The following is a 72,089-nucleotide window of genomic DNA, read 5'->3' on the forward strand; positions in this document are numbered from 1 at the left end:
AGGGTTCTCAGGATCATAAGCTTCTTCTTCAGAAGATGCCTCTTTAGTACTGTTGGATGCAGCTTGTAATCCATTCAGATTCTGAGAAATCATATTGACTTGCTGAGTCAATATTTTGTTCTAAGCCAATATGGCATTCAAAGTATCAATTTCAAGAACTCCCTTCCTCTGAGGCATCCCATTACTCACAGGATTCCTTTCAGAAGTGTACATGAACTGGTTATTTGCAACCATGTCAATGAGTTTCTGAGCTTCTGCAGGCGTTTTCTTTAGGTGAATGGATCCACCTGCAGAATGGTCCAATGACATCTTAGCTAATTCAGACAGACCATCATAAAATATATCCAGGATGGTCCATTCTGAAAGCATGTCAGAAGGACACTTTTTGGTCAGTTGCTTGTATCTCTCCCAAGCTTCATAGAGGGATTCACCTTCTTTCTGTTTGAAGGTTTGAACATCCACTCTAAGTTTGCTAAGCTTTTGAGGAGGAAAGAACTTGGCTAAGAAAGTCGTGACCAGCTTATCCCAAGAGTTCAGGCTATCTTTAGGTTGAGAGTCCAACCATATTCTAGCTCCGTCTCTTACAGCAAATGGGAAAAGCATAAGCCTGTAGACCTCGGGATCAACCCTATTGGTCTTAACAGTATCACAGATCTGCAAGAATTCAGTTAAGAACTGAAAAGGATCTTTTGATGGAAGTCTATGAAACTTGCAATTCTGTTGCATCAGAGAAACTAATTGAGGCTTTAGCTCAAAGTTGTTTGCTCCAATGGCAGGGATTGAGATGCTTCTTTCATGTAAGTTGGAACTTGGTGCAGTAAAGTCACCAAGCATCTTCCTTGCATCTCCACCATTGTTATTATTTTCGGCCCTGTCTCCTTCTTTTTCGAAAATTTCTGTCAGATTTTCTCCAGAGAGTTGTGCTTTAGCTTCCCTTAGCTTCCTCTTCAGAGTCCTTTCAGGTTCAGGATCAGCTTTAACAAGAATGTTCTTATCCTTGTTCCTGCTCATATGAAAAAAAAGAGAACAGAAAAGAAAATATGAAATCCTCTATGTCATAGTATAGAGATTCCTTATATGAGTATAAGAAGAGAATAATAGAAGAAGGAAAAGATAAAAATTCGAACACAGAGGAGAAGAGTGGGTTCGAATTTTTGAGTATAAGAGAAGTGTTAGTAGATAAATAAATAATTAGAAGGAGATGAGAGAGGGACGAATTCGAAAATTAAATAAAATAAAATAAAAATATTTTTGTTTTTAATTTAAAATTAAAGTTAAAATTCAAAAATTATAAAAAGAAAAATTAAATTAAATTAAAATTTAAAATAATTAGTTAATTAAAAAGGAATTTTGAAAAAGAGGTTAGTGATTTTCGAAAATTAGAGAGAGAGAATTAGTTAGGTAGTTTTGAAAAAGATAAGAATCAAACAAGACAAGATTAATTGAAAAAGATTTGAAAATCAAATTTTGAAAAGATAAGAAGTTAGAAAAGATTTTGAAATTAAGTTTTGAAAAAGATATGATTGAAAGATATGATTGAAAATTTAATTTGAAAAAGATTTTAAAAAAAGGAGATTAAAAAGATTTGATTTTTGAACATTAAAGTTGATTACTTGACTAACAAGAAACTAAAAGATAGGATTTTAAAATTTAAAGATTGAACCTTTCTTAATAGGCAAGTAACAAACTTTAAAATTTTTGAATTTAAATGCTAGTAATGAATTCGAAAATATGAAACAAAAATAAGAAAAAGATTTTGAAAATCAATTTGAAATTTTCGAAAATATGAAAGAAAAAATGAAAGAGATTTGATTTTTGAAAAAAGATTTGAAAAGGATAGAATTTTTAAATTGAAAATTTGATTTGACTCATAAGAAATAACTAAATTTTTAAAACTTTTGACTAAATCAAATCAAGTTTTCAAAAATTATGAGTGAAATAAGGGAAAGATATATTTTTTTTAATTTTTGAATTTTTAATGAAGAAAGAGAAAAAGATGTCATTTTGTTGTTTTTCTCTTTTTTTCTTTTTATTAAACAGTAAAAATGAAACAAAACATGAAAATCATGAATCAAAACAACTAATGCATGCAAGAACACTTTGAATGTCAAGATGAACACCAAGAACACTTTGAATGTCAAGATGAACACCAAGAACTTATTTTTGAAAATTTTTAAGAAAAGAAAAACATGCAAGACACCAAACTTAGAAATTTTCAAACTTTAGATACTAACAATTGAAAATGCATATGAGAAACAAGAAAAGACACAAAACATGAAAATGCAAAGATCAAACAAGGGAAATCATCAAGAACAACTTGAAGATTATGATGAACACCATGCATGAATTTTTCGAAAATTTTTAGTGAAAATTAAAAATATGCAATTGACACCAAACTTAAAAATTGACACTAGACTCAAACAAGAAACACAAAATTATTTTTGGTTTTATGATTTTATAAATTTTTTTTGGTATTTTTCGAAAATTAATTGGAAAAGAAAAATAAGGATTTCAAAATTTCTAATGAGAATTCCAGGAATCATGCGATGTTAGTCTAAAACTCCGGTCCAGGAATTAGACATGGCTTACTAGCCAACCAAGCTTTCAGTGAAAGCTCTGATCCAAAATAATAGACATGGCCAATGGCCAGCCAAGCTTTAGCATACATAGTTCAAGCATGTGAAGAGGAAGCCTCAGTCCAAAAGGATTTAGACACGGCTTTACAGCCAGCCAGACTTCAACAGATCATCATGAAACTCTAGAATTCATTTAAAAATTCTGAATAACATAGAATAATTTTATTATTATTATTATTATTATTATTATTATTATTATTTTGAAAATTTTTTTTGAAAATAAAAGAATAAAAAACAAAAAGCTTAAAATTAAAATAAAATTACCTAATTTGAGCAACAAGATGAACCGTCAGTTGTCCAAACTCAAACAATCCCCGGCAACGGCGCCAAAAACTTGGTGCACGAAATCGTGATCGTTCTTTCCTTGGTAACGGTGCTAAAAACTTTATACGCACGTTCATAATCTTAGTTCTTTGTCACAACTTCGCACAACTAACCAGCAAGTGCACTGGGTCATCCAAGTAGTTAGTAAGGGTCGATCCCACGGAGATTGTCGGCTTGAAGCAAGCTATGGTCACCTTGTAAATCTCAGTCAGGCGGATTCAAATGGTTATAGAGATTTAATAATTGAAAGATAAATAAAACGTGAAATAGGATAGAGATACTTATGCAATTCATTGGTGAGAATTTCAGATAAGCGTATGGAGATGCTTTGTTCCTTCTGAATCTCTGCTTTCCTACTGCCTTCATCCAATCCTTCATACTCCTTTCTATGGCAAGCTGTATGTTGGGCATCACGGTTGTCAATGGCTACATCCCGTCCTCTCAGTGAAAATGGTCCAAAATGCGCTGTCACCGCACGGCTAATCATCTGTTGGTTCTCAATCTTGCTGGAATAGGATTCAGTAATCCTTTTGCGTCTGTCACTACGCCCAGCACTCGCGAGTTTGAAGCTCGTCACAGCCATCCCTTCCCAGATCCTACTCGGAATACCACAGACAAGGTTTAGACTTTCTGAATCTCAAGAATGGCCGCCAATAATTCTAGCCTATACCACGAAGACTCTGATTGTAGATTAGGAGGCTAAGAGATACACATTCAAGCTTGTTTGCATGTAGAATGGAAGTGGTTGTCAGGCACGCGTTCATAGGTGAGAATGGTGATGAGCGTCACATAATCATCACATTCATCATGTTCTTGTGTGCGAATGAATATCTTAGAGAAGAAATAGGCTTGAGTTGAATAGAAAAACAATAGTACTTTGCATTATTTCATGAGGAACAACAGAGCTCCACACCTTAATCTATGGTGTGTAGAAACTCTACCATTGAAAATACATAAGTACAAGGTCCAGGCATGGCCGAATGGCCAGCCTCCCAAAATGGCATATGAATTCGAAAATAGGGAAAAAGACCCCTAGTACAATAGTAAAAAGTTCTATTTATACTAAACTAGTTACTAGGGTTACAGAATTAAGTAAATGATGCAGAAATCTACTTCCGGGCCCACTTGGTGTGTGCTTGGGCTGAGCATTGAGCTTTCATGTGTAGAGACTCTTTTTGGAGTTAAACGCCAGTTTGTAACCTGTTTCTGGCGTTTAACTCTGCTTTGCAACCTGTTTCTGGCGTTTAACTCCAGAATAGGGCAGAAAGCTGGCGTTGAACGCCAGTTTGCGTCATCTAAACTTGGGCAAAGTATGGACTATTATATATTGTTGGAAAGTCCTGGATGTCTACTTTTCAACGCAATTGAGAGTGCACCATTTGGACTTCTGTAGCTCCAGAAAATCCACTTTGAGTGCAGGGAGGTCAGAATCCAACAACATTTGCAGTCCTTCTTCAGCCTCTGAATCTGATTTTTGCTCAAGTCCCTCACTTTCAGCCAGAAATTACCTGAAATCACAGAAAAATACACAAACTCATAGTAAAGTCCAGAAATGTGATTTTATTTAAAAACTAATAAAAATATACTAAAAACTAATTAAATCATACTAAAAACTATGTAAAAACAATGCCAAAAAGCGTATAAATTATCCGCTCATCAATCCCCTTTCCAAATCTTTTGAACCTCCCAACCGCCATCAGTAATTTAATATCACAAACACAATTATATCGTACAAGGAAATGCACAAATAGGAAGCAGATATAGCATTTAGACAATTAGCAAGTAATATGCAATCAATTAGACATTCCAAACAATTCATATATAATGCATATGATGTATGCCTGTCCTAGTGGCTAATGAGTCTCATCTGTCGGTTATAAAGCCAACCCGACAAGTTCTGTAGCTAACCATTGGACTGTCCCTCTGTCGTGCATCCCCAACTCGAGTTATTCTCAATCATAATTATCAATACATATACACAACACCCACACTGGTGTTTATCCACCGGGGTGAACTCATCCGGAACTTTTCACAGTGTCCGGCCACACTTACGACATAGGGTCAGCAAAGTATCGAGTCTCCACCTAGAGCACGTGGTGGCTAGCCACTGCTTTCATCTAGGGAAACTCGTTTCTCAGATAGTAGAAGTGCAACATTCACATTTCATTCAATAAGCATATATGCAATCACACTCAGCCGTAATTCAATAATAGCTCAGCCATAATTCAGCAATAACTCAGCCATTCCGCTCATAATAATACAATCCATAACCAGCCACAATTTATTAACAATTATAGCCCTTCGGCACATGGCATATAAAGCACTTCCACCATCATCATCAACACCCCATACAATTATCTTCGATCATAATTCATCATTAATTCTCCCCTTACTTCATCCACAAGTTACCATATTTCCTAACTTCTTCCCATCGCTAGGCATACTATAAGGATTTAGGACATAAATGGCGAGAATGGAGGCTTAGAAGTCTGAAATTCGGCTTTGAAAACTCAAAAATAAGTTTTTGGTGAAAATGGGGTCACGCGTGCGCGTTGCCCATACGCATGCGTGGGAGGCTGAAAAAGTAGAGTGACGCGTGAGCGTCACCCATGCGCACGCATGGGAAGCAAAGAGGTCGAGTGACGCGTGCGTGTCAGTCACGCGTACGCGTGGGTGCGTTTTGTGCTCCTCGCACAAAACCGGCACAGTACCAGCCCAACTCTATGGATTTTCTACTGGGCACCTGCATCAATACAGTGACGCATACGCGTCGGCCAGGTGCACGCGTGGGGGAGTAAAAATCAAGAGTGACGCGTGCGCATCGGCCACGCATGTGCGTGGTAGTACGACTTGCCAAAAATTTTACTAAGTATAAAAAGCTGCAGAATTACATTTTCAAACCCCAAACTTTCGATGGGCATAACTTTTTCGTTTCAAATAATTTTCCATCTGTTTTTTGAACGGCATAAATATCTCGGATCCAATTTTATTTCTAAACAAGTTTGACACAAATTGGGGATCCGGAGACCAATTTATGCTCCATCAAAGTAGACCTAAAAACCACATTTTCATAAAAACCCACAAAATTCCATTTTCAAAACAAACCAATTTCAACCCCTTTCAAAACCAACTAAAACTTACCAAAAATCAACCTCAAGCCTCCTCAACTCATAGGTTAATATTTTTATCAAATTCACAATCCACCAATCCACCATTTCAACCAAGCTCAATCAAATAACTCAATTTCAAACACAATATCATGTCATATATCTTTCCTCATCCCAATTTTCAACAATACCATTTCCATCAACCATCAATACATACAATCAATATCATGCACACCATCAACATGGTTTCACCCACAATTCAATCTCAACCAATCATTAAGCATATATCAAATCATGCTTATCTCTCATGCATCATACCATCAAAACATCAGAAATCCACTAATCACATACATAACCACACAATTCATCTCAACCAATCAACAATATCAATAGTTCAAATTCTATCTTAGGGTCTCTATCCCAAGTTTTCACACCACATTACATTTTAGATACAGAAAACCGAAACCATACCTTGGCCGATTCCCCGCTCAACCCGGAACACCTCCAAATCACTTTTTCATAAGCTCTCAAGGCTTCAACACCTCCAAGAACATATTTTTAACACACAAAATCCCTTTTTCCAAGTTTTTCAAGACTTCAATCAAGCTCTAACACACATATATACATTTCCTAAATCACAATACCACATTCAAACATACCCACTCAATACCCAAACATCATAAACCAATAAATTCTACTAGGGTTGAGAATCTTACCACACCCAAGGATCAAGGAGATAAGATTAAGCCTCTCCTTCAAGCTAGTTGGATCCTATAACATCAAAAGCTCACAAATCTCAATATTTTCACCCAAAATTTCGAAATTAAGGCTGGAATTTCAGTGAGAAAATCGTGGCTTACCTCAAGAACAAAATTGTGAACTTTGTATAATTCGATGCGGTGAACGTGTGGCCGCAAACGGTGCGGCAATTAGAGCTCCGGATCAAAAGTTATGGTATTTTGAAGATCAAGTAAGGGTTAGAACTTTGGAAGATTGTTCTTCCCCCTTTCCTTGCAATTTCAGCGTTTTTGAGGTTTAAGAGAGGAGAGAGAGTGCTGAATAAGGGTTTTAGGTTGAGCTTGGTTGGGCCAAGGGCCCAATATGAGTCCGGTTGGCCCAGTTTGACCTGTTCGGCCCAATCTTGGGCCGTTTTCTTTAAAATTGGTGTCAAAATTCTCGTTTTAATTTTCTCTATCATATTAAGCCATAAAAATTATATTTCTAATTTTCTATAATAAATTTTAATTTATGGGTTAATTACTCATTAATTAACCGGGTTTTACACAAGGTCCTTTCAAGTAAATGACCTTGTGCTCAGAAGAATCGAACAGGCTAGAAAACCATCAAGCCATGGCAAGCTAGCAGCTAACTGGGAAGGCCCTTTCCGGATCATAGAAGTCCTCAGAAATGGGGCTTACCAACTACAAACCCTAGATGGTAACACTTTGCCTAATACTTGAAATGTATCATTTTTAAAGTTATATTACAGTTAAAAGTCAGGGATAGGCAAGTACACTTTTTCCTACTGCCAAGACTTTTTTCCAAAACGGGTTTTGCTTAGAGAGGTTTTAATGAGGCTTGCCTACCTGCACCTTTGTACTCAAAGGTCTATCAATATACTTTCCATTCTATTTAACTATAAGCATCTTTACTTTCTTTTCGCAACTTTAGCTATTACCTATATTCCGAATCCGATCTATCGGAAATTGCCTATCAAACAAATAACCTAATTATGAATCCGATTAATCGGAACCCGCTGATCAAAGACATACTCAAACTCTATTAGACATCCGATATTATCGGATATTACCGATCAATCAAATAGTCCAACTCTATTCCAAATCCGAACACTCGGGCTTTGTCGACAAACAACTATTATCGATCAATGCAAACAATTGTTGATTAAATTGGAAGTTACCGATTAAACAACAATTAAATCAGACAAACCTATTTGTTTATCTATATCTCTTCTAGATATAGCCAACCAATCTTTTATACATCTCTATTCTCAACAAATCTGAAAGGCAGAGCAACAATCCGCTATCTTTCCGCATCACACTTTGTGAATCATCAATCCATTCTGACAATTCAAAACTTACAATTCCAAAAGGCATCTCACCAGCCATGACTACTCAACAACATTACCACCATCATATCTGGCAAATCAAATTATACAAATTCAAAATTACCTATTTCTCAAAATAAATAATGCCTTTCTTTTTTATCAGAAAAGGCACATGCAAAAATAGTCAAATACTCACAAAATGAGCAAATCAGTTCACCAACTACTACCAAGAAGTTCAAACAAATTATAAGAAAAACATAAACTACTGTTCAAACATTTTCATCCTCCTCTTTAGCATCACCATCATCCTCTACCATAACCCCATCTTGAACTATCTTTCCCGAATCTATTTGGGAAAGGTCCACTTAAGGGGCTAAAAATTTAGCCTGCTGAGAAGCTCAGTCAAACCCTTCAACAAAGGAATCAAGGATCTCCGTTCCTTTTTGGTTTTCCACCTCCTTCAACTTCGTCGTCACCTCTATCACTTGAGCACTCATGGCAGAAAGGTCGGCCTCTTTCTTCTTCAGATCCTCCACCTCTTTCGTATAATTCTCCTTCATCAACATCAATTCCTTCTCAACATCTGATAACTTAGCTTCCAGTTCGGATATTCTGGTACTTTTCAAAACCGACTCATTTCTTAAAGTTGGCTTCTCCTTTTGTCCAGTAGTTTCATGATGCCTTTTTTCTCGGCTACACCCTAAGCTCGCCAACCGAAGACCAACCACCTTTAAAAATAGATACCATGCCCGATAAATACCCAAATAAACTAATAAATACAACCCAAATTACACAAACAAACAACACACATACCTGCAGATACTAATCAATAGCAATGTCACCAACCTCGTCCACCAAAGTCAAATTTGCCAAGGTCTGACAAACTTCGTCGGCAACAACCATATAAGGAAAATATTTTCCCCACAGAGAAGAGCCATCACTCTTAGTCAGCAACCTCATGCAATTTCTTCTGTTTTTCAAAAAATCCCCAAATCTCCTCCATGGGAAACCCATCCCTCGTATCTTCAGATCCCTCAGAAAGATCCACCACATCATGTTTCCTTTTCTTCATAATCACCTTTACTCTTCTAGGCTTTGGCTGGTTCACTTCACCAGTACCAACAACCTTCTCGGCTTTAGACGTCAACCCTTCCTTATCCAGTTTTTTGCTCTTTACCCAAGCTCTAAGGGTCATCACGGAAACACCGGGATATTTTCCACCTAACAATAACAAAATCAAACAGTTACTATAATTTTCCAATTCCATCCTAACTACTATGATCAAACAGCTCACCTAAGTACTCTACCACTGCCTGCCTATTCTCGTCCCACTGTAGTAGATCGAAAACGGAAATCAACTCTTTCCGATCAACACTCTCAACTAAATATTCCATTATACATTCATCCCTTCCACTTATGGTTTCAGGGCCGAGAATATTTTGAGGCTCCGAGCACCACCAAAGGGGAAACTTCTCCCCCAAATGCTCGTCCACATAAAAAGAAAAATCTCCTTCCACCGTTCTAACCTTCAAAAACATCTCCTTAAAATTTTTAAAGGACGATTTATACAATTTAAAAACAGCAAACCTCGATGAACTGTTCAAATTCACCCAACCACCTTTCCGAACGCCTTTAGATTGAAACAGAGAGAAAAACAACTCCACTGTAGCTGTTTCTTTCAAGAACTCCATCAAGATTTCAAAACCACGAAGAAATGCCCACATATTAGGATAAAGTTGAAAAGTTGCACAATTCAACTGATTAAGCACTTGACATTGAAAATCTGTAAAAGGGAGTTTCACCCTCAACTCTTCTAACACACAACTATACATGTAAAAATACTCGAAACCTTCCCCCCTATGAAACACCCAGTCACTATCAGAACAAGAAAGTAACTCAAGCCAGATCCCAGAACCACCCCTCACAATCTTACTCTTATTTATCTCTTTCACAGCATCCTCATCCAGAAACAAAGATGAATGTTTCTTCACATCCTCGTTTACCCAATCATATGACCACTCAACTTTCTCCTTTTTCTCCTTCTCAAACCCCATTAGCAAAGAAAAAACACAACACACAGAAAGACAAAGAAGAAAAGGTTGTAGAAAGCTATAGAGAAAATAGGACAATACCTCTCTTGTTCATTTTCTCTTCGAATGCCTCTGATAAACTCAAAATCCTTGTACAAAATACCAAAACCTTTTGGTATCCTTAGTTTTAATTGAAACCCCAAAAACCGTTTTCCAATACCACTAACCCATCACTTCAGTTGCCATAGGTGAAATGATTTGCATTGGAAACACGCACGTCATCAACGAGCAGTCAGTTTACCTTATCTCTCCTACCACTTAATTACTGTTTAATAAAGCAACTTGAACTGTGGGCTACAGGACCAAACCAAACTCGCCGAATTAACTAACACACTAAATGGCCGACTTATGATTCATTTAAAGCTCAACCTGCTTCATCAAACATACTCTCAGGTTAAGCTTAGGGGCTATGATCCGGACCACTACATAACCGACATTATAAATCGGCATCGCACGGACCTAACAGACTACATCCTAGAAATCATAACATTCGATCAAGTATTATCACCTATTAAGACCTAATAATTACTCTTCAATTCAGATTATCAACGGTAATGTAACCGACCTTTATGCTCCACCTATAAAAGTATGATATTTTATCCTTAAAGGACATATTGAATTCTGAACACTAACTTAAGTTTCGAAGTGCCTTTGCAGGTACACTTCTCCATTTTAGATTACCCTCTTTACAAGCGCAAACTCGAACTTCTCAAAGTTCACAGATCAGCGTCGGAAGAAACAACTTGGCATCGACTTATAAAAGCCGAGCTCCCCTCAAGGTATCCACACAAGAACAGTCTCAAATCAAAGTGTTAAACTGAAGCTGAATATTCTTCTTTGAAGTCAATGGGACAATGAACTCGAATTCCCTTTCAATTTGTCAAATGTGCGGCTTATAGACCAACTAATCTTTCTTCCGAGAAACTCTCAAGTCTCATTCAACCAGCCTGTAAAAGGGTAAATTATTTTAGTTGCTTAATTAATTTGCATAATGTACATTATGCTTTTATTCCTTCTAAAGCAAACATACCCCATGCTTTTATTCCATCTATCTTTGCTTTCTTTTATCTTGAACTATGTTTAAAATGAGTTGTTGATTAAGCTTTGTCAAGAAGTTAACCTTTTCCCCCAAACTTCGTCACTGCTTCCTTCGGCCAATATTAAAAAAAAAAAGGAATATTATATACATTATTTTTGTATAAAGATATTTTATATGTCTTTTATTTTTATATTAAAATTAAATGATAAAAAATAAAAAATACTTTATTTTTTATAATATAAAAAAATATGAACAAAAATAATATAAATATCATTTCTCTTAAAAATATCCCGTATCAAAAACCACTTAATAAATCTTAATAATATCGTTAAAAGATCCATGAAAGTTGTATTATCTAGTTGCTTTTTAGCAACTGTAAGCGGATTTTCATTATTTAATAACTTTTTATTCTCATTATTTAATAATTTTTTATTCATGTAACTTCTTTTTTATATAAAATTCATATTCGATGAAAAGGTTATACCTTAAAATTATCTTTATAAATTTTCATATCAATAACAAATTATTTGATATATTATTCTAATGAATTAGATAGCATATTTAGTAAATAGATAATAATCCGAGGATTTTACTAAATTAAATAGAAACACACTAAGTCTTCATTTATATCAGTGATCTATATTTTTAATCTTTCACAACATATTTTAGCATCTCTTTCTCTTTTAGTATCACAGTTAATCAGTATATGGTTCAACAGTTTATTTAGCAATAACAAATACAAGTAATAGGGTATAAACACAATCAATAGAAATTACAACAAATATAGCAATTAGCAGTTAAACAGAATATTCACATAGGTAAATCAAATACAATATGCACACTCAAATAATTTCACATAGAAGCATATAATGTATATCTAGTTCTAAACAAACCATGAGCTCATGTATCAGTTGGTTGCCTGCATCCGATAACATCCCTAAGATAGGCGTTACGTATCGCCGTCCTCATGGGGGATCATCCTTCTGGTTTCAAGTGAGCATTATGTATCGTCGTCCTCACTGAGCCGTACTCACAGTCTCACGTGGGCGTTACGTATCGCCATCCCCACTGAGCTGTACCCTCAATCTCAAGTGGGCGTTACGTATCGCTATCCCCACTGAGCCTCACTCACCATATCTCAAGTGAGAGTTACGTATCGTCGTTCTCACGAGATTGTGCTCAATAATAATCACACAAGCGGGACAAAGCCTCCGTCCTTGCCAACTAACAATCATTATCGATTTCAAATACACAAGGGTGGCTATATGATTGATGAGTAATGAGTTAGTGTTTGATGAGTCATGATAATATTTGAAATGGTTTTGTTTAGATTGGGTTGAATTTAGTTTGGAAAACTTGAGTTTTAAGTTTTTGGAAAAAAAAATGATTTTTAACCAACTTCTGCAGATCATAACTTGAGTCTCAAATTTTGGATTTGAATGAAATTTGATTCAAATTAAAGATAATTTCAAGAGCTTTAAAATGGCTTAAAGTTTGTGAAATCGAAGTTTTGTAGAGGAAGTTATGAATGTCGAAAGTTAGGTGTAGAAAATTGGTTTTTATGACTTAGCAGCTTTTTGAGAAAAAGGAAGAGTTGCGTACGTGAGCATGCACACACGACACGAGATTCATTCACTGCCTTGATATCTCGCGTACACGAACATGGTCTCGCATACGCAGACTTGAAAATTTGGATGCCTGCGTACACGAGAGTCCCCCTCTGTTTATGTAAGAACCACGATTAATTAACCGTTTAATTAAAGAATTAAATGGCCCAAAGTAGGTTCCAAAAATTTAGAATGTTAATTAGAAAATATAAATATGATTTTTGGACTCAGTAGATTTTTCTGAGTTGGAAAATGTAATTTTCTGTGAAAAACCGCACAAAAACGTGAACCGGTAAATTAACCGGCCATATTGGCTTAAACTGTCCGGTATTGTGCAAGAATGATAAAAACAGTAGAAAACTTTAGGAAAATATTTAGAATTAAAAATCGGTTGCTAATTTTAAAGATTTGGTCAAAAACGCTAACGGGTTGGACCGGACCCAAATTGGTCCCAAGCCCAATGTATATAAGTTCATTAATGAACCCATTTCAGCCACATTCAACCTCAAACACCACACATACCATCTACGTGAGTTGAGAGAGAAGAGAGGAAGAATACTATTCACTTCCTCGCTCTTTTGGCTATATCTCGAGCTACGGTACTCCGATTCGCATGCCGTCAGCAGCTACATAAAGCTCTTTCTGAGCCCGTCACTTCTAGCTAAGTATTGTGGTAAGCTTCTTGAAAATCTGATAAACCACTATTTTATGGTTTATATTGTGTTTAGTTATGTGGTTTTATCATGATCCTCATCCACTTATTCATCAATTTATCATGCATTTAAATATCCTTCCTGGAATTAGTACATGATTGAAAACTGCTTCCTAGAGACTTTTAATTGTGCATTTTAATTCTTCTTTATTCCATTTGATGCCGTGATCTGTGTGTTAAGTGTTTCAGGCTTTATAGGGCATGAATGAGTTGGAGATTTGAAAGGGAAGCTAGCAAAAATAGAAGGAACAGAAGAAATTGAGGAGATGACCAGCGAGAGGCGACGCGGCCGCATGGACGACGCGACCGCGTGGAAGAGAGCAAATTGCAGTGACGCGGCCGCATGGATGACGCGACCGCGCGGCATGGAATAGCACGAGTGACGCGGCCGCATCGATGACGCGCCCGCGTGGTAAAGCGAAATGCGAATGACGCGTCCGCATGAGCGACGCGATCGCGTGACATGCGCGATCTGCATAATTTGCAGAATCACTGGGGGCAATGCCGGGCCACATTTTGACCCAGTTTTTGGCCCAGAACAGCAGACTAAAGCCAGAGAACATGCAAAAACAAAGCACAACATTCATTCTACACAGTTTTAGTTTTTTAGATCTAGTTTTACTCCTCCTCTAGGTTTTCTCTCTAGACATTCATAGTTTTAGGATTTTAATTTTTACTCGCTCTTTGCATTGGAACACTGAGAAGAGTTATTACCTCATCAAGACTCTGTCATTCTAATTCGTTTTCTTTACTGGGTACTATTCTTCCATGTCCTTTGCTTTGTTTAATTTCACCATTGGGATACTTTTATGCTTATTTAATACAAAGATTACTTTTATTTTCTAATTAATCAATTTAAATTCTATTTATCATGTCTTCTTTTAATTCCCTTTCATATGTTATGGATTTATTATTTACAATGAGCGAGTAGTTCCCTCACTTGATGGGGAGTTGATTGAAAGGAACTCTTGAGTTGGAAGGATTGAAAGAGAAATTGTAATTGGGTTAACTGTTGGATTGCTCTCAAGTCACCAACACCAATCCCTTCGAACTAAGTGGGTTGCAACTCGTGAATAGACGTAGTATTCCAACTTGTTTGACTTTCCTTTACCTAGTAAAGGATAACTAAACAGAACAACCATTAATTATCAATTAATCTTGAAAGCATTCCAACAATAATAGAGATTCCAACTAATCAACTCCCAGTCAAGGCTTTTATTTATATTATTTAATTTCATCAATTTGAATTTCCTGTTTACTCAACTCATTTCCTTGAAAATTTCTGGTTAATAAAATAGCACACTTTTCTGCAACTCGTTGGGAGACGACCTGGGATTCATACTCCCAGTAATTTAAATTTTAATTCTCTGTGACACCTTTCTAAATTGATGAGCGGATTTCTGGCAAGTTAAGAACTATACTTGCAACGTGAATATTTTAACAATTTTTAATTTGCCAATTTCTGCACCCCATCAATTTTTGGCGCCGTTGCTGGGGAGTTGCAATAGAGTGCTAAAGTTATTAAGTAGAATTTATTTATTTGCATTTTATTTTATTTTACTACTATCAGCTGCATGTTTCTTTCGTCAAATGACACGTTCACTTCCTGATCCGTGCTTGCTAATATTCGATCCTGAAATTGAAAGGACTATTTCACGAATAAGGCGAGATCGGCGTCGGTTAGTCCGCTCTGAGGGCGGATCTGAAAGTGAACTCGAGGAAGAAACCAGCCCCCGTTCTACTGATTCGGTTGATTTACGCACAGGTAACATGGCGGCAGCCAGAAGAGTTACTATCCAGGAGGAAGGAGCTCCTGATTTTACAATGCAACCGTTTCAAGCGCATCACCCAGCAGTGGCTACAGATTTCGAAATAAAGACCGCACTGCTTAACTTGATGCCCAAGTTTCATGGCTTACCTGCTCAAGAGCCTATCAAGCACCTGAGAGATTTCCAGGCAGCCTGTTCTACTGTCAGGCGAGATGGTACGGATGAAACTTCAATTCTGCTGAAAGCTTTTCCGTTTTCTCTGGAGGGAAAAGCAAGGGAGTGGTACTACACTCAACCTCTAGCAAATGTATCCAACTGGGATACACTCAAAAAAGAGTTTTTGGAGAAATTCTTTCCATCTGAAGTTACTGATAAACTAAGGAAAGACATTTCCACGATCATTCAAGATGACAATGAGACTCTTTTTGAATACTGGGAGCGCTTCAATAATCTTCTGGAAGCATGCCCCCACCACATGATTGACAAGATAGTGTTACTTAGCTATATCACACAGGGCATGAGGCCCCAAGATAAGACCACATTGGAAAGTGCTAGCAATGGGTCTATGAAGAAGTACAAGACCACTGATAAGGCTTGGCAATTGATCAGTGACTTGGCTGAATCTACTAGGAACCACAGACAGAAGCAAGGCCATTCAAAAGCCGTTGCAGAAGTATCCTCTAGCAGAGAGACTGCTGCTCTAACTCAGAGTATCTGTGAAATGACCAACTTGCTGAAGCAGATGCAATTGAATCAACAACAAGTTCAGCAAGCTCCACCTCCTTCGCCACAGCAAAACCAACAATTAGTCCCGCAGAGAATTTGTGAAATCTGTACTGATTATAGCCATTACACTGATGAATACCCGCAGCTCCAACAAGAAGACAACATGATGGCATCCACTCATAATTTTTATGACCGCCCCAACCAAGGGTACAATCACAGTGGAAATAATAACCATGGATGGCAGGACAATTCTAACCAGAATTGTAGGGACAACAATAACAGAGGAGGCAGAGATAATCAGGGAAATCAGAGGTGGAATAATAACAATAACAGGCAGCAGAATCAACCCTACAGAGCACCTCACCTGAGGCAATCCCAAGGACCACAGAACAACCAACAGCAGACCTCTCAATTTACTCATTCTTCTTCATCTCCTAATGATGAGTTACTGCAATCTATTGAGCGGAGGCAACAGACCATGAAAAATACCATTAATGCCAATCTGAATGGTTTGACCGCTACTTTGCAAGCTCTTGTCTCACATATTGGATCAATGCAAAATTCCAGTAACCAACCTTCAAGCTCCACTGGAATCCCCTCTCAACCATTACCCAATCCAAAGGGAGGCATTAATGCCATCGCCCTAAGGTCCGGAACCACACTGCAGAAGAGGACTCAGGAAGAGCCAAGCTCACCAGAACACGCCTCAGCTGAAGAGGTAGTAGAAATAGAAGATGTTGAGGAGGAAGAGGACACACAGGACATAGCTGAAGAAGAAGCAGCCCAACCACAGGAGGAAGCAAAAAAGGGCGCAGACACTACAGAAAACACTACTCCTATTCCATTTCCACAGCTTGCAAGGAAGCCCAGGAAGCAGCTGGAACCTGATCCCAAAATGGTAGAAATATTCAAAAAGGTTGAGGTAACTGTTCCTCTTTTTGATGTCATTCAACAGGTACCTAAATATGCAAAGTTTCTAAAAGATTTATGTATACATAAAGATAAAATTAATGAATTAGAAACTATTCCTTTAGGTAGTTCTATATCTGCTTTAATGGGAGGATTACCTGAAAAATATAGTGATCCAGGTCCTTGTATAGTTAGTTGTACTATTGGTGGTGTAGTAATTTATGATTGCATGTGTGATTTAGGAGCATGTGTTAGTATAATGCCTTTGTCTATATATGATGTTTTGAGGCTCCCTCCCTTAAAAAGGTCGGCAGCTCGTTTTGTGTTAGCAGATAAAAGCATTATTACAGTGGCTGGAGTTGCTGAAGATGTTTTAGTGAACATTAAAGGGCTTACATTTCCCACTGATTTTTATATTTTGGAGATGCCCCATAATGACTCAGATAAGCCATCATCAATCCTACTTGGAAGACCATTCCTGAAGACATCAAAATTCAAATCGGATGCTTTTTCAGGAACATACTCTTTTGAAATAGATGGCCGCATAGTAATTTTCAATCTGAATGGAGTCATAAACAACCCTCCAGAAGATCATTCTATCTTCCAGTGTGATGTCATAGATGAAAGTGTAGCTGAAGTTCACAAGGAAGAGTTTGAAGAGAGGCACACTGGACAAGGTCCAAGTGTGAGGACCTTTTTAACTGACAATGAGAGTACTTCGCCATTTTCACAAGCCCCAGATAATCCAGAGCCTGCCCACGATTAGAAGTTAGAATTGAAACCCCTCCCTCCGCATCTCAAATATGCTTATCTTGAAGATGATCAGAGGTTTCCAGTTATCATTGCAAGGGAACTTACTTCTCAACAAGAAGAGCAGTTACTTGATGTGCTAAGGAGGCATAAGAAGGCAATTGGGTGGAGTTTGGCAGACATAGTAGGAATCAACCCTCAAGTATGTGAGCACAGAATTTTTCTAGAAGAGGGAGCAAGACCTATCCGCCAACCCCAAAGAAGATTGAATCCCACTATCCTAGAAGTTGTCAAAAAGGAAGTGACCAGACTATTGGAAGCAGGGATCATCTATCCCATTTCAGACAGTGAATGGGTCAGCCCAGTACAAGTGGTGCCCAAGAAGTCTGGAGTCACTACAGTGAAGAATGAGCATGGAGAGCTCATAGCAACTAGAGTTCAGAATGCTTGGAGAGTCTGCATTGATTACAGGCGTCTCAACCAAGCCACCCGTAACGATCACTACCCACTTCCATTTATTGATCAAATGCTGGATCGCCTGTCAGTTAAATCACATTATTGCTTTTTAGATGGTTACATAGGTTATTTCCAGATTCATATAGCTCCTGAGGATCAAGAAAATACCACTTTTACATGTCCTTTTGGGACTTATGCTTACAAAAGAATGCCCTTTGGCTTGTGCAATGCACCAGCTACTTTCCAAAGGTGTATGATGAGTCTTTTCTCTGATCTTATTGAGGACTGTATGGAAGTTTTCATGGATGATTTTAGCATTTATGGTGATTCTTTTAGCCTTTGCTTAGATAGATTATCTAGAGTATTGGATAGATGTGTCAATACAAACCTTGTATTAAATTTTGAAAAATGTCACTTTATGGTAAAACAAGGGATTGTATTAGGACATGTGGTATCTAATACTGGCATTTCTGTAGACCCAGCAAAGGTGAATATTATTTCTAGTTTACCTTACCCCTCTTCTGTGAGGGAAGTCTGTTCGTTCCTTGGCCATGCAGGTTTTTACAGGAGATTTATTAAGGACTTTAGCAAGGTAGCACTTCCCTTATCCAGATTACTACAAAAGGATATAGAGTTCGAGTTCAGTGAGGATTGTAAAGACGCGTTTGATAAACTGAAGACCGCTCTGACTCAAGCTCCAATTTTGAGAGGACAAGACTGGAGCCAACCGTTTGAAATCATGTGCGATGCTTCCAACCATGCAGTAGGAGCAGCGCTGGCTCAGCGTGAAGGTAAGGATCCTTTTGTTATTGCTTATGCGTCTAAGACTTTAGACACTGCCCAGTCCAATTATACTACTACTGAGAAAGAGCTTCTTGCTATTGTTTTTGCTCTGGATAAATTCCGAGCTTATTTACTTGGTACTAAAGTAGTAGTGTATTCGGACCATACAGCTTTAAAGTATCTATTAGCTAAAAAGGAGTCCAATCCAAGGCTTATACGTTGGATACTGCTATTACAAGAATTTGATTTAGAAATTAAGGATAGGAGTGGTAACCATAATTTAGTGGCAGACCACTTGAGTTGCCTTGAGCATATTAAGGATGATTCTACTCCTATAGATGATAATTTTCCTTTTGATAACCTGCAAGCAGTATCTAAGGTAGCCCCCTGGTACGCACCTGTAGCTAATTATCTAGTTAGCCGCACATTTCCCCCAAACTTTTCTAAGCATCAAAGAGACAAGCTGAAAAGCGAGTCTAAATATTATATATGGGATGGCCCATATTTATGGAGATGTGGCGCTGACCAGGTAATTAGACGTTGTGTGCCTCAATCAGAATTTCAGTCCATTTTAGAGGCTTGTCACTCATCCGAGAGTGGAGGATACTTTAGCCCTCAAAGAACAGCTAGGAAGATCCTAGACTGTGAATTCTGGTGGCCTACTCTTTTTAGAGACGCTGCTAAGTTTTGTAAATCTTGTCTCCCATGCCAAAAATTTGGTAATATATCCAGGAAGGATGAGATGCCTCAACAAATTATGCTTTTCTGTGAAATTTTTTATGTTTGGGGCATTGACTTCATGGGTCCATTTCCAAATTCTAATGGATATTTTTATATATTGTTAGCTTATGTTTCCAAATGGGTGGAAGCAATTCCTACCCGCACTGATGATGCTAACACTGTTGTTTCCTTTGTGAGAAACCACATTATTTGTCGCTTTGGATCACCACGCACAATCGTGAGCGATCAAGGCACCTATTTTTGTAACAGGAGACTAACAGGATTAATGACGAAGCATGGGATAATTCATAAAGTTGCAACAGCATACCACCCTCAGACCAATGGGCAAGCCGAGGTGTCAAACAGAGAGATAAAGCGTATCTTGCAGAAGATAGTCAAACCTCATAGAAAAGACTGGAGCACCCGGCTACAAGATACTCTCTGGGCATATAGAACAGCATACAAGACACCCATTGGGATGAGTCCTTTCCGCTTAGTTTATGGAAAAGTTTTCCATCTACCAGTTGAAGTGGAGCACAAAGCCTTTTGGGCAGTCAAGGAGTGCAACATGGGAATGGAGAAAGCCGGAGCTGAAAGGAAGTTGCAACTGCAGGAACTGGAAAGCCTTCGCCTAGAAGCTTATGAGAATTCAAGAATATACAAGGAGAAAATGAAGGCTGTGCATGATCAGAATATCAAGAAGAAAGAGTTCCAACCTGGGGATTTAGTCCTCCTTTACAAATCTCGACTGCGGCTCATGCCAGGCAAGTTGAGATCAAGATGGGAAGGTCCATACAAAGCGGAGAAGGCCGAACCGTACGGAGTTTATCATCTAAGCCATCCTTCAAGCTCTGAACTTATTAAAGTTAATGGACAACGCCTAAAGCTATACCATGGCGAGAAGATGCAGAGAAACAAGGAACTTGAGATCTTCCTCTTGGAAGATCCCTACATAGCAGAAGATTGAGCTAGTGGAGCGTCCAACTTACAGACGTTAAAGCAAAGTGCTAGGTGGAAGATAACCCACCATGGTATGATCGTTCTTCTCTTTATTTTTAGTTTTTCCTATTCAATAACTCTTCTCTTTATCAGTGCATTTTGTGCATTTACATCTGCATATTTAAAAAAATGCCCACGCGACCGCATCAGCGACGCGTCCGCATCGCATGGAGAAGGGAGAAAAATAAAACTGAACAGAGAGTCACGCTGAAGCGTGGCTGGAGGCGTGCCAATGGCACGACTTGTCCCACGCGATCGCGTCGATGACGTGTCTGCGTCGCATGAAAAAAATGGCCTCCCACGCGACCGCGTGTCCCACGCAGCCGCGTGCCCTACTTTTCGACGCAAAAAGGGTGCACAACGAAATATTGTGCGAGAGTGGTGCTGGATTGGTGCTAGACGCACAATCCCTATCACGCGATCGCGTCGATTACGCGTCCGCGTGACCCCTTTTCCGAAGCCCACTCACGCGATCGCATGCCCCACGCGATCGCGTCACCCAATTTTGGCATATGATTTAATTTGAACAGAGAGTTGTGCTGGCGCGAGGCTGCACTCACGCCAGAAGCATAACACGGGTCACGCGACCGCGTGACCGATGCGATTGCGTCACCTTACTTGAAGTGCATTCACACGAACACGTGCCTCACGCGGCCGCGTCGCTTGCGTTGCACAGCTCAACCTAGATCGCCAAAATATCTTATCTTTTTCCTCTCTAATCCTGATTTTTCTCTTCCCTCCTTACTTCTTCCTTCCCCCTTCTCCCTTCTATCTCACCTTTCACTCTCTCTCTCCCTCACCTCCATTAACAAGGTTTTATTTTCTTTTTCACCCTTTTCTTTTCTACCATTCTTCTTATCTTATATGTTATTTTCTTTTCTTTCTTCTTTCATTATTCTTATTTTCTTTCTTTTTCTTTTCCTTTTTACGTGGTGTTAGAAATTTATTTGAGTCATTATTCCTCATTATATGCTTGTGGATTGTTACAAATTGTTTGACAATTATTATTATTCTATTTAAGGGATTGCTTGCATGTTCACCTTCATATTTTCTATACCTTATTCACCATGCATGCTATGTGTTTGTAAAAAAGCCCATATAGCATTATGCACTTCTCTATGTTGTTCTACTATTCAATGCTTGCTTTTCACAAATTCCCCTTACTATTGTATTAATTGAATTTAATTGTCAATACAAACGTGATGGTTTGTTACAAAGTATTGCTTGGTCTATGCTACTCATGCCCTTTTCCGGCATGCCAATAAACACCTTGCATTCCCTTGTCGTTATATGCACTTGCTATTTTCTATTAATGATTTTTCACATGTACTCATGAGCATGTGTTCACATCATTTATCTTTTAATGTGCATTTATAACCATCCTCTTCCGTTCTCTTCATTGCTATATATCTCTTTAAATTTAATTTTCTTTCTCTTCTTTTTTTTTTTCAGGATGGCCACCAAGAAAGGAAAAGAGAAAGCTACTCCCAAACCCCCAGCAAGAAGAGGAACTAAACGAGCATTAGTGGCAGAGCCTTCTTCAACTGCAGTCAAGCCATCAACAAAGAGAGTTAAGAGGATCATCAAGGTTGATGAAAAGGAGAAAGCCTTTCCAGCAAAGGACACTGCGCGATTTCCAAATCGCTACTGTGAGCAGATGTTCCCTATTCTAGCTGAAAGGAGTTACAACAACGAACACCTTCTTATCCTCCCGCCCAATATTGCCACTTTTGTTGAGCCGCAAATTGAACGAAGACAATGGGGTTTCCTACAGAGACAACAAAAGCATGTCAATCTTTCTTGGGTAGTCGAGTTCTACTCTAACTTCCACCTGCCTACCCTGCAGTCTGTCTATGTCCGTCAGAAGCAAGTCCCCATTACAGAAGAGGCTATTCAACAAGCTTTGAGTATTCCCCCTATTCCAGAAGGATTGGACGCCTTTCAAGAAGCCACACACAAGCGCCAGATGTACCAATTTGACTGGGAAGCTGTTCTCAGAGTTATCGCACTACCTAGCAGCCGTTGGATCTACGGATACCATCGTACCCGCCCTAAGGGTATATTGGCTTCAGCACTTACCTTGAAGGCTCGTGTTTGGGCATAGATCATGTCCCATTACGTCTTTCTGAGCACTCAAGAGTCCTCCTTCACTGCAGACATGGTTGTTCTACTATGGTGCATCCTTACAGACCAACCTCTGAATCTATCAAGACATATCCGGAATGCCATGGGACACATACAGATTGTGGGCAACTTACCTTTTCCCGCCTTGGTCTCAGATCTTGTCTCAGCAGCCGAAGTTTCCTACAGAGCTGGAGACACCAAAGCCATGCTTCCACGGGATGATCAGTATGTCCCTAACGGAAAATACCTCAGACCTCCAGCAGCCACTACAAGCCTTCCTACTGCACCGGTTGAAGATATTCCTTCTTCCGTACCACAAGCACCGACAACAGCCCAACTGCTCCAGCAGATACTTGAAAAGTTGGATCGGCATGAACAGAAAGCTAAGCTGAGAGAGCGCCGTAACAAGCGCCGATTTACATACCTCAAGGAGCTGATCATGGGAAAATTCAAGGACTCCGACACCCCGGACTCCACTTTTTTTACCAGCACAGGGAGCCATGATGGTCCCGACTGTGGAGATACTGCTACCAGCCCACCTCTGTTCCTAACAGATGGCACCGAGGATGGTGCAAAGCCTTAAGAGTGGGGAGGTCGGTCAGTACCTGACTTCCGGAGGTAATTTCTCTTCCCTAGCACCAATAATTAGGATATTTTAGTTAGATTTTCTTTCTTTTATAAGAATAGGATAAATTGTATAGTAATAGGTTAGTCGCATGCATGTTCTCCTTGATTGAAAAGACAATAAGTTTCTTCTAAGACTCTATCTTTGGAACAAAATTTCACTAATTTTTAAAATTTTTATGATAAATTTGCTTGATGTTATATTTGGAACATGATGTTTGAGCTAAAGAACACACAACCTGTGAGGATTTGAGCCTTTATGCATGGTTACATTATTTAACCATAATTATTTTATTCTTTTGTGTTTACTTCTCTATGATTGTAATCTATATTTTGTTTTATCTTATATGTCCAATATTTATTATATTTATATGCTTGCACATGATTGAGGCCATTATTTGTTTAAACTCACTTATCCAAATTAAGCCTACCCTTTTCAATTACCTTTGTTAGCCACTTTGAGCCTATAAATCCCATTTGTTCTATATTTTACCACATTACTAGTCTTAAATGGAAAAACAATTGTATATCCCAAATTGAATCTTTGGTTAGCTTAAGATAGAATTGTGTGTACTAGTTAAGTATGGGAAATTGTGGGAACAAAAGTCATTAAAGGAATGTATCATGATAATACAATGGGAATTTGGATACCTACTCATGTGAGACTATAAGAATTAAAAATCTATGTGTATTGATAAGCTATATTTATTTTTATGAAAAAAAATATATAAAAATAATAATAATAAATAAATAAACAAGGGGACAAAATCACCCCAATGCTGAATTAAGATTCAAGGATCAATGCACATATGATAAAAATTAAAATAAAAAGTTGATACATGAGTATGGATTGAAAAAGGGAATTCTAGGTAGCTAGGTATGAATTTTAAAATTACATTATATATAGGTTGGGTTGAAGCTTGGGTTAATTAAAGATTCAATTTATAAGCTCACTTGACCATACATGTATCCTTACCTCTACCTTAGCCCCATTACAACCTTGAAAAGACCTCATGATGTTTGCATTGGTATATTAACTGTTGTTGATTGGTTAGGAGAAGAACAAAAGTTAGAGAGCATGATTAGAGAAGAATAGAGTGATCACCCTATACACTAGAGATTAGAGCGTACATACATTATCAGTGAGGGTTCAATGCTTGAATTTCCATGTTCCCTGCTTTCATGAGCTCTCTTCTTGCACTTTTATCTGTCTTACTGTATAATGATAAAATTAGTGGGATTTGATTTGTAATTGTTTTGAAGAGCCTATTTACTTTTGATCAAGTGGACAAGTATCATATAGTTGCATTCATTCATATATATATAGGATTGCATTGCATGAGTTTCTACATGTTCATACTTATTTACTGTATCTCCTTCAATTAAGCATGAGGACATGCCAATGTTTAAGTGTGGGGAGGTTGATAAACCACTATTTTATGGTTTATATTATGTTTAATTGTGTCGTTTTATCATGATCCTCATCCACTTATTCATCAATTTATCATGCATTTAAATATCCTTCCTGGAATTAGTACATGATTGAAAACTGCTTCCTAGAGACTTTAAATTGTGCATTTTAATTCTTCTTTATTCCATTCGATGCCGTGATCTGTGTGTTAAGTGTTTCAGGCTTTATAGGGCATAAATGAGTTGGAGATTTGAAAGGGAAGCTAGCAAAAATAGAAGGAACACAAGAAATTGAGCAGATGACCAGCGAGAGGCGACGCGGCCGCATGGACGACGCGACCGCGTGGAAGAGAGCAAATTGCAGTGACGCAGCCGCATGGATGACGCGACCGCGCGGCATGGAACAGCACGAGTGACGCGGCCGCATGGATGACGCGCCCGCATGGTAAAGCAAAACGCGAATGACACGTTCGCATGAGCGACGCGATCGCGTGACATGCGCGATCTGCATAATTTGCAGAATCACTGGGGGCAATGCCGGGCCGCATTTTGACCCAGTTTTCGGCCCAGAACAGCAGACTAAAGCCAGAGAACATGCAGAAACAAAGCACAACATTCATTCTACACAGTTTTAGTTTTTTAGATCTAGTTTTACTCCTCCTCTAGGTTTTCTCTCTAGACATTCATAGTTTTAGGATTTTAATTTTTACTCGCTCTTTGCATTGGAACACTGAGAAGAGTTATTACCTCATCAAGACTCCGTCATTCTAATTCGTTTTCTTTACTGAGTACTATTCTTCCATGTCCTTTGCTTTGTTTAATTTCACCATTGGGATACTTTTATGCTTATTTAATACAAAGATTACTTTTATTTTCTAATTAATCAATTTAAATTCTATTTATCATGTCTTCTTTTAATTCCCTTTCATATGTTATGGATTTATTATTTACAATGAGCGAGTAGTTCCCTCACTTGATGGGGAGTTGATTGAAAGAAACTCTTGAGTTGGAAGGATTGAAAGAGAAATTGTAATTGGGTTAACTGTTGGATTGCTCTCTAGTTACCAACACCAATCCCTTTGAACTAAGTGGGTTGCAACTTGTGAATAGACGTAGTATTCCAACTTGTTTGACTTTCCTTTACCTAGTAAAGGATAACTAAACAGAACAACCATTAATTATCAATTAATCTTGAAAGCATTTCAACAATAATAGAGATTCCAACTAATCAACTCCCAGTCAAGGCTTTTATTTATATTATTTAATTTCATCAATTTGAATTTCCTGTTTACTCAACTCATTTCCTTGAAAATTTTTGGTTAATAAAATAGCGTACTTTTCTGCAACTCGTTGGGAGACGACCTGGGATTCATACTCCCAGTAATTTAAATTTTAATTCTCTGTGACACCTTTCTAAATTGATGAGCGGATTTCTGGCAAGTTAAGAACTATACTTGCAACGTGAATATTTTAACAATTTTTAATTTGCCAATTTTTGCACCCCATCAAAATCCCTGCCCAGTTTTCATCCCTAAGAAATTCAAATTTTTGTCTTTTGGTTTTGAGTGAAATTGTATGTTTTAGTTGTTTAGGTATACTCTAGCACGTGATTGCTATTGGATTTTGCTCCCAAAACTGTTAGGCTAGGTAAGAAATCCCAAATCACTTGTGATTTTATGAATATATGGAACCTAAGTATTGATTTTTATGAATTAATTGTGTATAGCTTGATTATTGAGATATTGGGAGCATTTGGATTTGAGTTGGTGGCTTGGTTGTGGTTAAAAGTTTGTTGGGCACATATTTGGTGTTTTGCACATATTGGAAATCGGCCAAGGTATGATTTCGGTTTTCTCTATGTAATATGTAATATCTATGGACACTTAGACTAGTGGACCATAGAATTGGATTAAAATTGAATGTGGATGATTATGATGTATGATGACTTTGAGTTTATGTTGCATGATGATGGATTATTGATGTCGTGTTAAGATTGGTGTTGGGTGATTATTATGATAATGATGGGTGGTAAGTGATGGATTTGTGTATGAGAAATTATTAATGTGTGATGTTATTGTGTATTTTTTGAGAGACTAATGAATTGATTGATAATTTGGTATGGAAATAATGAAAATATGAATTTTAGGTTGTGGAATGACTTGGAGGATATATGAATATGATCTAGGCACATTATGACTATTTTGAATGTGCAATAGGTGATTTTGGATTGAGATTTTGGTAAAATTGAGGTTTAGAGATTTTTCATAAAAATGGATTTTTGGTGAACTTCGACGTATCATATTTTGAGCTACGGTTTTTAAAATTTCTTGAATTTTATATCAAATTAAAGATAATTCAAAGAGCTTTAAAACAGTATAGATTTTGTAGAAATCTAAATTTTGTAGAGAAAGATATGATCATTAGAAGTTGGTGTCAAAAATCTGAATTCTGTGATGTTGCAGAATTTGTGATTTCTGGTTTGTGTGCGCACGCAAACTACTGTGCGCGTGCTCTGAACAGTGGCTATGTTTTGACTTGTGCGTACACACAGCCTTGTGCACATGCAGACCTTGTAAAATTTTGAAAATGTGCATACGCACACACTGGTGCGTACGCACAACAGGGAGATGCATTCTATTGAGAGCGCTAGCACACTCTGGTGCGCACACACACACCCTGTGAAATGTGCAAGTTGTGCGTACGCACAACATCGTGCAAACGCACACGCTGGGAAGCGCATTCTGTTGAGGGCGTTCGCACGTATCTGTGCGTGCGTTTAAAATGAAAACTTTTACCTTCTGTGCGTGCGCACACCTCTATGCATACGCACACTTCTCGAAAACTCTTCTGGGAGTGTGTACGCATAACCCTATTGGTGCACGGAATTGCAATCACACCTTTTCAACTCTGCACAACTAACCAGCAAGTGCATTGGGTCGTCCAAGTAATACCTTACGTGAGTAAGGGTCGATCCCACGGAGATTGCCGGCTTGAAGCAAGATGTGGTCATCCTGTAAATCTTAGTCAGGTGGATTCAAATGGTTATGAGGTTTTGATAATTAAAAGATAAATAAAACATAAATTAAAATAAAGATACTTATGTAATTCATCAGTGGGAATTTCAGATAAGCGTTTGGAGATGCTTTGTTGCTTCTGAACCTCTGCTTTCCTATTGTCTTCATCCAATCATGCGTGCTCCCTTCCATGGCAAGCTGTATGTTGGTGGATCACCGTTGTCAATGGCTACCATCCGTCCTCTCGGATGAAAAATACTAGGTACGGTTTCTACACGGCTAATCAACTGTCGGATTTCTCGTCTCGGATGAAAAATACCAAGCACAACTACCGCACGTCTAATCATCTGTCGGTTCCCACTTGTGTCGGAATAGGATCTCTCTATCCTTTTGCACACTATCACTGCGCCCAACATTTGTGAGTTTGAATCTCGTCACAGTCATCCCATCCCAGATCCTACTCGAAATATCACAGACAAGGTTTAGACTTTTTGGATCTCAAGAATGCTGCCAATTGGTTCTAGCCTCTACCACGAAGGTTCAAATCTCACGGATTTGAATGCTCTGTTGTCAGGAGAGGCAAGTCAAATCCGTGGATCAGAGACCCAAGAGACTATACTCCGGCTGTCATCCAATGACTACGTTGAACATCATGTAGACCGATTGTGGTTGTCAGGCACGCGGATCGTGGCTAAGCGAGTAACTAAGATAGTGGGTGATTGTCACGGGTCACCCCTTCATTCTGACTTAACTGAATTAAGTACGAGAGTATATCTTGGAGAAGAAGTAAGCATGAATTGAAAGAGAAACAATAGTACTTGCATTAATTCATGAAGAACAGCAGAGCTCCGCACCTTAATCTATGAGGTGTAGAAACTCCACCGTACAAAATACATAAGAGAAAAAGGTCTAGACATGGCCGAATGGCCAGCCTCCCAAATGTAACATAAAACTCCAAAGATGATCTAAGATCTGAATACAATAGTAAAAAGTGCTATTTATACTAAACTAGTTACTAAGGATTACAGAAAATAAGTAACTAAGTGCAGATAGTGCAGAAATCTACTTCCGGGGCCCACTTGGTGTGTGCTTGGGCTGAGCATTGAGCTTTACACGTGCATAGGCCTTTTCTAGAGTTAAACTTCAGCTTGGATGCCAGTTTGGGCGTTTAACTCCAGTTCTGGTGCCAGTTCTGGCGTTTTACGCCAGAAAAGGGTCTCTAGCTGGCGTTGAATGCCAGTTTGGGCCATCAAATCTCGGGCAAAGTATGGACTATTATACATTACTGGAAAGCCCAAGATGTCTAATTTCCAACGCAATTGAGAGCGCGCCAATTGAGCTTCTGTAGCTCTAGAAAATCCACTTCGAGTGCAGGAGGGTCAGAATCCAACAGCATCTGCAGTCCTTTTTCAGCCTCTGAATCAGACTTTTGCTCAGGTCCCTCAATTTCAGCCAGAAAATACCTGAAATTATAGAAAAACATACAAACTCATAGTAAAGTCCAGAAATATGATTTTTGCATAAAAACTAATAAAAATATAATAAAAAGTAACTAAAACATACTAAAAACTACCTAAAAATAATGCCAAAAAGCATATAAATTATCCGCTCATCACCTATGCGTACGCACACTGCCCTATTTTTCAATGAAAACCTTGTTTTTAACTGTTTTACCTTCCCGGCAAGCTTGTAAACTTCCGTAATATTTATCTAAGATTTTTTTTAGCTTGTTTTTAGGCGTCAAAACATAGAGGATGCTTTAGGTAAGTTTGATTAGGAATTTTCTGGTAAAAAGTTTAGAAGAAGGAGGCTTAGGTTTCTGAAGCTTGCGAGTGGACCGTTGGAGTATTATGTTGATGATGATTATGGTAAACTGTGGAAGTAAGAATTTATGATGCTCGAGAGGAGTCTGGGACTCGGAGTGGACTGAATAATGAAAATGATTTCTAAAAACTACTGAACTATTGATTTATACTGAGATTATTGAGACGCTATGCGCCTGGCAAGGATGGTTGGTTAATCTTGCTTGTCGAGGTCGCTGCGGCAGCGTAAGGACGGTTGGTTTATCCCGCTTACGTTGAGATGTGAAGTCTGTGGCAAGAGTATCCCGCTCGCATCCCTTCAGAATCACTAGAGTATGCAGGCACTATATCTGGACCGTGTTCCAGGCATGATATCTCAGGGGTTCCTATTCTGAGACTGAAGGGCGACATCTCCATGGAGATGTGTTGGGTTGACAGTTGAACCGACAATGTGATATCACAGCCAAATAGGACAGGAATTCATCATGTGCATCTTCTATATGTTTGTTTGCTTTGCCGACTCGAATTGCATGCCTAATTGTATAACATGATTAATTGCTTCTTGAATTTCTTGATATACATGCTATACTTGTGCTTTAATTGCATTGTTATTACTTGTGTTTTCTACAGGGATTGAGGAGGTTCGGAAGGCAGTGGCGATGGGATCGCATAGCGGTTAGGCTGGTAAAGGCTGTGGGACAGCGGTGAACTGATAGTTAGAAATCCCTTAAGTTAGTTTACCCCATTTCATAAAGGTTTTAAAGTTATGGTTTTAATTTTTAGTTATGCTTTAAGTTGAATCTTATTATTGATATGAAGCTCTAGGATTGCCTCTGGCGTCCCGGAGTCTTATATCTTATATTACTGGGCACTATTACCATACTGGAAACCTCTGGTTCTCATTCCATACTTTGTTGTTATTTTTCAGATGCAAAACGTAACCCACCTCGGTGAGTTGCGGAGGGTGACAGAGCGGAGGACCTTGATTATCTTTTGGAGTCTTTTGATCACTTTTGTTTAGATTCTCTCACTTTTGTATTTATACTTTGCCTTAGATGTTTACTTTGAGAGAGATGTTTTGTATATGTTATTTTAACTTTCAAAATTTTATATGTCTGTATAACACTAGTCAGCCTAAACTCCGTGGGCTGAGGCTAGTTCCTTATGACTATTATACTCTCTTATATACTTATATCCTGTTACCTTGAGTCTTTATCTTGTGCTTTAAGTTTGTAGCTTTGCTTAAATATTTGCGCTTTTGTAACTTTATTTTTGAGCTTATTCCTTAATCGAACTTCTAGAATTATTATTCTTGTCTATATATATTTATGTATAAGATTTAGAATTGTCGTAACCTTTGATTAACCTTTTCTATATTTAGGGTAATTAGGGGTGTTATAGGTTTGAGGGTAGACGAGTAATTTCTATCCGAGATGCAATTTATGAGAGTAGAAAGTAATTCTTATCCGAAGATAGACAAGTAATTCCTATCTGAGTCATGGCCTATGGATAGATGAGTAATCCCTATCCGGGTTATGGTTTGAGGCACCTACCTGAGTGGATGAGTAATACCTATTCTGGGTTAGGTGAAACATCGGCATGGAGAGACGAGTAATACCTATTCCGTGTTGTGGTGTTCTATCTAGGGTTCGCTACTAGACATGTCGGGTTTGGCTGTATAATCGACAGATGATATTATCGACTATATGGCAGACATGCATCATATGCATTTGCATGCTTTGTTTGAGTTTGAATTTATTTTGGTTTGCCTAATTGCTTATCTGTTATTAGCTGCTATCTGATCTATTTGCTGTATCTGCTTCTTAATTGTGTTTTTCTTGTTTTCATTGTATGTGTTTGAACAACTAAGAGATCCCTCATGCTAGTGGTGGAAAACTGAGGGTTGTTTCCGAATGTGATGTTTGATTGTTGATTTGATTGAATTGCTTGGGTCAGAAGCCGTGGTTGATTATGTGATGGGTCGGAGGCCGTGTTTAGTTTCTGATTAAGTTTTAGTAAAGTATGAAATATCAAGCTGGTTCAGTATAGACTTAATAAATCTATGTTTGGAACATGTTAGTTATTCATACTGTTAGGAAACTTTTAGGATTCTTTTATAAGAAAGTGAGTTTTGAATTTCTGGATAATTAACTGATTTCTTTTAAAAATGTTTTGAATTTTTGGATGGTTAAACCATCGATTTTCAAAAGATTCATAAGACAACGATAATCACTGAGCTTGAAAACAGTTTTCTTATTAAATATCTTCTTATAGCAATTTTGAAACTCCGGAGTGAGACCGTGTGGTTAAGTTCTCACCCCCTACATCTTTATCTTTTCAGGAAACGAATAAAGAAGCTTACGAAGAATTTAATCGCATTTTGCTTATACAATTTTGTTGTTATATTAGTATAGTTGTTATTTACTTATCCCTCGCCATTAATATTGTATCTTGTAAAGAGGGGTTAGGAGTTTTGATGGTTATGTTTGTAAGTTGTTGTATAAAGAACTTAGTTATTGTGTGTGTGTGTGTGTGTGTGTGTGTGTGTGTGTGTGTGTGTGTGTGTGTGTGTGTATAGTATGAATATATATGTATGAATGTATGTATATGTATTTAAGTAGTTGTGATTGATTTGTACATATGTATGTGCGTTTTTCAAACAAAAGGTATTTCCGGTTTTTAAAAAAATAGTTTATACAGTTTTGAGTTTTACAATGACTCCTATTTTATTATTAAATATGGAAGTCATCGTAATACTCCTCACTATATATATATATATATATATATATATATATATATATATATATATATATATATATATATGTATGTATGAATGTATGTATATGTATTTAAGTAGTTGTGATTGATTTGTACATATGTATGTGCGTTTTTCAAACAAAAAGTATTTCCGGTTTTTAAAAAAATAGTTTATACAGTTTTGAGTTTTACAATGACTCCTATTTTATTATTAAATATGGAAGTCATCGTAATACTCCTCACTATCAGAGTGGCGCAGTCGGAAGCGTGACATTCTGGTAATAAGGGTGTTAGACATCAGTTTGCTATGCTTTGTTTATTTTTATATTTCACTCTTCGTTTTGCAGGCTCAAGATAACATTATGAACCTTCTATTGGCAAATGGTTGGGGCGAAAAGCACAATCTCTTTGTGAAATGAAAATTTGTAGAAGCAAAGGTAGGGGGTTCTTTGCATCTTGATATTTGTTGAGCTTTTCTTTATCCTTTCCAATATTTGGCTTGGGAGGTACTATTATGTATTTGGTTTTCTGCTGGTAGTTCTTCTACAGTTGATTATCATTTGCACAGAAGTTTCTGTTGTACTCACATATATGCATCTTTGTGTGGAAGATTGGCAGTGATGGTGGAAGGCATTCTTTGCTACAGGTTCTATTTCGTTATATGTCTTCAGGTTCTCATTGACTACGTAAGCGAAAGATCAATTGATTTGTAACATCTGCTGAGTTTATTTTGTAGCTTCGCTTGTATTATAGAACAATGAGTAGTAGCAACTCATTGTAATTGATCTCAAAAAGGAGTTGTGAATTATTATATTACATATTGCAATATTTGCAGTTTGTTCCTCTTCTCTCTATCTTCCAAAGTGATGTTCTTGTTTTAGTATTCAACTAGTGTTGTAGCTCTTTTTGTTTCAAGTACTTTAGTTAATTTGATTTAGGAACTTGTAACTTTTTAGACTCTCATCATATTTTACTACTGAAAAAAAAATTATTAGATGGATATTGTCAGATTTCATTGTGATTTTTAGTTTTTTGTACATAATTTTTTTTCTTTTTTGTTCTTCCTCTATATAAGCAAGGAGAACATAATGTTTTTTGACGTAAGACTTAGAGCTCCATGAATGGTCTATCTTGAGATGGAAACAATACTACAAGCATACTTATCTTTAATATAAACTAGAGTTTGCTTTCTAATCTGACATTCAAATATCATATTAGAGTAACATGGAATATGATGATCGGTAATTGACACTTTTTTGTGAAGATGCACATTTTTTCATTGAAAAAATAGATCTTCTATACTTTCTTTCCATACTTAAAATTCTAAAAATGTGTTTGTGATCTTTCTAGAATAGAGCGGTTCTTATCCTTTTTTAGTTGTATTTTTGTTCCTCTACATAAGTAGCAATTCACTTTGAGATATTTTTTATTGATAAGTAAAGAAAGTGGCAGGGAATAAAGAATTCAATCACAAGTTTGTTGATAAATTTTGAATGGTATATAATCTTAACAACTTATTTGTGTATAGAGAAGTCGGCAGTTCGACCGCGAATGCATTAGGTATGTCCCTTACATAATTGATACTTGCCAAGTTTAGCTCAAGTGCACTTCATTAATGTTATGGAGTGGATTCATGCAGGTATTGCATATATCGAAAGGTGAAGAAGCCAGCATAGAGTTAGTTAGAGAACTCCTGGAATATAATATGGTGTGGTCTCTACAATAAAGAAAAATGTTACATGCTTCATGTATAAGAATCTAGAAAGCATTACATGTATATAAGAATGTATGCCTTATATTCTTCTTTTCCACTGATGTAATGTATATTTTTGCTTACATTGTGTACAATAGCTTTAATAATAAAATTCTGTACATATCAATAATATAGAACGTTTTAGTAATTTTTTTCTAGTTTAGTAATATGATAAATTTATTTATTTTTTGAAATACTATGAATATTCTAATACAAATTAGATGAAAATTAGATGAAAATTTATCTTGATTAAAATTATATTTATTTTGTATGAAATCGGGTTTATTTTGCAATAAAAAATTTTTAAAAAATTCTATTTTACTTTACTGATGGATATATAGACGGAAAATCCATCTGTATTCAGAGTTCGGAATACTTTTTTAGGCTCTAATTATCGACAGAAAATCTGTCAAAAAATCTGATGCTAGTTATTGACGAAAAATTTGCCAAAAAATCTGACATTTTGAGCAAAATGAAGGGGACAATTACTAAGGAAAAATCTGTTGGTAACGAAAAAAATCTGTCGGTAAATAATTTTTGACGAGGCTTTTACAGATGGACAAAATTCATCGGTAATTTTATTAGTAACCGAAAATCCGTCTGTAATAAAGACCAAATATGTCTGTAAATTTATCTGTAATAAATAATTTTCTAGTTGTGAGTGTATTTTACACTAAATATAATATAGAGGTTAAATTTAGTCTCTATCTATCAATCTCAATCTCCCTTTCAAATGTAGGCTAAGAGGCAGCCGACTTCTCTATATGAGGTACATAAGCGAGCTGAAAAGTATATCAACATGGATGAGGTAGCTCAAATAAGAAAACATGTGGCCAAGTGGGACAATCCATATCAGTTCGAGATGAAGAGATGGAGCAAAGGAAGAAGGAGGGCGACAACTCAGATAAACCTAGAAGGTATCATTCATACACCTCATTGTGTGTTTTCTTGGTAATTGCCTATAGAAAAATATGCCACACAAAAAAATACCACCGTCAAGGTTAATTCGAGGCAAAAAAGAGTATATTGGTAAGAATATTGTGAAAATAATCGAATCTACTATCACTCTACCAACGATTGTTACGATTTGAAAAATATAATAGAAAAGTTGGCTAGAAAGGGGAGATTAGATAAATGTTTTGCTAGGAGGCCAGAGAAAACCAGCAAAAAGAAAAGAGAAGATGAAGAGATAGTAGAGCGCCCAACAAAGACCCCGGAAAGGCATGTTCACGTTATTGTTGGAGGATTTGCAGGAGGAGGGGTAACTAATTTTCCTCGAAAAAGACGTTTAAAAGAAGTCTATTAGGTCATGAAAAATGGCAGGATATCCAACTTGACTACAATTACCTTCACAAAAGAGGATGCCAAAGGTGTGATCCTTGGTCATGATGATCTAGTAGTGATAGCAATTATATTAGTCAATGCTAACCTCCACAGGACGTTAGTGGATCAGGAAAGTTCAGCAGATATCCTATTCAAGCCATCTTTTGACAAGCTCGGTTTGAAAGAAAAAGATTTGAAAGCATACCCAAACACCATCTACGGATTAGAAGAAGCACCAATCTGATCTCTTGGTTACATAACTCTCTATACTACCCTTGGCAAAGGTTTAAGAACACATACCATAAATGTCAACTACATTGTAGTAGACACTCCATTAGCATATAATACCTTGATAGGTCGAGCCATGTTGAACCGACTTGACGTGGTAGAGTCTACTCCTCACCTATGTATGAAGTTTCTAACTCAAGAAGGAATAGCTACCATAAGAAGGGATCAGAAGATGGGGCAAATGGATTATAATGAAAGCTTTTAAACCTGTGGAACAACCTCATGAGCAAGGAATTCCATTCGATAAAACTTGAAGGTGTATTGTCTGAGTAAGAAAAGACATGAGGCCTCATCCCGAAGAAAAGATGGAAGAAATATGGATAGGTGATGAGTTATAGAAGATCACTAATGTGGGAGTCAATCTAGAGCAAAGGCTAAAAGAAGAAATCATTAGTCTATTAAAACAAAATGCCAATCTCTTTACATGGAAAGCTTCCGATATGTTAGGCATACATCTCGATTTCATATGTATAGTGGCGACGATGAAAGCTCAGTCCTGATAGAACATAGGTCGTGGAAGAAAAAGTCTAGATACTCTTGGAAGCAAGATTTATCAAGGAAGTCAAGTGCTCTATATGGCTAGACAATGTGGTCCTTGAAAGAAATAGAACGGCAAGTAAAGGATGTGTGTAAATTACACCGGCCTTAATATGGCTTGTCCCAAAGATCTATACCCGCTATCTAGCATTGATGCTCTTGTAGATTCAACTTTGGGATACAAATTCCTTTCTTTTATGAACACTTGCTCAGGATACAATCAAATCTCGATGTATGAGCCTAACCAAGAGAAGACATCATTCATTACCCTAAAGGCAAATTATGATTATTTTGTAATGCCTTTTAGGTTAAAGAACACGAGATCAAACCAACGGCTAATGAACAAGGTGTTCTCACCTCCACTTAGAAAAGTTAATAGAGGTCTATGTAAATACATGTTAGTCAAGAAAAAAGAGGAAGCTACATTACTGATCAACCTCTCTGCAGTTTTCAACACCATTAGGCATCATAGGATGAGACTTAATCCTACCAAATATGATTTTGTAGTAGAGGCAAGAAGATTTCTCGGATTCATGCTCACCCAAAGGGGAATTAAAGCTAACCCTGATAAATGCAACGCGGTCGTGGATATAAAAAGCTTGACCTGTTTGAAAGAAGTTTAGCAATTGAATTAAAGACTAACAACTCTTTCAAGATTTCTAGCTGGATTAGCCTTGAAGTCACTATCACTTTTCGCAATCCTCTAAAAAAGGCACAATTTTATTTGAACTCAAGAATGTAAGCAAGCCTTTCGAAGAACTCGCTTTGTATTTAGCCGTGGTAGTTAAAGCGGTAGCCTCCGCATTGGTTTGAGAAGATAAAACATGACAAAAAAGCCTATTTATTTCACAAGCAAGACATTACAAGGCGCCAAATTGAATTATCAAAGAATTGAAAAGTTCACTTATGTTATGGTCATGGCATCTAGGAGGCTACGATCCTATTTTCAACCTCACATCATTAATATCTGTATCAACCAATCTATTTACAGAAGGTGAACATTGCAGAGTAAGAAAAATAGACATACCCAGGAAGTACAACAAAAGTGAGAAAAACATTTAGAAAATAATACAGTCTTTTCATTAAAGGGAAGCATAAAATCATGGAGTATGTTCTTCCTATTAGAGAAGATACAGAAAACGCGAGGAAAGCACATGAATAACCACATTAGAAAAGATACAACAACAATAGCATTGAAAAACAAAGAAATAAATGTAACACCTTAATTAGCCTAAGCTTTACCTCGCGCCGTAAAGCAAGGGTTAATCAGAGATTACGACAGTTCTAAGCTCATACATAATATATATATATATAGAAAGAATAATATAGTCTAGAAGCCCGATGAAAGATATAGCTCAAAATTAGGATTTCAAGGCGCAAACGTATTACGAAGCTTCTAACTTAAGGCACAAGAAACATATAAGATATAACAAAAGATAAGTATATAATATCATAGGAAACTAGCCACGGCTCGCGGAGTTTAAGCTGGCTAGCCAAATATAGATATGCAGAACCATACAGTGAAAACAACTTATACAGTTTTGTTCTCTCAAATACAAGCCTCTAAGCTAAACAAAATACAAAAGTGAGAGACATATAAAATAACCCAAAAAGACTCCAAAAGAATCCAAGATCCTTCGCTTCTGTCACCATCCAAAGCAACTCACCGAGGTGGGTTGCGACCTGCATCTGAAAAACACAACAGAAATATGGTATGAGAACCGGAGGTTCTCAGTATGATAACAGTGCCCAGTGATGTAGGATATAAGATCCCGGGACGCCAAAGGCAATCCTAAGTTCCATATCCATCACAAGATTCAAACTTAAGCATTCTAAAACAAATAATCATAATTATAACAACATTGACTTAAATAAACCAGGTAATCTATCTTAGGAATTTTTATTCTAATCAAACATCGCTGTCCCACAGCCTTCACCGACCTATCCTCCATGCGATCCCATCGCCACCGCCTTCCGAACCTCCTCAATCACAGTAGAAAGCACAATTAATGACAATGCAAGTAATTCACAAGTAAAAGCATATAAGGCAAATAATTCAGATAGCAATTAGGTATGTTATTTAATTAGGCAAGCCATTACAAGTAATCAAAGCATACAAGCAGATAGAAAAAGCATATGATGAATGCCTGCTCTACTGGCTGTGATATCACATTGTCGATTCAACTACCAACCCGACACATCTCCATGGAGATGTCGCCCTTCGGATTTCTCATATGGAAACCCCCGAGATATAGTGCTCGGATCACTGTCCAGGTATCGGCGCTTGCACGCTCTATAGATCCGAAGGGATGCGAGCGGGATACTCTTGTCTCAGACCTCACATCTCAACGTAAGCGGGATTAACCACTGTCCTTACCCTGCCGTCGCTATCTTGACAGGCGGGATTAACCACCGTCCCTGCCGGGCGCATAGCGTCTCATAATCTCAGTAAAAATATTATTTCAGTGGTTTTCAAAAACATTTTCAGCATACAGAGATCCATCATCTCAATCCGAGTCCTCGACTCATATCAACCACTATCCATTCATAACTCAGTTTCCAAATATCAAAAGTTCATGATTACTCATCTCATATATCAATCATGCTTCACCTAACATCAAATCATTCTCAGCATGTCAAAAACCTAGGCCTCCGTTTTCTAATTTATCATAAAATTATGTACTAGAACCCTTAAGTTATATCCCATGTTCTAATACTCAATACTAGGTCCAAAAGTCTTAAAATGGTGTTTTAGAAGCTTACAACCTTGTTGAGAAGGTAGAATAGTTGAAAATAAGAAAAATTTAAGAAACAGGATGTGTGCAGCCGCACAGGGGTGTGCGCGTGCGCACGCCTAGGAAATTTTAAAATGTGTGCGTACGCACAGGGGTGTGCGTATGCACATGTGACAAAACTTACAGAATCTGTTCACTCACACAACCTGTGCTAGTGCCCCCAACAGACTGGCCTTCCTAACGTGTGCGTCTGCACAGTTGAAGTTTTTCCTTAGATATGTGCGTGCACAAGCTGTGCTAGCGCTGCAAACAGATCTTTAACACCAACTTTGAATGATCATAACTTCCTCTACAAAATTCCAAATTTCACAAACTTTATATCGATTTAAAGGGTTTTCAAAGATCTTTAATCCTAGACAAGTTTCATAAAATTTTGAAAACTAAGACAAAAGTTATGATCGAACAAAGTTCACCAAAAATCCCATTTTACCAAACTTCACAATTTGCACAACTTCTAACCATACACATTGCAACTCATACCAAACCATTCAAAAACTTCATCTTTCATCAAAATTGACCTGTTGTGCCCTAATACACCAATGTTACCACATCATTTCCCTTCACATTTCATCATCTTCAACATCAACACCAATATATCACAATTTTACAACTATAATGCCAATTCATCAAATCCAACATCACTTATATCATCATTATGCCTTTTCAATTTACACAATCAATCATCATTATCATATTACCATCAATCATCATACTCAAATCCAACAATCATTAATTCATCATAAATCACCACATATCATCATTTAACAACTCAACAGCCATTTAAATTCAAACCTATCCTATGAGTCACTAGCTTAAGTGTCCATGAATATTATATACTACATAGAGGAAACCGAAACCATACCTTGGCCGATCCCCTTTAAGCAACAAAACCCAAATGAGCATAAACTATGCTTTCCTACACAATCCAAGCTTTCAATTCCACTCCAATAAGCACAATTAATTTCCAAAAGCTCCCAAAGGCACAATAATCAAACTATATACATATAAATCACCTCAAATCAACCTAGGGTTCCAATTAAACATAAATTCACAAGGGTTTAATGGCTCTTACCTCTTCCAACAGATTTGGATGTCAAAACCCAATGCTAAGCAAGGCTTAGAACAAACCTAAACATCCAAAATCACAAAAACTCACTTAATCACAAACCCTAAGAACCGAAATTTTGGAGAGAAAAATAGAAAGGATTTCATGGTTACCTCTCCAGTTTCTTGTATGGGTTTTGTAGAGCTCTTTGCGAGGAACGCGTAGTCGCAAATGGTGCGGCGATCAGAACTCTATAGCTCAAGATATGAGCTTCGGAAGAAGATGGTGAATAGTGCTTCTTCTTCCCCTTCTCCCCTTTCTATTTTCCGCTGTGTGTTGTGTTTTGTGAGTGAAAAGGGTTCACTTAAGTGCTTATATATGTTGGGCTTAGGCCCAACTCGTTAGCGTTTTTAGCCCGTTTGGCCCAACTTCGGGCCAAATCTTTAAAATTAACGCCCGGTTTTCCATTTCTAACATTTTTCTAAGGTTTTTGACTGTTTTCACTTTTTCTCGTGCAGTATCAGGCAGACTTGAACCGATTCAACCAGTTGAACTGCCGGTTCATAGTTTTTTATGGTTTTTCGTGGAAAGCACATTTTCTGACTCAAAAAGACCCACTGAGTCTAAAAATTACCTTTAAATCCTAAAATTCTCTCTCTAACTTTTCAGAATCTAATTTGGACAATATTAATCACTTAATTAATCGGTTGATTAATTGCGGTTCTTACAATAAAGGTGGCATAGAAGAGCATAGCTAATAAAGCTCGGGGAAGCCAAAAGGTGTAAAAAGAAATTGGAAAGTCTAAATGGATAGTATGAAAGGTTGGAGAAACAGAAGAAAGACGAAAAGGTAGAATGAGAAGGATATATGTACACAATTATAAATAGGGGCAAAAAGTAACTTCCTGCTGAAGGTATCTAAAGAGATGCACGAACAGTTGAAGCGATGCTATAATTATAAGACGTCGATGAACTTCAGCTATTCACGTGGCAAAACACATTAAGATTCTGATCTCTTCGCGAAAATGTACAAACTTATATTGAAGAGTGACCATAAAAGATTCATCATTCAACTTGCTTGAAGAACGACCTCTTTTGAGTTTGAATTCTAGTACGGATACTGTTCATACCTTGACCTAAATAGCTTGGGACCAGAACCCAGTAAAGGTTGGGCCATTTTAAGGAAGCCCATTAAGCTTTCAAATCTAATCCAACTAGATTCTAGATCCACCAACCTAACTTGATAACCCGTGTCCCAACCCAACTTGTGTAGTAAGCAAAGCTTTGTCATTCCACTACCTCAGGCACTATTTACAGATCATCATTCCTAACAACGTGGAATAACTTTCCAAGATACAAGAGAAGAAAATTACCCATTATCTACAAATAAAGTGATGACCAAGTCATCATCCTCTATAAATACCCTGCCAAACTCAGGTATTTTTCAATTTCAATTCACTTAAACCAGCCTAAAACTCTAGCTAACTTAAGCATCGGAGTCCCTTGTAGGTACCTCCAACATCATCCATCCAAGGACATCAGACAGCTTCACCCCTTTGGTAAAAGATGTCATAGGCTTCATCTATAATAACTTGTGATGGTTATCATTGGCTAGGGAGTTGAATCTTGGCCTCCTTTTTTATTTTGCTTTCAACCTTGAGTTCAGTTGAGATACTTTGAGTAGAAAACAGCAGAGACTATGGTTTTGTCTCTTGGCGTGGTAGGAGACAAAACAGAGTTACGTGCAAGGTGTGTTATGAAGAAGTGTTACTGAATAGTAGAATCAGGAGATACTTCAGTTTTGTTTCCTATAATGCAAAACCAAAAACTGAAAAGAGAAAGAATAATGACACACAAATGTATCATAGTTTAGCTACTAAGTGCAATGTAGCCTACATCCAATCTCCATCACAACATAAGAGAATTTCACTATCTTTCAACAGAATTACATTCACCAATTCTCTCTAGGATTCTAACCAATTCTATATGGGACAAATCCAGTTTCTAACCCAAACTAGACTTGATTAGGAATTCACCTTGAGTTTTCAACAATAAAATGCTAACCCAACTTGCAAGGAAATCTCCTCAGGATTCATGACAACAAAACAGAAAAACTTATAAAGAGTTTCTGAAATAATTATGGTTTTTTCTCCAAGTCTAACTCTCTGCCTTTTTTCACTTAATGGCTTTTTCTTACATACCTCACCATTTTACCTTTTACTATTGAAACACAGAAAGACTAAACTGAGAAAAAGGCACACTCAATGACAACTATGAAGAAGAAGAATAAACAGCTTAGTGAGATATGGGAACCTAAACTTTGTGCTCTCACTCCTTGCATCAATCCTTGGCTGTTCACCTCTTTAATATAGGAGTGAAACTTCTAGGGTTTGAAACTTGCTTCAACACCTTGTTTGAATTCTTTTCCCACAATCAGTGGTAGTAGCGGCGTGACATAGGAGACAGAGGGTAGAAGTAGTGACTGAATCAAACATACAACCATACTTTCAATCTTCTCTTTCAACCTTTTTCATTTTTCCTCTTGAATATGAACTGTGTCTTCTTACTTTGGCTCCAAGTCAGATTCTTGAGCGTTGATTTATAGCAGAGCACCATTATCTTTACTTTCTTCATTTTTTCAAAGATCGGTGCTTGTAGCTTAGAGAATTTGTTCAGCAACCTTCAACGAAGCACAAATGTTGAAATCTCCTTTTTGTGATTTGCCTTTGGATGTGATCTTGCCTTTTGCCCTAGCCTTTTTTACTTTCTCTTCTTTGCTTGAAAATAGAAATTTTGGTTTTTGTTCTTTAATTTGCCCTAGCTTCAGAATTTTCCCATTCTTCTTTTTTTGTTTCAGAGAGTTCACGTGAGTGATGTGAAAGAAAAGAGAAGATAGACTTTGTCTTTCAGTGATATGCAGTTTGGTTCAAATGAAATGGGATTGCATTACTTAGTTAGCAACTAAGTTGAGTATGTGGATTTAGATATGGACCACGGTTTGGACTTAGGTTTGATCTTGAGCCAAATTTCTTGCTTTTCTTCCACACAGTTCAGCAACTTAATTTTGGATTAAGAGTGATGAGTGATGTGTTCAAGCTGAACCAATATTGGGCTTGTATACGTGCTTCTTGGGCCAGTTTTATTTCAATTTGTTTTTTGCACATTACACAAGATAAATTATACAAACAATTTGATTTTAACCAAATAATATTTAGTCATCATTTCAAATTGTTTTAGTTCTTCAAACTCAACTTGAATCCCACATCCAAATCCAAATCACCTTGGTTTTAGGCATTTTTTTAAAACAATTTAGGAAGTGATTTTCTTTTTAATTGAGTCCTTATACCAAATTAAATTTTGTAATTAAGTATCTACCGTAATAAAAATATTGAAATTAACAGAATATTTTGTTGAACAAAACGAAATATTTTGTTAATTTTAACATTTTTATCACAATAACTCAATAAGTACTTAATTATAAAATTTGATATGGTATAAAAATTTAATATATATATAAAATTAAAAATTAGATAAAATTTTAAAAATTGACAGAATAATTAAACCTAATTTAAATTGGTCTCTAAATTTTATTAAATGACTCATTTAGGTCGAATAAATTAAAGGATGTGATTCAAATGATGAAATTAGTCACTAGACCAATTTCTCTCCCTCTCTTGTTTTATAAATTTAACATTATCTATTATTTATAACTCACTATTTTTTTTGTTTCGCATGTTATTGAAATATAAATATTTATCAAATATTTTTAAGTCTTAGATTTTGAACATATAACCTTTTTTTTATAATAATCTAATATTTATAAGCTTAATAATATATAAATATGTTATTCATAAGATAGTTATATGACTAATTAAAATACATATTTTTTTTCCATCCAAATAACGGAAATTTTATTTAAGATAGTTGTGCCTAGAGTGTATCACCTTCATTGTGAAATTTTGAAATCGGAAGCACCGATATCGAAGACATCGATTTCTCACTTGATAAATGGTGTTCAGCATAAATTGGACACAGTGATTTGTGTTATTTATTTTAAAGGGTAAAGTATATTTTTTGCCCCTGAAGTTTTGATAAAAATTTTAAAAATATCCGTAAATTTTATTTTGTTTCAATTTTGTTCTAAAAGTTTTCGATTTGCATCAAATATACCATTGACGGCTAATTTTTCAAAAAATTTAAGACCAATTCAATAACAATTTCATAAGAACAACCCTCAACATAAGTAAATCAAGCATAATTTTCATGCATTATTGTTAGATTGGTCTTAAATTTTTTGAAAATTTACCCGTCGAGGATATATTTGATGCAAATCGAAAACTTCTGAGACAAAATTAAAACAAAATAAAATTTAGGGATATTTTTAAAACTTTTGCCAAACTTTAGGGACAAAAATATACTTTACCCTATTTTAAAAAATAAATAAAAAATCAGATTCTCTTATTTATTTGTTTCGAATTTGTTAAATTGAAATTGGACCACCTGATTTTATTTTTAACAAAATAAAAAATAAAAAATTTATAATGTTAAAATCAGACTATTCAATTTTAAACTTGTTTTTTTCCATTCAATTTGTTTAATATCAATTAAAAAAAATTATTTCATATGAATGAAAAACACTTAGACTTTCAATATCAACGCACTGCATCTATGTTTGATCCATATAAAAAAAATTATAAAAACTAGAAACTTATTAATTCTTACCTTTCTGCATCTTACTAAAAAAAATTAACAAAACAATATTTTTAGAGCTTGTTTGGGTGAGTTTTTAATTTTTTTTTTCAAGTTATCTCTTTTCAAAAGATTTTATAGAAAAATAAAAGTAATTTTATGTTTAGATATCTCATACAAAAAGATCTTTTTTATTTATCAATTATGTACGAGTATAACCATATAAAAGTATCTTTTTATTTATTTATTACGTAAAAAATATTTTTTTTTTTCAAAAAATCTTTTAAAAAAATGATATAAATGGTAACTTCTCAAAAAAAAAATATTTTTTATTTTTCTAGTATTTTTACTTTTATTATTAGAAATTTATCAAATACACTAAAAAATAAAAAATATTTTTTTTATCAACTTAATAGCGCCAAACAAACACTTATTCTAATACCAATAAAAATTATATTATCTTAGAGTGAAATAAAAGTCATTGTTTTAAAGACAAAACTGATATCATATTATATTCTATCATAAATGTATTCATATAACTTTTAATACTTTTTATATACAAGTTATATTGTTATTATTTTTATAAAATAATTTGTAGTATGATAAGTTTTTTGAAATAGTTTTTTTATTTTATAAAAAAGATTTTATTTGAATTACGCGAGAAAAAATAAAAGAAAAAAAATAGTACATTTGAATATGTTTTAAAAACTTTGATTTATAAAACAAAAAATAAGAGAGAATAGTTTATGAACTAATTTGATTCACATAATTTAATTTTAGAAAAAGATGCTTTATTTAATAAAAATTTGATGCCAATTTGAATCAATTAAAACAATGACATATTAAATGATATGTGAATAAATAATGTCGTTATGTTATATTGATATGTGAATAAATTATGTTTTAACTTACGGTTTTAAAGATTTGATTTTAATTTAATTTTATTTTGGGTCTTATAAAATATTAAATTAATTATTGTGGGATCATATATTTGAGACTAATGTAAAATTTTTCATTTTAATGTTTAATTTTAATTTATTAGAAACTTTATGTAAGACAACAAAAATTAATTAGTTCTCCATAAAAGTAAAATTGTCTCTTTGAAGTAAGATTGATATTATTTTATTAATTATCTATATATAATACAAAATAAAATTTAGCATTATTTTATTTCATATATATGTCACATTTAAAATTTTAAAAATTGTCAACTAAAATTAAGTTTTGATAATTAAGTTGGACCAAATTAATTTAATAGTTTGAGACAATAAAAATTAATTAAAGGAAAAAAGAGATATATAAAAAGAAAAAAATTGAAAAACTTATTCAGCTAAACCTTTCCTATTAAATTAATGTAAAATTCAGAGACTATTTTGGGTTGGGAATGAAGATTCAGAGATGATTTTAAATGTTAACTCACAAGTCTACTTTATCTCCATTTTTAAAAAAAATAAAACTACAAAAGCAACACCTTTTTTTTTTTTTGGACTTGAAGAAAAAAAAGGCAACACTGGTATACAATTATATACATCATAGATTAGGAGCACATGGCTGGTTAAATTTCCAAGTTCCAACCAACAACCTCAATAAAAGAGACAGAAAAGGAAAAAGAAAAAACAAAAACCGCATAAACAATTAAACACTGTTTCCTCCTCGTAACTCATTTCAATTTCATTTCTTCACATTCCATCATCTTCTTCCCTCGTCAATCTCAGTCTCGCTCTATCTCTCTACTACACTAAATTGCACTCTCCTCCTTCCGAATTTATCGCCCTTTATCTTGTTGCATTTGCATCTGCAGTTCAATTTGCATTTTGCGTTTCTCATTTGCATTTGCATTTGCATTTGCAACCGCTCAATGTAACTAACTTCAACACTCACTAACCTGGTTTCCCGAAGCCAGATCTGAACCCTCCCGCACCAGATCCGATCCTCTCTCTGTTCGGCAAAATGGAGGAAGCGATAGAGCTGGCGCGTGCGAAGGATGCGAAGGAGAGGATGGCCGGAGTCGAGCGCCTCCACGAGCTTCTAGAAGCTTCAAGAAGGAGCCTCACGTCTTCCGAGGTAGCTTCGCTTGTCAATTGCTGCTTGGATCTCTTGAAGGACGGTGCTGGTGGCGGAAGCGGTGGCAGCTTCAAGGTGTCGCAGGGTGCACTTCAGGCGCTTGCTTCCGCCGCCGTTCTCTCCGGCGAGCAGTTCAAGCTTCACCTCGATGCGCTCGTCCCCGCGGTCGTCGACCGCCTTGGCGATGCCAAACAACCCGTCCGCGACGCCGCGCGGAGGCTCCTGCTCACTCTCATGGAGGTAACCGTTTTTTGGAATTCGATTGCGATTTTTGTGAAGAAATTGAAGTAGCTATGTGTGATGGGAGAGTATTGATGTGTAAGTAAGTGGAAAAACTGTATCTTATACACTTCGATATGCTTGAGAGTATTCAATAAATTTTGAAAAAGATTAAGTATATTAGTTTATCTATGCTAAAGGAAAATCTATTATGGAGGAAAATTATGTTTTAGCATTTGTGAATCTGAGCACTAGTAATTGCCTAGTTTGGATTTGGAATTAATAACTAATTAAGTGCATAAGTCATAATACATGCATATAATATATCCTTATATATTAAAATATAACGTCATATAAACAGATCTCTTCGAATTAATTTATCTTTTTGATAATTCCATGTCCTCTTTACTGTGTGGATAGTTTATTTTATTTATTTATTTTTACATTCCAAAAATAATCCGTTACGTTATTTTTTTTTGGTAACTACTCGTTACGTTAATTTACTTCTATACGCTTATTTTATTATTATTTTTTTAATCATTGATCATAAAAGGCATCAATCAATTATATATAAAGGTTTATTAAAAAAGAACAATATCATATATAAAAGTAAATCTAGTAAAAAATTTTAAAAGGTATAATAATTCCATTTATAATTGCTTGTTGAATAATTAATTTTCACAGATGATCCAAATACACCCTTATTAAAGGTAGATTCTCAGTCACCAAAAAAAAAAAGGTAGATTCTTGCCCAGAGGAGAATCCGTGTAAAGGAAAGTGGGAAAAGCTTGTGTTAGCTTGCTTGTAACGTTATGGTCCTGTGGACTGTTCAGCCATGAGAGATGACAGTGAAAACTGTTAAAAAAGGGCAATGGGCATAAAGACTTTGAGTGTATGAAGAGAAAGCTCAGTGGTATTAAACTTAAAAGTCATATCACAGTTTTAATGTTTGTGCATGAAGGTTTCATTCTTTGCCGTTTGGTTATAATGCTTCTCTAGGCTACACTTTTAGTTCTAGTTAACCTGTTAGAAAGTCCTATGATTCTGGAGAAATGGAAAATCTGATAAGCGATGATCATTGATTACTTGGATATGACGTAATCTGTGGCTAATTGATTCATAGAAGACTTCCTATTTCTGAATAATATTGCAAGTTTTTAATTGCAATTGTGATCTTATTGGAAATCAGTCAAGGCTGGTATGCAGCCATGCTATTCTGTTGGAGTGTCATGATGTGCAGTGCCTAAGTATCTTCCTAACCGAAGTGGTTGGTTAGGTTTACGTAGCAAACAATTGTTATTATTATTAGAGTGGAGCTGTGGTGATGATATATCTCTTCCCGAAGTTTAAGCTGTTGGGCAGAGAAAAATGTGTACTAGTAAACTGCTGCTGGAATAGAATGTCTGAAATGAGATATGAATGAGTTTAGTTTAGTTTTTTCCTAAATTCTTACAAGCTAAGATGGAAGCTTGTTAGAGTGGATGATTGCTATATATTGTATGTTGCTTCTTTGGTAGCTCAATTTAGACTTTGGTATTAAGCTACGTTGCTCATGTTGTAGGCATTAGAAAAATGTATGTTGGAGATGTTGGCAATAGGCTATGATTTATTTCCAGACAAATCATTATTTCTCTGAATACTCTACAGAAGTTTGAGTTTGAATATGTTCATCTAATTGTCCTGGCTGTATCTTAACTGATCTCACAGAATGCCATTTCTGTATGTTTGTCCTAAGTCCTAACAGGAAAATATCAATGAACTTATGTTGATAATGTGGGAACTATGTATTTAGTGAAGTCATTCCATCCCACTGGGCTGACCTCATTCAATATTAAAAGACTTTGTGGGAACTCTTCACGTTCCATTCATTTTGTGATTGAGATACCATTATTATTTGCAGGTTTCTTCTCCTACAATAATTGTGGAAAGAGCAGGGGCCTTTGCTTGGACATGCAAAAGCTGGAGAGTCAGAGAGGAGTTTTCACGAACTGTAACATCTGCAATTGGTTTATTTTCATCTACTGAACTTCCCCTTCAACGGACTATTCTCCCTCCTGTATGTTTACTGGATTTTACAAATATGCAGTGATACATATATATATATTAGTTCAATACTCTATTATGCAAAGCTAACCCTGTTCGATCACTGACAGATTTTGCATTTGCTGAATGATCCAAATCCTGCTGTTAGAGAAGCAGCTATCCTTTGTATTGAAGTATGTCTTATGTTGGAATTTTATATTGTATAATTGGGCTGCATTTTTATGTTAAAATATTGGCAGTGACTTTTAAAAAATTGGGAAAAAAAAAATGAAGTCTGCCTTGCAGAAAGTGTTTTGATGTTAGAATACTTTAACTGGAGATTATTGGCCAAACGATTTTTGAGGTTGATGTCACAATTTGTTATATATTTTTCTACGTGGTCTTGTTAACTGGATACAACTTTGAATTTGTGAGTTGACGTAATCTAGGTTTTAGAAGCCTGAAGTTTTGGATTAATGGAACTTGTTAAATTATGGATAATGGGATTGTTGTTGTTGTTGTTGTTATTATCAGATTTTTCTTTGAAGTGCATTATTATTGGTTTAATCACATAGTCATACTTAATTTGGATTTTGGAGATTTAAATTTGTGGCAAATCCAAATACATTTCTTTAATCCTCGTTTTTTTACAGGAGATGTATGCTCAAGCTGGGTCTCAATTCCGTGATGAACTTCAACGCCACAATCTTCCTTCAACCTTGGTAAATGTTAAAGGAAGAACCAAAATCCTGAGTTCCTTGTTATTTAATATTTTACTCAGCCACAAAAAATTCACATATTTAATTTGGATCTGAGTTCATTTTGCATTTTCATGATAACTACTGTGAGGATTCATCCTTCTTTTTTATTAAACCACTATTGCTTCAGATGAAAGATATTAATGCCCGGCTGGAGGGCATTCAACCTAAAGTTCATCCTTCGGATGGTATTTCTAGCGGTTATATGACTGGGGAGATTAAGCCTTTGAGTGTTAATCCCAAGAAAAGTAGCCCAAAGGCTAAAACTTCATCAAGGGAGACCTCTCTTTTTGGAGGTTAGTATGTCTGCAATTTTTTTTTATAGCAATTGTTAGATAGTATATCAGATAGTAGCAATTTTTTATAGTATTGTGCATAATTTATCCACATATTAGTTTATTAATAGGCACGTTCATCTTTTTATGAATTAAATATGTGCAATACTAACAAATGTGATATTAGTTATGATGGTAAGTATTTTATACTAAGACTAAAAAGTTATGGGTTCAAGTCTTAGACATTATAAAGTATATTTTTATAGATTATATATGATGAAGGGTATTTTGGAAAAGAAAATTTTGCACTAAATCTCTCTCATGTTGCCATTATGTACACTAGACTAGATGTATATATTCCATTTCTCTCTTGCACTATGATTGGCTATTTGCCTTATAACTCCTGTGATAATAATAGCTCATTGACCATTCGATATGTGCTGGACAAAATTGTGGTTGAAATGTAGGGATAAGGTTGGTTTGCCGAAGTATTTCAAGCTAAGGAAATGGTGAAAATATGTTTGTTTGATCCATTTTCAAAATGAATTTTCAATACTAAAATTAATTAATTAATATATATATAAGCATTATAAATATACTTTATTTAATAAGTTATTAATCAACTACAATAATTTATAAATCCGTTAGATTGCAAGAATTTTTTTTAAAGCTCAATTAAATTTTAAAAAGATGAATATATTGTTCCTAGATTAACTTTTATATTTATATACAATGACCTTATTATTGGATAAGAAAATTGAACTTAAATTGGAACAAAAAGAATAACGAATTGAAATTGTACGGTGATATTATTTTAAATAAATAAATAATAATTAATGTTGAATAATTTTTGAAGGCAAAAGTGATAACAACTGAATATAACTTCAAAAGATGAAATAAGAAAATCACAAACAAATGGTTGTCCAATACTTGCACTACCATTTGTTTGAGGCTTAATAAAAACTGTTATCCTGTAGGATCAAACCTGCGCCTTGTATCATAAAAAGGCTGAAATCAGCCTAATTTAACAATAACCCCCGCGTTTTCGAATGAAAACATTATCAATCGTATACACTGCAATTTCTTGAAAATGCTGTAAATGTAAAAACAAAGTTTTTAGTTTTGTGTGTATTTTTTGAAAATATTTTCAACAAAAACGTTTCTAATTGTGTGCCACCAAACATATTTTCTGTTTTTATTGAGAATGAAAATAGAAAACCAATCATCCCCTAAATGTTTCTTTTTGGTCTCGCCTATTTTTCTTTCATTTTAGGTTAGTTGGTTTTCTATCACTAAGTGCTTTCAATTCATATCATGATTGGTAGGAGTTCTGAGAATATCAATTTTGACACATGAGGATGAGTGCTACTTGCTATTCCAATTGGCAACTTGTGCTGTAATTATTTTCATGTTGGGTGTCAATCTATAATTAGAAATTGGGATTTTGTTACTATTGTGGCTGGTTTCTAATTCCACCAATTCAGCCTACTTGATTTTTTCAGATTCTGCCTTCGGTACATTGTAGTACTAAAATTTTTAGTAATCAAGATGATGGATATTTGCTCCGAACTTCTTTTAGTAAGAAATATAGCATTCAAGTGCGAATTGTGGAAAAATTTAGATGATGTTGGTGGTGGAAGTAAAGTTATTCTAGGAAGATAAAGTAATATTATGAAGAGATTAATAAAATCCAGACTATCAAATTTGGATAATTTCATGTTACACAGTATATATTGTTTACGTTCTATGTCTTCAAAAAGTTGATATGCACACTTTCAGTTCCCTGGTCAGCCTAAGTGTTGGACTTTCAATGTTCTTTACTAAAGCTGTATCATGTTTGATGGTTAATTATGAACAGGGGAAGGTGATCTCACTGAGAAACCCATAGATCCTATCAAGGTGTATTCAGAGAAGGAGTTAATCAGGGAAATTGAGAAGATTGCATTGACCCTCGTTCCTGAGAAGGACTGGTCAATTAGAATTGCTGCCATGCAGAGAATTGAAGGTCTTGTTTTGGGAGGTAGGTGTTTTCCGTATTCTTCTCAGAAATATGTAGTATGTTACCGGATTTTATATGCTTGGACAAACTACGTACTTCCTCAGTTCCTCCTGTTTTGGAAAAAGTTGCTGTTGTAGAATATCTTAATATGAGCTTTGTGTAATGTGAAAGATGTTTTACTTGTAGCTATTGGTTCATTATGCCTTTATTAATCGAACTATTTCAACTGATAATTATTAAAATAAATGTATATGTTGGACAAGAAAGAGAAAAATTTAGTGATGGTTAAAGCATCTGTTGCGAGCCACCTTTTATAGAAGTGTGGATTTTGTAATCCTGATTTTACACACAGGAGGGGCTTGTTAGTTAAACATGTGGTGCACCTAAAATTCTATCTTTTAAGTTTTAATGGACGGTGGCTTTACTTTTTTTGTTTTTTTATTTTGATGTTCATGGATATTTTGAATTATGATATCTGCTTTTTTATTCTGACATTAATGCTGAATTTCTTTTGATACCACCTTATCAGGTGCTACTGAATATCAAAGTTTCTCTGGACTACTAAAGCAGCTTGTTGGACCTTTAACCACCCAACTATCGGATAGAAGGTCTAGCATTGTGAAGCAGGTACACTGACATTTTACTTGGTTTCCTATTCTTGGTGTATCATTATTGTTAGAATTACTTTATGTAATTATTGATGTTATTGGAATGCATTGGATTGTGGTGAGTTATGAGTTATAGCTTCTTGTTCCACCTCCCATTATAGAATGAAGGAATTGATGAATATTCCCTTTTGAAGTACTCCTTTTTTCCTAAAATATGTTGGCTCCAACCAGACCTAGAGGGTGTTCAACTATATAAACTCGGGAAAGGTAGATAGCAAACTATGAAACAGTGTATCTCTCTTTTTTTGTGATCTTCTTTTGCTTTTCTCCCATTATTTTTGATTGGCGTTATGTTAGCTTGGATTGAAATGTTATCACGTAAGACATAAGTGCATGTTATACACAAAGTTCTGCCCTTGATCTTTAACTACTATTAGTAATTCACAAATGCTTTTTGTTTGTATTTGGTTTGTTCTAGGCTTGCCATTTATTATGCTTCTTGTCAAAGGACCTCCTAGGAGATTTCGAATCATGTGCTGAAATGTTCATACCAGTAAGTTCAACCTTTTGTCTAGAACTTCAATGATGATAGTTACATTTTCAGAATCTTAATGCTTTATCTGATAATCAGGTCCTTCTGAAGCTGGTTGTGATTACTGTGCTTGTAATTGCAGAATCTGCAGATAACTGTGTTAAAACGGTAATTTATTATGCTTATTAAAAGTCTTTTATCTCCTTGCAACATCTCATTTTCACTTTGGTTCTCTACTCTCCAGATGCTGCGTAACTGTAAAGTTTCTCGTGTGCTTCCTCGTATAGCTGATTGTGCAAAAAATGATCGTAGTTCAGTTCTTCGTGCAAGGTGTGTATTATTACTCATAGGAAAGATATGCCAGTGCTTTGAGCTTTAATTATATCATTTGTATTGTAGGTGTTGTGATTATGCACTTTTGATTCTAGAACATTGGCCTGATGCACCAGAAATACAGCGATCAGCTGATTTGTATGAAGATATGATAAGGTGTTGTGTTTCAGATGCCATGAGTGAGGTATTCTTAATTGTAGGTTATTTAATTTTTGGTAAATATAAAACCTTGTTGCATTGTGACTTAAATACCTTCTTACTGGTAAATATAAATTCTGTATTATTTCGGCATTTTATTGACATGCACATGCGACCACATCATTGGTGGCAAGGTATATGTGCATGAAAATGATTATAACATGATTATGAAACATGATAGGTGCGGTCTACTGCAAGGATGTGCTACCGTATGTTTGCAAAAACTTGGCCTGAGCGCTCCCGTCGTCTTTTTTCATCATTTGATCCTGCTATTCAAAGGGTACACATATAGATGTCAGTAGTATTATTTTTCTTGCATTCATTTCCTTAGTCATTTGCTTAAGGTAAACATAACTTGCAGCTAATAAATGAAGAGGATGGAGGAATGCATAGGCGACATGCATCCCCTTCCATTCGTGATAGAACTGCACTGACGTCATTAACTAGTCAGGCATCTGCTTCCTCTAATCTACCTGGTTATGGAACCTCTGCTATTGTTGCAATGGACAGAAGTTCAAGTCTATCATCAGGGACATCGGTTTCCTCTGGTGTTCTTTTTTCACAAGCCAAATCACTTGGTAAAGGTACAGAACGTAGTTTGGAAAGTGTATTGAATGCAAGCAAACAGAAGGTCTCTGCTATTGAAAGCATGCTTAGAGGTTTGGATTTGTCCGATAAACGTAATTCATCTGCACTCCGGTCATCAAGTTTGGATCTAGGTACCAAAGTTTACCTGTTCAGTATTTTTGTTTCTACCTCAACTTCACTTTTCAGGATTTGTTGTCATTCTATAATTACAAGTGCTTGTGGTGTGGATTTTGAACTATTTGTGAGCGGCTAAATTTATCTCTTATTGTCCCTAGTGCAGGAGTTGACCCTCCATCATCTCGGGATCCACCGTTCCCTGCTGCTGCCCCGGCATCAAATCGTCTGCTTAGCACTTCAGCAAGGGATTCAACTTCTTTTGGTGTCAATAAAGGTAGCAACCGAAATGGTAGTTTGGGTATGTCTGACATAATGGCCCAAATTCAGGCTTCCAAAGATTCTGTCAAGTTATCATATCACAGTAATGTTGGCCCGGAGCCGCCTTCATCATTTTCAACATATTCAAGTAAAAGAGCTTCTGAAAGATTTCAAGAAAGAAGTTCTGTTGACGAAATCAATGAGATCAGAGAGGCTAGGCGATATATGAACCCCAACATGGATAGACAGTATATGGATACACAATACAGAGAAGGCACTGCTAGGGATTCTCACAGTAGTTATGTACCTCATTTCCAGAGGCCATTGTTGAGAAAGAATGTTGCTGCACGTACATCGTCAACTGGCAGGAGGAGGAGTTTTGACGATAGTCAATTATCTCCTGCAGAGATTTCAAACTTTTCAGATGGACCAGCATCTCTTCATGAAGCTCTGAATGAAGGGCTTAATTCGGGTTCTGGCTGGTCTGCTAGGGTTTCTGCCTTTAATTATATTCATTCTTTGTTGCAGCAAGGTCAAAAAGGAATTCAGGAAGTAATCCAGAATTTTGAGAAGGTAATGAAGTTGTTTTTCCGGCACTTGGATGATCCTCACCATAAAGTTGCACAGGCTGCTCTTTCCACACTTGCAGAAATTATTCTTGCATGCCGAAAGCCCTTTGAGGGTTATATGGAACGGATGTTACCTCATGTGTTTTCTCGATTAATTGACCCTAAAGATGTTGTTAAGCAAGCAGGTTCAACAACTCTTGGAGTTGTTGGCAAAACATACAGTGTAGATTCTCTATTACCAGCATTGCTGCGCTCACTGGATGAACAACGGTCTCCAAAGGCAAAATTGGCTGTTATTGAATTTGCAGTTAGTTCCTTTAACAAGCATGCAATGAATCCAGAAGGTGCTTCTAATATTGGCATCCTAAAATTATGGCTTACAAAGTTAACACCATTGGTTCATGATAAAAATACAAAGCTTAAAGAGGCAGCTATTACATGCATTATATCCGTGTACACTCACTTTGATACAGCTGCTGTTCTGAATTATATTCTTGGCTTGTCTGTCGAGGAACAGAACTCTTTGAGACGAGCTCTTAAACAACGCACCCCTCGTATTGAAGTAGACTTAATAAACTATCTGCAGAACAAGAAAGAGCGACAACGATCAAAGTCTTCCTATGATCCATCTGATGCTGCAGGAACATCGTCTGAAGATGGTTATGTTGGTTTGTCTAGAAAAACTCATTACCTTGGTAGGTATGCGGCTGGTTCACTAGATAGTGATGTTGGCAGGAAGTGGAGTTCCCAAGATTCAACCCTTGTTAAAACTAGTATTGGTCAAGCAGCTTCTGATGAAACCCAGGAACAACCATATCAGAATTTCGAAACCGATTCCAATGGTGGCTTTCTTGGTTCCAAAACTAACAATCTTCCATACACGGTCAATTCAATAGGTCAAAACCTAGGTTTTCACTCTAGCCAAGTTGGACAAGTGGATGGTAGCATGAGTTTTGAGGGTCTGTCATCACATCTTGATGGCAATGATGTTATGTCATTGGAACATTCAAATACTGCTGAAAGCATTGGACATGACAAAGAACATTTGTCTGAGCTGAACCATAATCATCACTCAAATGAATCTGTAAAGGTTAACTCCATGACAGGACCAAGCATTCCTCAAATTCTTCATATGGTAAGTTTAAAATTATTAAAAGAAGAGTTACAGTTGTCTTTACAATTTTGTATTTTGGAATGAAGAAGATTTGATTTTGAGAGTTTGGTTATGAGGTAAGATAACTGTTTTAAGAACAGAAAAATACAGAAAATATAGAAAGTGAAAGTATCTATCAACGAAATCCCTTTTCAGAACATATGAAGAAATAAAGTTCATGTGCTTTAACCCATATGGCGGCCAAGAGCGCATGTTGAAGACATAATCAGAATCGTTGTTTAGAACTATAGCATCATGCTGCAGCTAACTACACCAGCTAGAATTGCTTATTTCATAAGTTTCCGGGAGTCTCATGCACTGGGCTGCTGTTTCTATACTTATATTTCCCTGCTTTTAAAACGATATTTTATTTGTTTTGTGTAGATATGCAGTGGGGATGATGGTAGTTCTGTTTCAAGTAAGCAGACTGCACTTCAACAGCTCGTTGAAGCATCCATAGTAAATGATCCTTCTGTTTGGACACAGGTATGATTTGATAATACTTCCTTCATGGCCCCAAGTTATATGATTAATGGAATGGAAGTTTAGTTCATTGAACTTCATAATCATACCAGTGTTATTTCCTGTTATCGTCTAAGTGTTTTTGAATTCATTATGAATATTACTATTAAGTAATAATATATACATTTTCTATATTTGAAAACATATTGCATCTAAAGCTGGATATAATGATCATTTTTAATTCTTTGATTGCTGTATCAGCTATGACATTAGAAGTTAGAGAAGTTTTGCTTGTGAAAAGTTTAAGTCCTAATTTTTTCATCATGTTAACCACCATTGCGGCATAGCACAGTATATTAGATTTTTCTTTTTTGTCTTTTGTGATGTTTGTTTCATCGTCATTGCAGTACTTCAATCAGATTCTGACAGTTGTGCTTGAGGTGCTGGATGATTCAGATTCCTCAATCAGAGAGCTTGCTCTTTCAATGCTTGTTGAAATGCTTAAAAACCAGGTTCTTACCCCCTTTTATGTACTCCACTTTGTTTTATTGCCCTTGCCTATATTGGTACATGCAACCATACATATTTCTTTTATGGGCTTTTTGGAATATAATAAGAGGTTGTTCTATCTTTCTGTTTATTCTTTCCAGAAAGATGCCATGGAAAGTTCAGTCGAAATTGTTATTGAAAAGCTGCTTAATGTAACAAAGGATAGAATTCCTAAGGTATCCAACATTGCGATGTTCTTGTTTGTCTTCTTGTTAATTCTTCTCCTAATTTCAGCAAATTTCGTCCTGTTTTCAGGTCTCAAATGAAGCAGAGCACTGCCTGACTATTGTTTTATCCCAGCATGATCCATTCAGATGTTTAAGTGTATGTATTTCTTGAATTTTTCACTTGTTGGCTCTTCTTGCTTGTAAATGTATTTCAGATGAATGGGACTTGGGTTACTTTATTAACTTAATAATGATATCAATAATTAAAATATTTCAGGTTATTGTCCCCCTATTGGTTACTGAGGATGAGAAAACTCTTGTTACTTGCATAAATTGCTTGACAAAGGTAATGATCAAGTTTTGCTGCAAATGATGGTTTCCTATCAGTGATGTCTTAAATGAATTCTACTTTGGCATACTTATTTTTTAAAGCTTCTTTCTGCTTGGACTCTTAGTAGGAGCTAGGAAGTATCCCCATCCCTATGAAATGATGATGCTTCAAAATTGGGAAAAATTCCCCGTTAAACTCATATCCAATGTCAATATGCTGGTGATACTTGTAGAAAGGTTATCTTTGGACCGGGTTGATCTTATTTTTAATAAAAACATTATTTTAACCCTTTTTCTTTTATATGTATATATATTTGAAATTTTAAATCATGGATAAGTTAAACCAATATGTCATTGGTTTGACTTTGTCAAGAACGGCTGGATCAATATACTCACACAAGTTCCTGGATTCTTTTATATGCGTCGAATTAAATATGTCCCGGTTTTAAATTTACCAAGGAAAAGATACATAATGTATCATTTAGTGATAGTAAGCAGAATTGTAGGTGGGTATCATATCACTAATACTAAAAAGTAATTCCCTTTTTCTTTCTCTCTATTGTTGTATTGTGCTTGCTGCCCACTATTATTACATTTCATATTTTTCTAGAACTAGGTGGATGCATATCGCCGACCCCACCTAATGAGATAAGGCTTTGTAGTTGTTGTTGTTTAGGTGGGTCCATATCAGACTAGCCAGTGACCTATCTTTTTGTGTGCATGAGCTAAAATTTCATAATGAACATATATATTAATTACCTGGACATCATTTTCATCAGCTTGTAGGCCAACTTTCTCAGGAGGAACTGATGGCTCAGTTACCCTCATTTTTGCCTTCTCTGTTTGAAGCTTTTGGAAACCAGAGTGCAGATGTTCGTAAGGTACCTTAATGTTTAATAGTATACGAAATGGATGGTAAACGTGACTGACTATAAATGATTTCTTTGAATTAGAGGAATTGATGTTACTTCTCTTGCTATTTATTTTTGGCATGTTTTCACGTGCCATTCTCTATGTAACTGTCTTTTTCATTGTTCTCATTTTTTTGTCTATGATGTTTGGTGCAGACTGTTGTTTTCTGTCTAGTTGATATCTATATCATGCTTGGCAAAGCATTCTTGCCATATTTGGAAGGGCTCAACAGCACGCAGTTGAAGTTGGTCACCATTTATGCAAATCGAATCTCGCAGGCTAGAACAGGAAAAGCAATTGATGCCATTCATGATTAGCTGGTTCGTCCGGAAGAAAATTGTGGGGTTTGGAGTGTTTTCTTATTCTTTGTGTTGTCTATTCTGTATATCTGCATTCGTGAAATTTTTTTGGTGTGTTTTCATTGTCTTTCCTTTCCTCATCTTTGTCTTATATATATGTATTTTTGGTCTTCCGATTTCCCTGCCATTGTTTGACTTGGAGAGTACTGGCGGGGGAATACAAAGCGCAAACTGTAATCAACATTGAATTGATTGATTGTATTATATGGCTTTGGATAATGGATATGATCTCTTTTTCTTTGGTTCGGCTGCTTCAATATTTTGGTTTTGGTTTCTCATTTCCCGAGATTCAGGTTGTAATTCTTACATGAATGTTGTTGCATCTTTGCCTAATTGCCTGTAGCCCTAATCCGGGACTGGGTGTGTTACGCCTTTGACATGTAAAGATACAGCATAGTATTAGTTAACTGTTCTTAAATGGCTCATAGTTAAAGGTTTCAGCAGTTAGGACCTAATTTCTCCTAAGTCCTAATATTGAGTGGGTGGTTATGCTTTGCTGAAGAACTATTCTTCGAGTTGGAGTATGTCTAAAATCGGCCTAACTATTTTGTGCGCATTAAATGCGTCATTTTTTATGAACCATTAGATTTTATTAAATGAAAATCAAATGATGTTATGAAAGAGGAGTACTGATAGACTTTATAAATAAAATCTAATGGTTCATAAAAAATGACGTATCTAATACGCACAAAATGGTTGGGCTGATTTTAGACATACCCTTCGAATTGCCTTATAAAATTCTTAATTCTAAGTACCAAGAAAAGAAAAGTTTAATTTTTTTTTTGGTCGATAAAAGTTTAGTTCTTTATTATTGAAATATTTGGATTAACTTTACAAAAATCTTTTAACCCCTATATTATGGCAAATCCGTACCCCGACAAAATCAAAGGCACATTTATTTAAAAACGAACTAGATTTTAGGTTTTAATAAAATTCTATATTTAAGTAAAATATTTAATTAAGTCTAACTAAGTTATAACAACTTTTTGAATCATGCGTCTCCTTTCTCAAAGGATCATCTGAGTAGATTGTGCATCATTGAACAGAGTGATAATATTTATGTTATGTGTAACAAGGAAGTTGAATCAATTCAACATCTGTTTGTTATGCGTGAGTTTACTTAACAGGTGTGGTGCGCATAGATTAATCATATGGGTCAGGTTTGGAGTGGTGCGCATAGATTAATCATATGGGTCGGGTTTGGAGCATCCCAAACTCCATAAAAGAGCACTTTGAGAGTTGGAGGACGATGCCTTTGAAAAAAGACATGCGAAAAAAATGGTTAGTGAGCTTCTTCTCGGTTATATGGAAATATCTGGCTGTGTAGAAATGATTTCATTTTTCAGAACAAGACAACGGATGTGGTGGAGTGTGTTGCTAGGTCGTTTTGTTGCTCTAAGGAGTGGTGTAAAAGCTGACTCATGTTGTTGATGGCTATGCCGGAGATGACATAGGACTTGCTTGGCTACAATTCTGTCTTTGTACGCTCCACCGAGTGTGTTGAACATGTTTTCTCTTTCAAAAAAAAAAAAAAAAAAAATCACGCGCCTCCTCCTCCTCCTCCTCTTCGCACACACAAGTTCTTCTTCCTTTTCCTCTTCCTCCTCTCCCCAATGTTTTGTCTTCTTTTTCTTTTTCTTTTTTGTTATCGTCATCACCAATAACACCAACATTTTGCTAACATTTCTATTAGTTCTGATTTCCTCTGATACCATCATTAAATAATTTCAATTCATTTTTTAGTTTGTTTCGATTCATTTGTGTGTTAATTGAAGTTCACTTGATGCTGCTGATAAGTATTCACCAAATTTTTTATTCTTTAAATAATTTCGGTTTATTTCTTAGTTTAATTGAGGTTCTTTTGGATCCAAAAATGAATTCGATGTATTTTTGTTAATGATTAAGTCTTTTTAACTGTTTGTTCAAATCTAAACTAATTTCGGTTTATTTATGTACTAATTGAAGTTCACTTGATGCTGCTGATAAGTATTGCCCAAAATTTTTTAGTAAAAAAGAATAAAATTATTCATTATCACTTTATTCAATTGCATTAGATTTCATTCCATTCCATTCAATTAGTTCAGTTTTGAACAAGCAGCCAAAAAGACTCAATTATTAACAAAAACACACCAAATTTTTTTCTGGATCCAAATGAAACTCAAATAAACTAAGAAATGAACCGAAATTACTTAAGAATTAAAAAAGAGTAAAGTATCGTTTTTGTCCCCAACGTTTGGGGTAAATCCTATTTGTATCCCTAACGTTTAAATCGTCCTATTTGTATCCCTAACGTTTGTAAAAGTGATTCAATGTTATCCTGCCGTCAATTACACATCATGAGCGCTTTAGTTTGAGTTTTAAAAATATCTTCTTGAAGTTAGAATACAAATGTTTGGAATAGAATCGATGATCTACTCCGAAAAATAACTCATTAAATGTTGAAAGTAATTCTTACAACATTTACATAATTCACTTTTCTAGGGATATAATTGAATCTAAACACAAATAGTGGGTATAATATTAAAATCGAACACATCCAAGTGAGACCTAATTGAGAATGAATACATCCAAGTGAGAATAACTGAAAAATATAATCTGATTTGTTAGTATAATTGATAGTAGGATAACATTGAATCACTTTTATAAACGTTAAGGATACAAATAGGACGATTTAAACGTTAGGGACACACATAGGACTTACCCCAAACGTTGGGGACAAAAACGATACTTTACTCATTAAAAAATTTGGTCAATATTTATCAGTAGTATCAAGTGAACATCAATTAACACAAATAAGCCAAAATTAATTCAGTTTTGAACAAGAAGTCAAAAAGACTCAATCATCAACAAAAACACATACAATTTATTTCTGGATCTAAAAGAACCTCAATTAAACTAAGAAATAAACCAAATTACTTGAGAAATAAAAAATTTAGTCAATACTTATCAGCAGCATCAAGTAAATCTAATTTCAATTCACAAATGAATTGAAATTAGTTCAATTTTGAATAAGCAGTCAAAAAGACTCGATCATTAACAAAAACACATTGAATTCATTTGTTGATCCAAATAAACCTCAATTAAAAGGAGGAAAAGAAAAAACGCAACAACAACAGTAGCAACAAAAGAATGACAATCGAGAAAAAAACACGCGAAGAATAAGAAGGAATGCGATGAAGGAGGAAGACGAAAAAGAAAGAAGAACGCGAAAAAGAAGAAGGAAGAATGCGAAGACTAATAAGAAAGAAAGTCAAGAAGAAGAAGAAAGAACGCAAACGCAAAACCGAAGACGAAGAAGGATTTACATCATTGAAATGCGCGTGTATGCATGCTGGTGTGATGAAAGTGATTTTTGTTAAATTTGAGCTAACTTGGTTGTCAAAAATACTTGGATGCGTAGCTAGACTGTTTTTGTTTTACTTTTAATCTGGTTGGCCTGAGTTTCAATTTATCAATCGTGTCAATTGCAAGGTTTAAATGAACTTAAATATAAGGATGAAAAAATGCTACATTTTGATTGTTTTTAAATGACGACCAGATATTTCTTGCATAACTTAACCAGAGCTTTCAACTTCGATGAGAGTTAATCCAGCAATGGAGATGCGGCGCTTTCTCTACTCATTTTCTCTAATCTTACAGAATATGCTTAAAGAAATTTCTGACAAAAATAAATAAATAAAGAGAATAAACTACAGCAATTCTTATTATTATAATACATAGACAAAAATGAAATCTCATCCATTATATAAAAGCTTGTTTTTTTTTTTATAACGTTGAATACAAATTAATTCATCTATTTCATATGGACACCACTCGTATAAAGATAACAAATAATTTTCTCTTTAAAGTTGTTTATTTGACTGAAGTTAAAAACATAGATTAATAATAAAAGTATAAATTATGAATAAAATAAAAAATTAAAAAAAAATTATATTAATAATTTTAACTAATATTAATTCAAATGATACTAAATTTCTTAAATTAATATAAAATAATTTTTTTAAAATCTCAATTTTATAATAAATTTTATTCCAAAAATTCAAAAATAAATAAGAAATGTTAGACTAAAAATAAAAGAATTAGCAATAAAAATTTGTAGATTAAAATATCGATCTTTAAAAATAAAAAATATTAAAAGAATTATTAAAATTATTAAATTTGCAAAATGAGAAAAAGTATCAAAATGATAATGAAAGAAAGCAGAAAAATTTTATAAAAATATAAAAAATAATAAAAAAATAAAACAATTCCGTAATAAATTTTTTGTTAAAAATTTAAATTTTAAACAAATTAAAAAATTGGTTTCATATTTAAGAATATAGAAACATTTTTTTAATGAAGATAACACTTTTAATATATGTCACGTGTCAAAAATCTAATACATGATAATTAATTTAATGGACGAAATCAAAAATTTTTATTTAAAGATGTTTTAAATATTTTTGCCTGAATCTCTGCCATTTCATATAATGTAAAATTTAATTTTGATGTTTTGCTTACTAGACTAAATTGCCATAGTGGTTTCTAAAATTCAAAACTTTTACCATTTTAATTCCTCAAATTCAAAGTTCATTATACTGATTATCGAAATCCAGCTCCAAGTATCATATTGGTTTCTAGACCCTTCCTAGCATTGAGTCAACGAACGAAATGCTAAGTTACCTCTAATTTGTTACCATAGACACATGACTAAATAACATCATTTTAATTTGGCGCTTAAACAAGGTAAAAACGAGGTCGTTTTGGAGAATGAAAAAAGATAAAATAATTTGCACATCATATAAACTCTTCTTTGTCTTCTTATTTTTGATTTATTTAAACACTAAAATAAAATGTAACGAGTCACAGCCAACTTAACATTTGGTTTGCTAATTCAATGCTAAAAAGAGTCCAAAAATCAATATGGTAACTAAAGTTGAATCTCAGAGATTAATATATTAAATTTTGAATTTAATAGACTAAAATGATAAAAATCGAATTTAAGGACTACTTTAAGAATTTAGTCCTGCTAACTGCTATCTTTAATCTCATGACCTTGCTATGCTATGTATTGATTTTCCAGTTAACTAGATGTTTCAGTAAGTCTTATACCTGATCTCACCATTTTACCACCTGATATTCTAATAAAACTCTTAACTGTCAACATTAAACATTTAAACACATTCAAATTAAATCATACTAGTGTATTGAATATGGATGATAATAACAAATTTAAAATTGGCCAATATGATAGGTATGCTATACTAAAATAAAAATGGTCATGGTTCAACTCTTAGAGTTTAACTGACATGGTTGGAATCACATGACGACGAATCCAGTAGAATACATCAATTCTATGTTAAAGGACGCGTGAAATCTCCTAGCAACAACACTAATATAAGCCACAAGGTGACTTGAAGCGAACCTTCATGCAACTGATGAAAAGATTTAAGTGAGTCGTTTTGATAGACAAATAAAGTGTCGAGTCCTGGCAGGGAGCAATACACAGTGTATTTATATGCTAGATATTGTGATTGCAGTGACTTTCAAGCTGATCAAATTCCTTATCGTTACATCTGTGCTTGTGCCAACCAGCACCTTGACTGACACGTGTATATCAATGATGTCTATAGGATGAACCAAATTTGAAGAGTGTACATGGCAAAATTTTGACCTTGGGGAACTCAAGTACATGGCTAGCGCATATCGGACCAAGGTTGATCCCTAACCCAACTCTCAATTGAGTTGCGAAAAGCTGTCCTGGATGAACAAAATGGATACGCATGAGATGTGTGCTCCATGCATGACAGTGCCAGCTTTGTGGAAGCCAGAGTCATAGTCACAGTTGATGCCTTTAGTGCGTTGGGTCAATGATTAGTTAGCATGCTTATCTCTTAATAATTTCTTCTTCACTTGTGCTACGTCTACACATATCTTTGATAACAGTGACAAACATAAAATCCATATTTGTCACCGTTTTCATAAGTCAGGAATAGAATTGGTAGTTTGCTCTTGTATTATTATGTTTGATTAGACTAGCTTGTTTTCCCAGCAATTATATCTATTGGACGAACTTCTTTTTAGTATCTAATTTTGTTATGGAGCGCTGCAGAGTTTTTGAACAAGCTGAATTTCTACTGGAAATTTTGAGAACTACAAAAATGGAGTAAAGAGTTATTTTTGTTTTTATTATTTGGAGTAAATCTTAAAGTTGTTCCTAATATTTATGTATCGTATTTAATTTTTTAACGTTTTAAAATCGTCTTAATGTTATCATGCCATTAGTAATTAGTAATCTGTAGGATAACATTGAGACGATTTTCAAACGTTAGATACAAAACCGATATATTTCCCTCAGAGAAGAATTACTAAATTAAATAAAATAAAAATAAATTTTAACGGAATGAATTGCATTACGAATTCAGGATTTTTATTCATGCTTATAGAATGTTTAGCAGATAAACTTTTGGAAAAGGAAAAAAAAAGAACATGATACATATACAATAAAATATAAATTATACCTTTTTATCTCTAAATACTAAATTTTTTTAATGTTTAATTTAATTAAACTTTATTTTAATTTTAAAATAAATTTTAATTTTATCCTTTAATAATTTTAATTTTTTACGATAGATAACTATTTAATTTATTTTTTTAATTTTACTCTTAATAAAAAAATTAATTAGAATGAAAGTAATATAATTAAGAGTAACTTATTTAGATGTGATTAAAAAAATAATTGAATAATTATCTACTATTAAAAATTAATATTATTGAAGGACAAAATTTAAAATTTATTTTAAATTTAAAAATAAAGTTTAATTAAATTAATCATTAAAAGAAGTTTGGTACATTATTAGAGATAAAAAGGTGCGTATAATTTATTCTTCATTGCATGTATATCAATATCATGCTCTTTTCTTTTATTTTTTAAAACGCTACAAGAAAAATATTGAAAACCATCGGCTTTAGTGTCGGATGTTAACCGTCAGATTTGATAATAAATTCATCACCCTAAAATATTACAGTCAGAGTTGATGTTCCAACGGTAACGTCGACTGTAAAATTTGGAGGAAAAAGAAATTTCGGCGCGTTAGCGACCGTCGAATATACCAGCGAGTAAATCCGACGTAGAACCTTGTTTAGTAGAATGTTGCGTTTTGGTTACACGCATCACGGTACCATCGGATTAATCCGGCGGTAAATTCGATAGTAATTGTGTCCCAAATTCGAACTCCGAACTCTCTACCCCTTCGTTTCGAATTTGTTTTCTTGCTCTAATCTCTCACCTTTCTCTCTCTCTAATTTCTCTCCTCTCAGTGTTTCTTTAGCCCCTGATGTAAGATTCTAGATTTTTAAAAATTAAAATTAAATAAAAAATTATTTATGACTTATTATATTTATTTCAAGAATATATTTCAGATATTTTTATATATAAGTTGGGCAATTTCTTGTTTATAATTTAGAGCTTTAGTAATTGAAAAGTAATGAAAAATTTTATGTTTTTTAATTTGAATATTCAGGCTTTGAACCTTATTTTATGAATAAAGAAAGAATTAATTTGATTATCTCTAATTTCTATTGAATTCGTATTTATTTAAAAATAATTTACAAGTTGATGATAAAATGGTATTTCAAAGATAATTATTTTGTATTTAATTTGATTTTAAATTATTACTACACTACTCTTACCCCTTTTTAATTCAAACAGACCTTAACCCTAATTTGACACAACAAAACCCTAACTCACACTTTCCTAACCACCTTACTGCTGTCACCCCTCACACCCCAATACCCCATGTCCACCGAAAGGAAAAAGAAAAGAAAGAAAGGGAAAGAGAGAAGAGGGGCAACTTAAGGGGGAAGAAGAGAAGAGGAGGGGGAGAAAGGCTGTGGCGGCGGCACTGGGCTCGTTGTCGCTGTTGAGAGAGAGAGAGAGAGAGAGAGAGAGAGAGAGTCGTCACCACTGTCACCGGAGCTGTTGCACACAAAGGAGAGGGATGGCGTCGCAGTTGGAGCTGGACCCTTCCACTGCCATCGAGCCAACTTCATCGTCGCTTTTGTTCGTGTCGCCGTCGAGCTGCTACCGTGGTGGTCGCCGTGCTTGGTCCGCTACAAGGAGAAGCTCGCAGAGGATAGAAAAATGCGATGGTTAGAGAGGGAAGGAGAATCATGCGAGAAGGGAGGAGTTGGTATGCCTCCTCTATCGCTGCGGGCTGCGCCACTGCGTCTCTAGTCGTCGGGAGCAGTGCTGACGTTGCTGGGATTAGCCGCCAAAACTTCTGCTTCTGGTTTTTTGGTTTTCATGACTTTCACTGGAGCTCTATTGCCATTTAGCTTGCCAAAAATCATCACCGGAGCTACCGCTGCTCCGTTCTCTCACTGACTCTTTGGTATAGTAAGTTGTTTTACTTCGAAACCCCTTTTAATCGCTGTTCCGGTATATGTTGCTAAGGTTTTTGTGGTGTTATTGCAATAGGGTTGAGTTTTAGATCTTGCATGTCGCGTTTGGAGTTGTTGTTTTTGCGGAAGCGTTAAGGAGCTGTGGTTGCGGTTGCCGCTGTTGCAGGCAGGGAGAAAAAGTGTTTTGGCATGTTTTATGACTTTCGAGTTTCGACTATTTGAGAAAGGGGTTTTTTCTCAAATTCTTTTTATTTTCAAGAATTTTTACAAGTCGATATTAATGTGAAAAAAGTATTTTGATGATTTCGTAAGTCTTATGGATTGAACTGTGTTGAGTTAAGAAATTAACTAAATTAATTAATGATGACAAACATTATTTTTGGACAATTATCTAATTAATGTTAATAATTTGTGATTAAGTATTGCAGGCCAAAAATCAATACACAATAGCAGCCCAATTGGATAAATATAAAAACAAGGCTACAAATCAATAGAAGCCTAAAGAAAACAAAGCAAGGAATCAACGGGCTGAAATGAAAATATCCGATCCAAGGCCGATAGCAAGCAATTCCCCCTCATTTGATTTCAACAAAAGCAACGTTCACTTTTTCCCTCTTGGTCAAAAGTTAGAGAAGTGAGAGAAAGCTTAGTTCCTAAGCTAGTCACCGAAGAGGAAAGAAAGAGAAGGTTAAGCAAGAAAGGTTGAGGTCTAATCAAACCAAATCAAGCTAAGGCAGATGTCAAAGGTAACACATTTCCTCTTGCATGCATATTATTTTCTTCTCCTCTTTCCAACTCTCTGCCAGTCCAAAATAGGATACATGTGAAGGATAATATCTGCTCTACAATGCTGTGCATCTACGGTCACAAGTGTATCTTGGAGACCAAATAGTGTTTCAATGGCCAAGATCTGGACTTACCATTGAAAATGTTTGTTTCTACTATCTTGTGGCTTTCGGTCAACAAGAGAAGGTCAGAACCAAAGTTCCTATTTTGAGGATTAAGGGTGAAAAGGTGATGAGGTGAGTTGGTGAAGCACAAAGCTCGAGAGTTGACCTAGGAGAGAGCAACTCAGCAACATGCAAGGAGATACAAAAGAAGATTTTTTATCATTCAGAAGCCAAGGAGAGAAAACCAGTGTTTTGAGGTTTATGTTCTGAGAAGAGTTCTTTGAAGAAGTTCATCAACTTGGACAGTACTTCCTAGTCAAAGGAGCATTCCGCCAGAATGAGGAACTGAATCAGAGGCAAGTAAATTTGGTTTATTACATAGCAAAGAGGCCGTTGAAGCATCAATCTCCTTCATGTTTTATAGATTGCAATTTTTTTAATGTTTATCTTTCTGTAATTTTTTGAGGTAAAAGGCTGAATGAGAGAGTCATTGAAAAAGCCAAAGAGTGGAAAGAGGCAGAGAGATACACATGAGTGAATAGCCTAGAGTGATTTCAGATTTTTTTAGGTTAATTCTGTGTCTTGTATCTTGTACCTATGAGGTACCCCTTTCTTAGTTGGGTGAGCACTAAGAGTGAATAGTTAGGTATTAGCATAACCAAGTCAAGTTAGATTAGAACTTGAGAGTGAAAGGATTGTGTCAATCCTGTGGAATTGGTGTATATAATACTTTAACTGTAGTAAAAATTTCACCACTGTTGTGCTAGAGACTGGACGTAGGTTGTATCGCACAAGGCAACCGAACCAGGATACACGATGGTGTTAGTTTTTTACTTCCCTCTCTATTCTGTTTTCTGATATTCATGAGACAAAATGAAATTGTCTCATAAATTTTCCGCTGCTGAGTTCAAACAGATTCAGATTGCAAGTTTGTTTTAAAAGGGTTATTTCATTAAAGTAAAAGAAGGTCATACCCCCTTCTCTAAGCCTTCTACAACCTGCAATTGGTATAAGGAGCCTTGGTCTCAAGAATCAAGCTTCACTGCTTGGAGCAAAAGTCCAATGGCGAACAACTTGGGCACAACCACGGTTGCCTACACTCTAACTGAAGGCCAGACAAACAATAGGCCTCCCTTCTTCAACGGGAAGAACTATGCCTACTGGAAAGAGAGGATGATGATCTTCATCCAATCTATTGACTACAACATATGGAAGATTTTTGTGAGCAGCCCCAAGATTCTAACAAAAATAAGTACTGATGGAGTGGTGACTCCAAAAGAAGAAGCTGAATGGAATGAAGACGACAAGAAGAAGATGGAGCTGAATGCTAAAGCCATCAACCTTTTTTACTGTGCTATTAGCTTTGAAGAGTACCGAAAGGTGTCTGGATGCAAGACAACTAAAGAAATCTGGAAAAAACTCTAGGTTACACACGAAGGCACTAAACAGGTCAAAGAAACGAGGATTGATATGCTGCAAAAAGAGTACGAGATGTTTAATATAAAGGATGGAGAAAGCATTGATGAAGTGTTTGAGAGATTCTCAATCATAATCAATAACCTTGATGTTATGGGTACAAACTACTCAGAACAAACCCTAGTGAGAAAACTCCTTAGAAGCCTCACAAAAGAATAGGAAACCACTGCTACTGTCCTAGCCGAGAGCAATAACCTAAGCCCTATAACCTTTGATGAGCTGAGAGAAAAACTTCTTACCTATCAAACCACACACACAAACCCAGACTCAAAGAAAAAGGGAATATCCCTCAAGTCAAAAATAGAATAAAAAGAGATTGAGTCTAGTGATGGTATTTCAGATGATGAGCTTATGTTTTTTGTTAGGAGACTTAGAAGGATGATGAAGAACAAGGGCAAGTATAAGGGTTCAAGTTCAAAGGAACACAAGATGGATTAGAGCAGGGTGACTTGTCATCATTGCAAGGAGGCTGGACATTTCAAGCAAAACTGTCCGAAGCTCAAGAAGGAGGACAAAGGGAAGAAAGAAAAGAAGAGAGTTCTCATGGCATCTTGGGAGGAGCTTGAGAATGATTTGAATGAAGAAAAAGATTCTGAAGGTGAAGACAAAATCTGCTTCATGGCTGGTAATGATCATCTTGATGAGGTAAATTATTATGACTTGTCCATAGATGATTTACATGCTATAATTGATGATCTTACACTAAATTCCTCAAAACTGTTGGATAAGTACAATAAATGTAGATCTGAAAAAAATGTGTTAAAAGTTAAAAATGATTTTTTAAGAGAAAAGGTAAAGAAAACTGAATGTGCTTTGGATATTATTGAAGAAAACAGATTTCTAAAATCTAAACTTGAAAAACTAAAAGGAAAGCACATTGTGGATCCTTCTCAAGAGCTTGTTGCTTAAAATAAAAGACTAAATGAAATGATTAAAAAGCTAAATGGTGACTTAGCAAAATTTGCTCAAAGTTCTAGTAACTTGGACAAATTACTTGCAAGTCAAAGACCATTGTTTGAAAAATCTGGTTTAGGTTATGTAACCAAAGAAAGTGCAGTTTTTAATAATTCCTCTATGAAATTTGTGGCTTCTTCATCAAATACTAAATCCACATCAAACAAATCTAGTATTGGATATGTTCCCACACTTGAGGAGAAATTTGATGAAGTTTACACCAACTGAGCCTTCACCAAGAACCGAACCTACTTCAAATAGGTCAGGTCTGGGATACATTTCGAACAATGAAGTTGCTTTCAAAAAACCAAAATTTTACAACAAAATCTCATATTCAAAAAATCCAAAAGTTTTCAAAAATTCTGGTTGGAATGCTTTTGCAAAGAGGAACAATTATAACAAAAATCAGTTTGTCAAAAGAAATGCACCTCTTCCAAAAACCAGAAAATTTCAGTCCTTTAATCATTTCCAGCACAATAAATCACCTCAATTTCAGTAATATGCATTAGAAAATCATTGCTTTAACTATAAGAAATTTGGTAACTCATATTCACAATGCTTCATTGAAAAAGAATTGTGGAAAACCAAATTTACAATGTTTTGTGTGATTTCAATGCACTTGAGCAACCAAGATGGATTAACTTCAAAGGATTCAAATTAATTTAGATACTTAAGGTTACTTGAAGTTTTTATTGCAGATTTGCCTAGCATCCAAGAACAAAAGGGATATGTGTTACTTGGATAGTGGATGCTCAAGGCACATGACTGGAAAGTCAACTTTTTTTTTTATCAAACTAAACAAGTATGATGGAGGTTTGTGACCTTTGGAGATGATGGTAAAGGTAAAATAGTGGCTGTTGAAAAAGTAGGTAATAATCACTCCACTTTCATTGATGATGTCTTTTTGGTAAATGGCTTGAGGTACAACCTTTTGAGTATAAGTCAACTTTGTGATCTAGGATATTTAGTGACTTTCAAAAGACTTGAATACTGTGTGGTAAATGAAAATTCAAGTGAAGTACTTTTTGTTGCTAAGTGTTGCAATAACGTGTATGTGGACTT

General features: G+C 35.5%; 1 protein-coding gene and 1 non-coding gene across 2 annotated transcripts; both read left to right on the forward strand.

Annotated features, from left to right (window-relative positions):
* Positions 1-363: 363 nt before the first annotated feature.
* On the forward strand, positions 364-471 carry LOC112732197 (small nucleolar RNA R71). The gene has a single exon (XR_003167933.1). It is a non-coding gene; the product is annotated as a small nucleolar RNA R71 (small nucleolar RNA).
* Positions 472-46,331: 45,860 nt separating this feature from the next.
* On the forward strand, positions 46,332-59,582 carry LOC112727257 (CLIP-associated protein). Its single transcript, XM_025776934.3, has 21 exons — positions 46,332-47,157; positions 49,037-49,192; positions 49,290-49,352; positions 49,812-49,880; positions 50,047-50,212; positions 52,050-52,211; positions 52,720-52,817; positions 53,277-53,351; positions 53,430-53,498; positions 53,575-53,660; positions 53,730-53,847; positions 54,043-54,141; positions 54,223-54,580; positions 54,730-56,528; positions 56,931-57,032; positions 57,416-57,520; positions 57,659-57,733; positions 57,813-57,881; positions 58,002-58,070; positions 58,834-58,935; positions 59,122-59,582. The coding sequence occupies exons 1-21, from the start codon at positions 46,804-46,806 to the stop codon at positions 59,281-59,283; spliced, it is 4,356 nt and encodes a 1,451-aa protein (XP_025632719.1). The 5' UTR covers positions 46,332-46,803; the 3' UTR covers positions 59,284-59,582.
* Positions 59,583-72,089: the final 12,507 nt, after the last annotated feature.

Source organism: Arachis hypogaea, chromosome 12, assembly GCF_003086295.3.
Source record: "Arachis hypogaea cultivar Tifrunner chromosome 12, arahy.Tifrunner.gnm2.J5K5, whole genome shotgun sequence".
In the NCBI taxonomy this organism is placed as follows: domain Eukaryota; kingdom Viridiplantae; phylum Streptophyta; class Magnoliopsida; order Fabales; family Fabaceae; genus Arachis; species Arachis hypogaea.

Excerpts from the sequence above, each read along its gene's own strand:
- LOC112727257 (XM_025776934.3), top strand. The coding sequence starts at position 46,804 with ATGGAGGAAGCGATAGAGCTGGCGCGTGCGAAGGATGCGAAGGAGAGG. Across the intron at positions 54,581-54,729 it reads GTCATCAAGTTTGGATCTAG|GAGTTGACCCTCCATCATCT; the intron begins GTACCAAAGTTT and ends TCCCTAGTGCAG. Across the intron at positions 58,071-58,833 it reads GCATAAATTGCTTGACAAAG|CTTGTAGGCCAACTTTCTCA; the intron begins GTAATGATCAAG and ends CATTTTCATCAG.